This window comes from Carassius gibelio, chromosome B1 (assembly GCF_023724105.1).
Source record: "Carassius gibelio isolate Cgi1373 ecotype wild population from Czech Republic chromosome B1, carGib1.2-hapl.c, whole genome shotgun sequence".
In the NCBI taxonomy this organism is placed as follows: domain Eukaryota; kingdom Metazoa; phylum Chordata; class Actinopteri; order Cypriniformes; family Cyprinidae; genus Carassius; species Carassius gibelio.
The window spans coordinates 16,694,146-16,766,234 of NC_068396.1; the positions used below are offsets into that span (position 1 = coordinate 16,694,146).

The window sequence follows — 72,089 nt, forward strand, 5'->3', positions numbered from 1 at the left end:
ATACTGCTGTTGCTGTTCGAAGTCTCTTTCAAGCTGTTGGCCTAATCTCACCAGTTCGTCAACATTACTTACTCTACTGCGTAGCTGGCTAGTGAGGTATGGCTTAATATTCTTTAAAATCATTTTTACCAGTTCGCTGTCGGTTATGGTGGGCTTCCATCTCTTACAAAGAGCTCTGTAAGTAAAGGCGAAGTCTCTTATACTTTCCCTTTCACCTTGTGTTCTCGTTCTGACTCTTTCTGCTAGTTCGTCCTCATAGTCCTCTGAAAGGAAAGCAGAAAGAAAAGCAGTTTGAAATTCATCCCATGTACTTACAGATGACCGTGCTACTTCCCACCAGTCCCGGGCGGTGCCATAAAGGACAGAGCGGAAAGTGGCCAAGATGTCAGCATCGGTAAGAGGATGCAGCGCTAGGAAGTCTTGGCACCGGGTGAGATACAGCAATGGGTCAGCATCATCCGACTGTCTACCAAACATAGGAAATGTGAGCTTAAGATGGTCACTCTTTACCATGGGAGGCGGTGCTGCATGCACTGCAGGTAGATCAATGTCAGAGGACGATGGTGATGATTGTTCTTTCATTTGTAAACCAGCCATTTGTGTGTCTAGATTGTTGAATTTTCGTTCCATTTCAGTTTGTAGATCTTGTATACCTGTACATAGGGTTTTGGTGCTTTGAGTGCACTGGGTGAGCTCTGTAGACATTTGGTCATGATTCCTCTGAAGAGTTACTAAGTAGGTTTTGATATCCTGTTGGAGCTCCCCTTGAAGTTGTTCCATCATAAACCTCACCTCAGACACAAAAGTAGTTTGGGCTTTATGAAGTTCATTAGAAATGTCAATTTTCACGGCTTTTACAAGTTGATCAATTTCTCCCTTAATATCTTCTTTATTTCTAGACATGCACATGAACACTTGTTGCTGGTGGTGCTCCAATTTATTAGCAAGTTGAGCAATCAAGGTGTCCTGGTGTGCAGACGTTGTTTTAAGTTCTTGGGTAAGTTCACCAACAGTTTTCTCATGAGTTCGCATATGTTCAAGTAACGTGTCCCAATTTCCTTGCACATGAGCAGTGAGATGGTGAATTTCCCTTCCAGGAGTAGGGAGGTAACCAGGGAGGTCATGCTGTGCTGAGGAAGGAGGTGAAGCTTCATTGGATGCACTTGTGCACAACTGCATAGGAGCAGATTCAACTGAGGCAGTGCCACCTGGAGGTAGGGAGGAAAATTGCACCTGAGACCTGGGATGGGGACTGCTGAACTGAGTTGGCATAAAATGAAAAGTTGGAACATGAGATGAAGGAACGGATCTTAGGTGCGCAGGAGGCCATACTGGAGTTGCTATATCTGGGGGGGATTCAATCTCCACTGACGTCGAAGGGGAAGGTGGGGTAGTGGCCATACTTGTAATGCGTGTTGGTTTAATATGTAAAGTGTGGTGCAATGTCACTCAAATGTATAAATAAAAAATAAAGTTACATACAATGAATTACCCCCACTTGGTTTGTTTCATTATAACAATCTCACCCCACAAGATTTCAAAATTAACACCAGGAGGTATCAATTTAACAAACCTCTTTAGTTTTCAAAAAAAAACTTTTCACAGTTCTCAGGTTTCACAAAATTACTTGAATGTTTCTTCTCAAAAACACCTTTATATACATATGTACATAAACCACAGAACTTTAAAGTGTTAACAATGCTGAAGCAGTAGAACTCTGCAGTTCACAATTTCACACTTCTAGGGTTCAAGCCAAAGTTTTATACATATATATGGTTCACGTCCCTGTTCGGGCGCCACTTATGTAGCGGTGGCGGGCCTCCAGTTAGACCTAACTAGGTTTTTTTCTTTTTTTTTTCCCAGTTAGTTAAAATTAAATATTTTTTCGGGCGCCAGACAAGACCAAAATTTGTCAAGTCAATCTATACTATTTTCGTTTTTAGGTTCCCAGATAACTCAAGATAGAGCCCAACTAAAACCCACCAGATACACAATGTACCAGCCACACAAAAACACATACTTTTAAATAACACTCACAACCAGATTCAGTTTTTTCTCAGGTCAAAAGATGTTATTCAAAAATAAAAAAAACACAAACAAAATTACAATGTTTCACATTGTTTTGACACTTTTTGTTTAGAAGGAAAATAACGAAAAAAGGAAAAAGTACAATAAAGGAAAATAAGGAAATAACAGTCCTTAAATTCTTAAACCAAACAAAAAAACAAAGAAAAGAGAAAAAAAAAGTCGTAGTCCAAGTTTACACAAAACCCATATTAATCCTATTAATCCCGTTGATTGAGCGGGTGTGTGTGTGTGTGTGTGTGTGTGTGTGTGAGCGTGCGCGTAAAATCAGCGGCACGAATCAGTCTGCGTTAGGGGCGTCCAGCCAGCTGCTGCATAAACAATGTTATGGGGAAACAAAAGTTAGGACGTTTGAATGTCCGATGTGACTTTACGTAAGGTGCTAAAATCTTAAAGTACCTGCAGAAAGTGAACTGGGTTCATCTGTCGCGCCGATATGCAGATAGGTTGCGACCGGCCGTCATGCGAAACCAATCTTCTTCGGATCGCACCCGGTCTATGCTCACCCACAAATCCCGCACAATAAGCTGCAGCAGCCGCAGTCATGGAGCCGTCAGGTAACACTCAGATTTTCTTTTTTTGTTTTTTTTCACACACCCCCTGCTTCCGTTTTGTCCTCCTTATATATCCATTTTCCATACCTCCTCCTAATTAAGGGTAGGGTAAAAGACCTGGCGCGGACTTTTTCCATATTGCCACACCTCACTTAATTAGAATAACAAGCTGAAATATTGTGAACTGTATATTAAGAATAATTCTTTATAGGCTTTATGGACAGACACGTTTTGAGTGACTCTTGAAGAATCAGCACCACATCCTCTTTTACCACTGTTTAAAGAATTTATCTTACAGAACAGATGCAAATTAATTTTGGATAGCTTGAATGGTTTTGTCGTGGTGATTTTTTTAAATAACAGTAAAAAAGTAACCAGTAAATGTCTTTTATTTTTTTAAAGTGCAGCTTCTAAACACTTCAAAAAAATGTACACATAGAAGACAAGTCATTCTGAGGAAATATGCATAGTTTCATGACTATACAACACTATATGGATGATAGAAAATTAAAAAACTATCATACATCTGATGTCACTCTGTCCCTCTGTCACAGTGGGTAATGTGTGTGTGTTTGTGTGTGTGTTTGTGTGTGTGTTAAGTGAATTAGGTGTGAAACTATCAGGGAGCATTTAGTCTCCAGCGCCAACATTTTACAGAACTGCCACTTTCCTGGAGTCTCAGAATTACTCGGTGTCAGGTTCTGAGAGATCTAAGATTCCAAAAAATGATTTAATTAGAATACCATGAAGTATTGTGAAATACTATATATTAAGGCTTTATATATAGGCTTTATGAACTGATTAGAGTGACTCGTGAAGGACCAGCACCACCTCTTCTTGTTCGATGGTTTGAGGAATATATCTTCCAGAAACCGGGATTAAGATTTAGGAGCTCATTTTTATTCCACCTCCTTTCTTGAAAAGTCTGTCTTGCAGAATTGACAAAAAATTAATCTTCACATTAATTCCTAATTATTTTGCAATTCTTTTTGTCAGTTCTTCTTGACCTGTTTTTCTTTTCCAGCTTTCCTGGACTATTGTATAGCACTCATAAATGATTAAATAAAAAATAATGGTAGTTATTAAGATTTATATGGTTTGGAATTGGTAAAATGTGCTTGGAAAAAAATCACAATAAAACAATGTTGAATGAATGCTATATAAATATTGTTCATGTTAACATAGTGTTTATAGACGGTTTCAACGGCATCAACATAAACAAACGTTAATGCGCGTGAGCGCTTTTGTGGACCTAACTTAACTTCCGGTAGACTCCGAATAGAATAAATAACAACAGCCAAGTCCCTCTAGAGTAGATATTTTTTGATAACAAACAAAATGTGTTTTCTGTGTGGATCAGGCGGACTTAATGAAAATGCTAATTCATTATTTGCCAGCAGGAGATGTTTTAAAGCATAGACATAAAGCGCAAGAAGTTTCCCCAGTAACAGCTGTAAACAAAGCAGAGCTGGTACGCTCACATGCTGCTTTATCAGGCATATAACATGCAAGTCTTCTTTTAGAAATACAACGATATAAAAACACCCGTGCCTCATTTTGATATTTAAACATAAATGTAAGGAATTAAACGTGCAGTACGTTACGTAACGTTACGTTAGTCATGTTTATTTAACGAAGCCTCTTTGAAAATAGATCAGTTTTAAAATTGTGGCGAGTCTCCAAAAATAAATAAATGTATGGGAAACACATCCCGCAGCACAACCACCTGAGCCCAACTTCAGTCTACTCATCACCTTGGCTTTAACTGCGTTTGTAGATGGCACCGCAGCCAGACCGATATACACAATACAGACCGGAAGTTAACTTAGGTCCAGGCGCGTGCGCCCGATGAAACCATCTATAAATGGAATCTTATTGTAAAGTGTTACTAAAGCTATATATATATATATATATATTGTTCTGTGAATGTGATTTTAAAGTCTAGATGATTCGGATTAACCCTTTAACTGCCATATCCCTTAAAACCTCACAGCCAGAGGGATATTGTGAATGCATGTGGCCGCTGGGCACAGTTTACCTGATGCCACCGGGGTGGCGATGGCATTGGTGGCTTGAGCCCGCCATCGCTGCTTGCAGCTATATTTATTATTTATTCTTCTAATTTTTTTCCAAGGTTTCGGGGGCTTTTGGGGTCCTTAACATGCTTAAAAAGTCTTGAAAATTGGCACACACATTGGAACCTGCGGCCATTAGGGCCGGGCAGAGACTGATACACGGGCGTGGCACAGGGGCTCTACAGCGCCCCCTGGAATACTGAGGGCCATATATCATACATTCTTGCACGTAGACACACGAAACTCGGTACACATGTAGATCTCATCAAACCAAACAACTTTCGCACTGCATGTCATAGGCTCCGCCCAACAGGAAGTTGGCTATTTTGGGTTTAGTAGTCATATTTTTCGTCAAAGTTGTGGGGGCTTTTGGGGTCCTTAACATACTCAAAAACTCTTGAAAATTTGCACACACTTTGGAATCTGTGGCCTTTAGGAGCCTGCAGAAGCTGGGACCCGGGCGTGGCACAGGGGCTCTACGGCGCCCCCTGGATCACAGTCAGAAATGTTGATGTATAGCTCACACATACTTGCCAATATTCATATGAAACTCAGTACACATATAGATCTTATTGTGCCGAACAACTTTCGTATTGAATATCATAGGCTCCGCCCAACAGGAAGTCAGCTATTTAGAGTAATGTAAAAAGCGCATGCTCTGGAATTTGAAATACTTGTCATAGGTTTTTTACTCGATTGCCGCCAAACTCGGTCAACATGATCTCAAGACGTTGGGGATGAAAAATTGCCAGGGGATTTTTGATATCTCAAACGGTTTGCTCGTGGCGAGGCTTTGAAATTATGGCGAGAAATGAGAAACAGGAAGTGTCTAATACCATCCACATACATTTCCTAATTTTAATCAAACTTCATCAGATTATTCATTGTATGATGTCGATCGCATATATGTGACTATTAGGAGTCAAAGTTATAGCGCCACCAAGTGGCAGCAGGAAGTGTGTCATTTTCAAAATGCTTTGAATTCAGCATCTTATTTTTACTCGATTTGCTTCAAACTTCATCAGAATAATGTTAAAACACAGCCGATATAAATCTGCTGGGGGGATATTGATATCTAAAAATATTGTTGCCGTGGCAACATGTCAAACTGGAATACTTCTCAGGTGATTTTGAGGCATATAACATGCTTAGAATATCATCAAACTCAGAACACATATCAGTATTAGTGACAGCTAGACACTGGCAAAATTTCATAAGAGGGCGTGGAAGAGGCACTCTATAGCGCCACCTTTTGTCAAAAGTGGGGGGGTTAGTTTTAGCTACAGACACCAAACTCAGTACAAAAATTGTTCTTATCAAGACGGACAACTTTCTAATTCACAGTCATCAGCTACGACCAACAGGAAGTCGGCTATTTTGATTTGAATGTGGATTGTTTTTTACATTTAGCTGTGAATTAATGCATACTGCTCAGAGGAGAGTAACACTATAAACACCAAACTTTGTCTACATGTTGAAAAAACATTGAGGAACTTAAATTGTGAATGGGTTTTGGATAGCTTGGATGGTTTTGTCGTGGGGATTTTTTTAAATGACAATAAAGATGGAATTATTAATTTTCCTGCATTTTTAAATTCCAAACACTTCAAAACCTTTTTTCATACAGAAAAAAAGTAATTCTGAGTAAATATGCATAGTTTCATGACTTTACAACACTGTATGGATAACAGAAAATTAAAAAAACTGTCAGACATCTCATCACTCTGTCCCTCTGTTTGAGTGTGTGTGGTTAGACTTCCATTGTCTGAGAGAAATAGCGCCCCTACAGGTGCAGTTACCGGACTAAAAAAGGGAGGAGACTGTCTTTTGGTTTCACTTTTAAATTGGTTAAAATACAAATAAATACTTGGATTTAATTCACACTGACAAGCTAAACCAACATATATGATTATTATCAGGTCAGGGCTCATTAATAATGGATGTGTGGTCAGTGATACGTGAGAAACACGAGAGATGAATCACTGCTCTGAGCAGGAGCATGTGGAATGATGAGCTCAGAAAAAACGAGTTTATTCTTGTTTTATAGCTATTTAAAATAAAGTATTGCAGCGATATCACACAATTCACCAATTAGAGCACACCAAGAGCTAAATTAAGATGTTTTTGAACTGTTTGTGTGAAAATGAAATATTCGCGGCTGCCTATCTGAAATCACTGCCTCCGATCAGCGCGCACAGTGTCACAAGTTCAAAACTAACGAATTTATTCTTGTTTAAGAGCTTTTTAAAATAAATTATTGCCATAAATACACACAATACATCCATTATAACACAACACGAGCTAAATGCAGGTGTTTGTGACCCATTTAAGTGTGCAAGACTATTTGAAAGCGCGACTGGCAGAATAACATATAACTCTCGAGCTGCAGGATTCTGCCTTTCGTCGTAAGAACGAACACATCACGGACAAGATTATTTCAAAATACATAATAGCTTGGCGAATATAAACGAAAACAGCCACGTGAACATAAACTGTTGAGTATTAAATCTGAAGTGGATCTACTGGATTTTAATATTAAGTGACCGCATATACCAGCTGCTTCTGTCTTCAATTTTAATCTATATAAAAAATTAAACTCATTCATCTTGGCTGCTTTTTTAATGTGTGTACGTATTTATTTATTATTTTGCTCTAACAAGACTTAATCTATATTTAATTAAATCAATTACATTTGATTTTACATTTGATTTTTCCATTTCTGCATCTAAACGCCTAAAAACCTAAAACATGCTCTATTATACTATTGTTAGCAATCTCTTTATCGTCCAATTTATCTGGTGTACACGCTTTTATTTTCATAATAAACTCGTTTGTTAGATTATACACAGTTATAGTGGTCTATAATAAATATTGACAGGTTTTATTCAAGCTGTTTAGAATGATTGCCGTAGGCAAATTTTTAAAAATGTAAATCCCCCCAAAAAAAAAAAATGTAAATAAATAAAAAAACATTGGAAAATAATAACTTGTACTTTTTTATACATTTTGTATAGTTTCATAGTTTATGCATTATAGTTATAAAAACAAACAAATTTAGCCACTCACATAGAAATCTTAGGCCTTATCCTTTTCTGACAGTTTTAGGGATTTTTAAAAATCCTAAAAAACCTTATTTGTGCTGCAAATAATAATTTCAAACTAATTTGATACTGACCTCTGACATCCTGTGACATGATATTTATTTGAATTTACATAATCTCATGGATGTAACAGTAAATCTGTTCAGCTCACAGATCAAGACTAAGCTGTAATGCAAACAGAACTTTCACAAATGCTTGTAGGTCAATAAAATCATTACAAAACACTTACAAATCATTTAAGGGATTTGATAACACTGTAAAATAATGTCTAATTTGTTAACATTAGCAAATGCATTGATAACACTTTATAATAACTGCACTCATTAGTAAATAGTCAGTTCATGCTTCATAAAGCCTTGTCCCAATATTAATAGTCAGTAGTAAGCAGTTTATAAATACAGCTATAAATAGCTCATTTATTAAAAAGGAGAGTAAAGGGTCAGTTATCTTCCTATGAAAAATAAAAAAAAATAAAAATAAACAAACAACAACACTGATTGATACAGAACTCAGAAATGTTATTGTGGATTTATGATAAAATCAGCCTGTAAATGAATTCATTCTCCTCCAAGAAGACACAAGTAGTTCACACCAAACTTTTTTAACATGAAGCCATATACTGAAGATGTTAAATTGCGAATGGGTTTAGGATACCTTAAATGGTGTGGCCATAGAGATTTATTAAAGTAACATAAAAAATACCATAGTTATTTTAGTATATCTTTAAAATTTTTAATTCCAACTCTTCATAATTTTTTATATACCTAGAAGTCATCATTTGAAGGAAGCACAGTAAGTTTCATAGCTTTATCATTTTCAAGAGCCAGCATAAAATTAAAACTATCATAACATATAAATCAAGCTTGCAATTCTTAGTACCAATAATGGCCACCAGATGGAGCTATAGGATCACTTTTAAATAATTATTGTAGAAATAAGTATGATTTAAATCATTTATAGAAATCTTTCAAAGAAAAATAATATGAATTTTATGTATTTTACTGATAAAATGACCCTCACTTTATTAGAATAACAAGCTGAAGTATTGTGAACTGTATTTTAAGAATAATTCTTTATAGGCTTTATGGACAGATAAGTTTTGAGTGACTCTTGAAGGATCAGCACCACATCCTCTTTTACCACTGTTTAAAGAATGTATCTTACAGTACAGGTGCAGATGAATTTTGAATAGCTTGAATGGTTTTGTCGTGGTGATTTTTTGAAATAACAGTAAAAAAGTAACCAGTAAATGTCTTTTATTTTTTTAAGTGCAGCTTCTAAACACTTCAAAAAAATGTACACATAGAAGACAAGTCATTCTGAGGAAATATGCATAGTTTCATGACTATACAACACTATATGGATGATAGAAAATTAAAAAACTATCATACATCTGATGTCACTCTGTCCCTCTGTCACTGTGGGTAATGTGTGTGTGTGTGTGTGTGTGTGTGTGTGTGTGTGTGTTTGTGTGTGTGTGTGTGTGTGTGTGTGTGTGTGTGTTAAGTGAATTAGGTGTGAAACTATCAGGGAGCATTTAGTCTCCAGTGCCAACATTTTACAGAACTGCCACATTCCTGGAGTCTCAGAATTACAATGTGTCAGGTTCTGAGAAATCAAAGATTCCAAAAAAATGATTTAATTAGAATACCATGAAGTATTGTGAAATACTATATATTAAGACTTTATATATATGCTTTATGAACAGATTAGAGTGACTCGTGAAGGACCAGCACCACCTCCTCTTGTTCGATGGTTTGAGGAATATATCTTCCAGAATCCAGGATTAAGATTTAGGAGCTCATTTTTATTCCACCTCCTTTCCTGAAAAGTCTGTCTTGCAGAATTGACTAAAAATTAATCTTCACATTAATTACTAATTATTTTGCAATTCTTTTTGTCAGTTCTTCTTGACCTGCTTTTTTCTTCTTCTTTTCTGACCTCATGACCCAGTCAGTATTTTTTGTACAATGGTCAAGTCTTAACTTATCCATTTCTGTATTGCATTTGTGTTTGATATTTCTCATGGGTATTTCATAATTTTCGACCTTACAGTTTGAGTTAAAAGTCTATTTTAGCGCATTTCATCTGTAAAAGAAAACATGCCTAATGATTCTGCACACATGAATATAAGGAGATTTTCTCTTCCAGCTTTCCTGGACTATTGTATAGCACTTATAAATGATTGAATAAAAAATAATGGTAGTTATTAAGATTGATATGGTTTGGAATTGGTAAAATGTGCTTGGAAAAAAATCACAATAAAACAATGTTTTAATGTTTAAGTTTGGAATATTAACTGACATAAATTAATGCTATATAAATATTGTTCATGTTAACATAATGTTTATAAATGAAATCTTATTGTAAAGTGTTACTAAATATATATATATGTTTGGGGAATATATATGTATATTGTCCTGTGAATGTGATTTTAAAGTCTAGATGATTCGGATTAACCCTTTAACCGCCATATTCTTTAAAACCTCACTGCCAGAGGGATATTGTGAATGCATGTGCCCGCTGGACACAGTTTACCTGATGCCACCGGGGTGGTGATGGCATTGGTGGCTTGAGCCCGCCATCGCTGCTTGCAGCTATATTTTATTATTATTATTATTATTATTTTTTTTTTCCAACGTCTCGGGGGCTTTTGGGGCCCTTAACGTGCTTAAAAAGTCTTGAAAATTGGCACACAGATTGGAACCTGCGGCCATTAGGGCCGGGCAGAGACTGATACACGGGCGTGGCACAGGGGCTCTACAGCGCCCCCTGGAATATGGAGGGCCATATATCATACATTCTTGCTCGTAGACGTATGAAACTCGGTACACATATAAATCTCATCAATCCAAACAACTTTCGTACTGCATATCATAGGCTCCGCCCAACAGGAAGTTGGCTATTTAGGGTTTAGTATTCAAATTTTTCGTCAAAGTTGTGGGGGCTTTTAGGGTCCTTAACATACTCAAAAACTCTTGAAAATTTGCGCACACTTTGGAATCTGTGGCCTTTAGGAGCCTGCAGAGGCTGGGACCCGGGCGTGGCACAGGGGCTCTACGGCGCCCCCTGGAACACAGTCAGAAATGTTGATGTATAGCTCACACATACTTGCACATATTCATATGAAACTCAGTACACATATAGATCTCATCGTGCCGAACAACTTTCGTATTGCATGTCATAGGCTCCACCCAACAGGAAGTCAGCTATTTAGAGTTATGTAAAAAGCGCATGCTCTGGAATTTGAAATACTTGTCATAGGTTTTTTTCTCGATTGTCGCCAAACTCGGTCAACATGATCTCAAGACACTGGGGATGAAAAATTGCCAGGGGATTTTTGATATCTCGAACGGTTTGCTCGTGGCGAGGCGTTGAAATTATGGCGAGAAATGAGAAACAGGAAGTGTCTAATACCGTCCACATACATTTCCTGATTTTAATCAAACTTCATCAGATTATTCGTTGTATGATGTCGATCGCATATATGTGACTATTAGGAGTCAAAGTTATAGCGCCACCAACTGGCAGAAGGAAGTGTGTCATTTTCAAAATGATTTGAATTCAGCATCTTATTATTACTCGATTTGCTTCAAACTTCATCAGAATAATGTTAAAACACAGCTGATATAAATCTGCAAGGGGGATATTGATATCTAAAAAATTGTTGCCGTGGCAACATGTCAAACTGGAATACTTCTCAGGTGATTTTGAGGCAAATAACATACTTAGAATTTCACAAAACTCTGAACACACATCAGTATTTCTGATAGGAACTTAAATTGTGAATGGATTTTGGATAGCTTGAATGGTTTTGCCGTGGTGATTTTTTTAAATGACCTTTCAAAGGGAATCATTATTGTATTTTTAAATTGCAGCTTCCAAACACGTCAAAGAATTTTTTCATACAGATGAAAAAGTCATTCTGAGGAAATATGCATAGTTTAACGACTTTACAACACTGTATGGATAACAGAAAATTAAAAAACTGTCAGACATCTCATCTCACTCTGTCCCTCTGTTTGAGTATATGTGCTTCAGACTTCCATTGTCTGAGAGAAATAGCGCCCCTACAGGTTCAATTCCCGGACTTTTACTTTCACTTTTAAATCGGTTAAAAATACAAATAAATACTTAGATTTAATTCACACTGACAAGCTAAACCAACATATCTGATTATTACCGGTTCAGGGCTCATGGATAAATTATTTCTGGCCAGAGATACGTGAGAAATAGGAGAGATGAATCACCGCTGTGATCACGAGCGTCTGGAGTAAAGAGCTCAGAGAAAACGAATTTATTCCTGTTTTAAAGCTTTTAAAAATAAATTATTACAGCGATATCACACAATCAACCAATTAGAACACACCAAGAGCTAAATTCAGATGTTTTTGAACTGTTTGTGTGAAAATGAAATATTTGTGGCTGCCTATCTGAAATCACGCCTCCGATCAGCGCGTACAGTGTCCAGCTCAAAACAAACGAATTTATTCTTGTTTAAGAGCTTTTTTAAATAAAATATTACCACAAATGCACACAATAAACCCACTGTAACACAACAAGAGGTAAATGCAGGTGTTTGTGACCAGTTTAAGTGTGCAAGACTATTTGAAAGCGCGACTGGCAGAATAACATATCTCTCGAGCTGCAGGTTTCTGCCTTTCGTCGTACGAACGAACACATCACGGACAAGATTATTTCAAAATACATAATAGCTTGGCGAATATAAACGAAAACAGCCACGTGAACATAAACTGGATCTACTGGATTTGAATATTAAAGTGACCACATTTACCACTTGCTTCTGTCTTCAATTTTAATCTATATAAAAAAGGAAACTCATTCGACTTGGCTGCTTTTTTAATGTGTGCGTATTTATTTATTTACCTTTTTATACATTTTGTATAATTTCATAGTTTGTGTATTACAATTATAAAAACAAAAATAAATTTAGCCACTCACATATAAATAGCTTAGGCCTTAAACTTTTTCTGACAGTTTTAGGGATTTTTAAAAATCCTAAAAAAAACTTATTTGTGCTGCAAATAATAATTTCAAACTCATTTGATACTGACCTATGACATCCTGTGACATTATATTTATTTGAATTTACATAATCTCATGGATGTAACAGTAAATCTGTTCAGCTCACAGATCAATACTAAGCTTTAATGCAAGCAGAACTTTCACAAATGCTTATGAGTCATTTAAGGATTTGATAACACTGTAAAATAATGTCTAATTTGTTAACATTAGCAAATGCATTGATAACACTTTATAATAACTGCACTCATTAGTAAATAGTCAGTTCATGCTTTATAAAGCCTTGTCCCAATATTAATAGTCAGTAGTAAGCAGTTTATAAATACAGCTATAAATAGCTTGTCCTTGGTTTATAAGCACATTTATTAAAAAGGAGAGTAAGTTATCTTCCTATGAAAAATAAAAGATAAAAATAAACAAACAACAACACAGATTGATACAGAACTCAGAAATTTTATTGTGGATTTATGATAAAATCAGCCTTTAAATGAATTCATACTCCTCCACATACTACTCCATACTCCTTTTTCAACATGATGCCAATATACTGAGATGTTAAATTGTGAATGGGTTTAGGATAGCTTAAATGGTGTTGCCATAGAGATTTATTAAAGTAACATAAAAAATACAATAGTTATTTTACTATATCTTTAAAATTTTCCATTCTAACTCTTCATAATTTTTTATATACGTAGAAGTCCTCATTTGAAGGAAGCACAGTAAGTTTCATAGCTTTATCCTTTTCAGGAGCCAGCCTAAAATTAAAACTATCATAACTTATAAATCAAGCTTGCAATTCTTAGTACCTATAATGGCCACCAGAGGGAGCTATAGGATTACTTTTAAATAATTATTGTAGAAACGAGTATGATTTAAATAATTTATAGAAATCTTTCAAATAAAATAATATGTATTTTAGGAATTTTACTGATAAAATGACCCTCACTTAATTAGAATAACAAGCTGAAGTATTGTGAACTGTATATTAAGAATAATTCTTAATAGGCTTTATGGACAGATACGTTTTGAGTGACTCTTGAAGGATCAGCACCACATCCTCTTTTACCACTGTTTAAAGAACTAATCTTACAGAACAGGTGTGAATGAATTTGGGATAGCTTGAATGGTTTTGTCGTGGTGATTTTTTGAAATAATAGTAAAAAAGGAACCAGTAAATGTCTTTTTATTTTTTTAAAGTGCAGCTTCTAAACACTTAAAAAAAAATGTACACATAGAAGACCAGTCATTCTGAGGCATATTTCCTCAGAATGACTGGTCTCATGACAATAGTTTCATGACTATACAACACTATATGGATGATAGAAAATTAAAAAACTATCATACATCTGATGTCACTCTGTCCCTCTGTCACTGTAGGTAATGTGTGTGTGTGTGTTAAGTGAATTAGGTGTGAAACTATCAGGGAGCATTTAGTCTCCAGCGCCAACATTTTACAGAACTGCCACTTTCCTGGAGTCTCCAGAATTACTCGGTGTCAGGCTCTGAGAGACTTAAGATTCCAAAAAATGATTTAATTAGAATACCATGAAGTATTGTGAAATACTATATATTAAGGCTTTATATATAGGCTTTATGAACAGATTAAAGAGACTCGTGAAGGACCAGCACCACCTCCTCTTGTTCGATGGTTTGAGGATTAAGATTTAGGAGCTCATTTTTATTCCACCTCCTTTCCTGAAAGTCTGTCTTGCAGAATTGACTAAAAATTAATCTTCACATTATTTCCTAATTATTTTGCAATTCTTTTTGTTAGTTCTTCTTGACCTGTTTTTCTCTTCCAGCTTTCCTGGACTATTGTATAGCACTCATAAATGATTAAATAAAAAATAATGGTAGTTATTAAGATTGATATGGTTTGGAATTGGTAAAATGTGCTTGGAAAAAAATCACAATAAAACAATGTTTTAATGTTTAAGTTTGGAATATTAACTGACATGAATGAATGCTATATAAATATTGTTCATGTTAACATAATGTTTATGAATGGAATCTTATTGTAAAGTGTTACTAAAGTTATATATATATATATTGTTCTGTGAATGTGATTTTAAAGTCTAGATGATTCGGATTAACCCTTTAACTGCCATATCCTTTAAAACCTCACTGCCAGAGGGATATTGTGAATGCATGTGCCCGCTGGGCACAGTTTACCTGATCCCACCGGGGTGGCGATGGCACTGGTGGCTTGAGCCCGCCATCGCTGCTTGCAGCTATATTTATTATTATTATTACTTTTCTTCAAGGTTTCGGGGGCTTTTGGGGCCCTTAACATGCTTAAAAAGTCTTGAAAATTGCCACACACATTGGAACCTGAGGCCATTAGGGCCGGGCAGAGACTGATACACGGGCGTGGCACAGGGGCTCTACAGCGCCCCCTGGAATATGTAGGGCCATATATCATACATACTTGCACGTAGACGAACGAAACTCGGTACACATATAGAACTCATCAATACAAACAACTTTCGTATTGAATATCATAGGCTCCGCCCAACAGGAAGTTGGCTACTTGTGGTTTATTATTCATATTTGTCGTCAAAGTTGTGGGGGCTTTTGGGGTCCTTAACATACTCAAAAACTCTTGAAAATTTGCACACACTTTTGAATCTGTGGCCTTAAGGAGTCTGCAGAGGCTGGGACCCGGGCGTGGCACAGGGGCTCTACGGCGCCCCCTGGAACACAGTCATAAATGTTGATGTATAGCTCACACATACTTGCACGTATTAATATGAAACTCAGTACACATATAGATCACATCGTGCTAAACAACTTGCGTTTTGCATGTCATAGGCTCCGCCCAACAGGAAGTCAGCTATTTAGAGTTATATAAAAAGCGCATGCTCTGGAATTTGATATACTTGTCATAGGTTTTTTACTCGATTGCCACCAAACTCGGTCAACATAATCTCAAGACATTGGGGATGAAAAATTGCCAGGGGATTTTTGATATCTCGAACGGTTTGCTCGTGGCGAGGCGTTGAAATTATGGCGAGAATTGAGAAACAGGAAGTGTCTAATACCATCCACAAACATTTCCTGCTTTTAATCAAACTTCATCAGATTATTCATTGTATGATGTCGATCACATATATATGACTATTAGGAGTCAAAGTTATAGCGCCACCAACTGGCAGCAGGAAGTGTGTCATTTTCAAAATGCTTTGAATTCAGCATATTATTTTTACTCGATTTGCTTCAAACTTAATCAGAATAATGTTAAAACACAGCCGATATAAATCTGCTGGGGGGATATTGATATTTAAAAATATTGTTGCCGTGGCAACATGTCAAACTGGAATACTTCTCAGGTGATTTTGAGGCATATAACATGCTTAGAATTTCATCAAACTCAGAACACATATCAGTATTAGTGACAGCTAGACACTGGCAAAAGTTCATAAGAGGGCGTGGAAGAGGCACTCTATAGCGCCACCTTTTGTCAAAAGTGGGGGGGTTAGTTTTAGCTACAGACACCAAAATCAGTACAAAAATTGTTCTTATCAAGACGGACAACTTTCTTATTCACAGTCATCAGCTACGACCAACAGGAAGTCGGCTATTTTGATTTGAATGTGGATTTTTTTTAAATGACAGTAAAAATTGAATTATTAATTTTCCTGCATTTTTAAATTCCAAACACTTCAAAACCTTTTTTCATACAGAAAAAAAGTCATTCTGAGGAAATATGCATAGTTTCATGACTTTACAACACTGTATGGATAAAAGAAAATAAAAAAACTGTCAGACATCTCATCTCACTCTGTCCCTCTATTTGAGTGTGTGTGCTTAGACTTCCATTGTCTGAGAGAAATAGCGCCCCTAGGTGCAATTCCCGGACTAAAAAAGGGAGGAGACTCTCTTTTGGTTTCACTTTTAAATCGGTTAAAATACAAATAAATACTTGGATTTAATTCACACTGACAAGCCAAACCAACATATATGATTATAACCAGGTCAGGGCTCATTAATAATTGATGTGTGGTCAGTGGTACGTGAGAAACACAAGAGATGAATCACAGCTCTGAGCAGGAGCGTGTGGAATGACGAGCTCAGAAAAAACAAGTTTATTCCTGATTTATAGCTATTAAAAATAAAGTATTGCAGCGATATCACACAATTGACCAATTAGAACACACCAAGAGCTAAATTAAGATGTTTTTGAACTGTTTGTGTGAAAAAGAAATATTTGCAGCTGCCTATCTGAAATCACCGCTCCGATCACCGCGCACAGTGTCACAAGTTCAAAACAAACGAATTTATTCTTGTTTAAGAGCTTTTTAAAATAAATTATTGCCATAAAAATTTTTGAAAGCGCGACTGGCACAATAACATTGATCTCTCGAGCTGCAGGATTCTGCCTTTCGTCGTAAGAACGAACACATCATGGACAAAATTATTTCAAAATACATAATAGCGAATATAAACGAAAACAGCCACGTGAACATAAACTGTTGAGAAATAAATCTGAAGTGGATCTAGTGGATTTTAATATTAAGTGACCGCATATACCAGCTGCTTCTGTCTTCAATTTTAATCTATATAAAAAATTAAACTCATTCATCTTGGCTGCTTTTTTAATGTGTGTACGTATTTATTTATTATTTTGCTCTAACAAGTGGTCTATAATAAATATTAACAGGTTTTATTCAAGCTGTTTAGAATGATTGCAGTAGGCGTATTTTTTTAAATGTAAATTAAATAAATAAAAAACATTGGAAAAGAATAACTGTTGTACTTTTTTATACATTTTGTATAATTTCATAGTTTATGCATTATAGTTATAAAAACAAATAAATTTAGCCACTCACATAGAAATCTTAGGCCTTAGCCTTTTCTGACAGTTTTAGGGATTTTTAAAAATCCTAAAAAAAACTTATTTGTGCTGCAAATAATAATTTCAAACTAATTTGATACTGACCTATAACATCCTGTGACATTATATTTATTTGAATTTACATAATCTCATGGATGTAACAGTAAATCTGTTCAGCTCACAGATGAAGACTAAGCTGTAATGCAAGCAGAACTTTCACAAATGCTTGTAGGTTAATAAAATCATTACAAAACACTTACAAATCATTTAAGGGATTTGATAACACTGTAAAATAATGTCTTATTTGTTAACATTAGCAAATGCATTGATAACACTTTATAATAACTGCACTCATTAGTAAATAGTCAGTTCATGCTTTATAAAGCCTTGTCCCAATATTAATAGTCAGTAGTAAGCAGTTTATAAATACAGCTATAAATAGCTTGTTCTTGGTTTATAAGCACATTTATTAAAAAGGAGAGTAAAGGGTCAGTTATCTTCCTATGAAAAATAAAAAAAATAAAAATAAACAAACAACAACACAGATTGATACAGAACTCAGAAATGTTATTGTGGATTTATGATAAAATCAGCATGTAAATGAATTCATACTCCTCCAAGAAGACACAAGTAGTTCACACCAAACTCTTTTAACATGAAGCCAATATACTGAAGATGTTAAATTTCGAATGGGTTTAGGATACCTTAAATGGTGTGGCCATAGCGATTTTTTAAAGTAACATAAAAAAAAAATACAATAGTTATTTTACTATATCTTTAAAATTTTTCATTCCAACTCTTCATAATTTTTTATATATGTAGAAGTCATCATTTGAAGGAAGCACAGTAAATTTCATAGCTTTATCATTTTCAAGAGCCAGCATAAAATTAAAACTATCATAACATATAAATCAAGCTTGCAATTCTTAGTACCAATAATGGCCACCAGTTGGAGCTATAGGATTACTTTTAAATAATTATTGTAGAAACAAGTATGATTTAAATCATTTATAGAAATCTTTCAAAGAAAAATAATATGTATTTTATGTATTTTACTGATAAAATGACCCTCACTTAATTAGAATAACAAGCTGAAGTATTGTGAACTGTATATAAAGAATAATTCTTTATAGGCTTTATGGACAGATACGTTTTGAGTGACTCTTGAAGGTTCAGCACCACATCCTCTTTTACCACTGTTTAAAGAATGTATCTTACAGAACAGGTGTGGATGAAATTTGAATAGCTTGAATGGTTTTGTCGTGGTGATTTTTTTAAATAACAGTAAAAAAGTAACCAGTAAATGTCTTTTATTTTTTTTAAGTTTAGCTTCTAAACACTTAAAAAAAATGTACACATAGAAGACAAGTCATTCTGAGGAAATATAGTTTCATGACTATACAACACTATATGGATGATAGAAAATTAAAAAACTATCATACATCTGATGTCACTCTGTCCCTCTGTCACTGTGGGTAATGTGTGTGTGTGTGTGTTTGTGTGTGTGTTAAGTGAATTAGGTGTGAAACTATCAGGGAGCATTTAGTCTCCAACGCCAACATTTTACAGAACTGCCACTTTCCTGGAGTCTCAGAATTACAATGTGTCAGGTTCTGAGAGATCTAAGATTCCAAAAAATGATTTAATTAGAATACCATGAAGTACTGTGAAATAATATATATTAAGACTTTATATATAGGCTTTATGAACAGATTAGAGTGATTCGTGAAGGACCAGCACCACCTCCTCTTGTCCGATGGTTTGAGGAATATATCTTCCAGAATCCAGGATTAAGATTTAGGATTTTATTCCACCTCCTTTCCTGAAAGTCTGTCTTGCAGAATTGACTAAAAATTAATCTTCACATTCATTCCTAGTTATTTTGCAATTCTTTTTGTCAGTTCTTCTTGACCTGTTTTTTTTTCTTCTTTTTTTCTGACCTCATGACCCAGTCAGCATTTTTGTACAATGGTCAAGTCTTAACTTATCCATTTCTGTATTGCATTTGTGTTTGATATTTCTCATGGGTATTTCATAATTTTCGACTTTGAGTTAAAACAGTTTGAGTTAAAACTCGTTTTTAGCGCATTTCATCTGTAAAAGAAAACATGCCTAATAATTCTGTACACATGAATATAAAGAGTTTTCTCTTCCAGCTTTCCTGGATTATTGTATAGCACTCATAAATGATTAAATAAAAAATAATGGTAGTTATTAAGATTGATATAGTTTGGAATTGGTAAAATGTGGAAAAAAATCACAATAAAACAATGTTTTAATGTTTAAGTTTGGAATATTAACTGACATGAATGAATGCTATATAAATATTGTTCATGTTTACATAATGTTTATAAATGAAATCTTATTGTAAAGTGTTACTAAATATATATATTGTTCTTTGAATGTGATTTTAAAGTCTAGATGATTCGGATTAACCCTTTAACTGCCATATCCTTTAAAACCTCACTGCCAGAGGGATATTGTGAATGCATGTGCCCGCTGGGCACAGTTTACCTGATGCCACCGGGGTGGTGATGGCATTGGTGGCTTGAGCCCGCCATCGCTGCTTGCAGCTATATTTATTATTATTATTCCGCTTCTCCAAAATGAATCGCATTTTTGAGGGCCTAAACATGCTCAAAAAGTCATGAAACTTTGCACACACCTCTGAACTGGCGAAAATTTACGTCTGATATGGGTTTCAGAAGTGGGTGTGGCAAAATGGCTCGACAGCGCCACCTATACACGTTCAATGGTGTGCGCCTCGAGCTATATTTCACGTACATGCATGAAAATTGGCACACACATGTAACACACCAATACCTACAAAAAAGACTCTTGGACCAAAATTCTAAACCCAACAGGAAGTCGGTTATTTTTAATTTTATGAGCAAGTTTTGTGTCATTTTTGTCATTTCCATGCGCTGTATTTTAACAAACTCCTCCTAGAGATTTATTCAGATCAACACCAAATTTAGTATGCCTAATTTAAAGGCCCTTGCGATGTTAAATTGCGAAGATTTTGAGTTTTCGTTAATGGGCGTGTCCGTGGCGGCCTGGCGAATTTCGTTGATTCGCCATGAAAAATGAAGTTGCTATTACTCAGACATACAATGTCCAATGCGCCCAATACTTCACATGTTTAATAAGACTCCAGGCCTGAACATATTTACATGCCTATATTCAGTTATAGTCATAGCGCCACCTATAGGCAACAGGAAGTGACATATTTTACACTTCGACAGACTACTCCTAGAAATGTTTTGACATCAAAGTCTTTTTTTATGGTCAGTCTAATCTAAAGGCCTGTAAAATGCTAAATTGTGAAGATCTTGAGCTTTCGTTAAGAGGCGTATCCATGGTGCCCTGACAAAGTTCAAAGTCTCGCCAAGGGAATAAAAGTTGTTGTAACTCAGGCATAAAATGGCAGATCTTCCCCAAACTTTACATGTTTGATCAGAGTCCTGGCCTGAACACATCTGAAGGACAATAATCCATCGGGTGTGGCAAAATGGCTTGATAGGACCACCTATACACTTTCAACAGAGTGCGCCTCGAGCTATGTTTCACGGACATGTACGAAAATCGGTACACACATGTAACACACCAATACCTACAAAAAAGTCTCTTGGTATGAAATCCGAATCCCAACAGGAAGTCGGTTATTTAGAATTTTATCTGCAAAATTGGCATTGTTTTGGCCATTTTCAGGGGTTGTACTCTAACGAACTCCTCCTACAGACTTATTCAGATCAATACCAAACTTGGTCAGTTAAATCTAAAGGCCTTTGCGATGTTAAATTGCGAAGATCTTGAGCTTTCGATAAAGGGCGTGTCCATGGCGGCCTGACAAATTTCGATGTTTCGCCATGAAAAAGGAAGTTGCTGTAACTCAGACATACAATGTCCAATCTGCCCCAAACTTCACATGTTAGATAAGACTTCTATCCTTAAAAAATCTACATGACCATTTTCAGTTATAGTCATAGCGCCACCTGCTGGCAACAGGAAGTGACATGTTTTACGCTGCGACAAACTACTCCTAGAATTTTTTTGAGATTAATGTATTTTTTGTGGTCAGTCTAATCTAAAGGCCTGTGCAATGTTAACTTGTGGAGATCTTGAGTTTTTGTAAAAGGGTGAATCCAAGGCGCCATTACAAAATTTGATGTCTCGCCACAGCAAAAGAAGTTGTTGTAACTCAGGCATAATTTGTTCGATCTTCCCCAAACTTCACATGTTCGATAAGTGTCCTGCCCTGAACACATCTGAAGGCCAATATTCCATTATAATGATAGCACGACCTGCTGGCAACAGGAAGATTGGCACATATATTGAGTAAACTTTGATATATTCCACTTATATTTATGAGTTTAGATGCATATTTCTCACTGTTCACCTATTTACTAAAGCCACTCGCTCCCGGTGAGCCCGTGTGCGAGGGCCCATTCATTGCTGCTTGCAGCTTTAATTAGGACCCGAGCACCGAGGTGCGAGGACCCTCTTGTATCTGCTTTGTTTATTAGGGCTCGAGCACCGAGGTGCGAGGACCCTCTTGTATCTGCTTTGTTTATTCTTCTTCTTCTTCTTCTTCTTCTTCTTCTTCTTCTCCCGAATGAATCACATTTTTGAGGGCTTTAAAATGCTCAAAAAGTCATGAAAATTTGCACACGCGTCAAACCTGGTGAAAATTTTCGTTTGATATAGGATTCAGAAGAGGGTGTGGCAAAATGGCTCGACAGGACCACCTATACTAAGAAAATCAACAGCCTTCCGGCTATATTTCACGTACATGCACGAAAATTGGCACACATATGTAACACACCAATACCTACAAAAAAGACTCTTGGACCGAAATTCTAAACCCAACAGGAAGTCGGTTATTTTTAATATTATGAGCACATTTTGTGTAATTTTGGTCATTTCCATGTGTTGTATTTTAAGGAACTCCTCCTAGAGATTTCTTCAAATCAACACCAAATTTGGTATGCCTAATCTAAAGTCCTTTGCGATGTTAAATTGCGAAGATCTTGAGTTTTCGTTAAAAGGTGTGTCCACGGCACCATGGCGATGTGAATAAAGATGTTATAACTCAGGCATAAAATGTCCGATCTTCCCCAAACTTCACATGTGTGATAAGAGTCCTCACCTGAACAGATCTGCATGCCAATATTCCACCGGGTGTGGCAGAATGGCTCGATAGCGCCACCTATACACTTTCAACGGAGTGTGCCTCGAGCTATGTTTCACGTACATGTACAAAAATTGGTACACACATGTAACTCACCAATATCTACAAAAAAGTCTCCTGGTACAAAATCCGAATCCCAACAGGAAGTCGGTTATTTTGAATTTTCCCTGCAAAATTGGTGGTGTTTTTGCCATTTCCAGGTGTTGTACTTTAACAAACTCCTCCTAGAGATTTATTCAGATCAACACCAAACTTGGTCAGTGTAATCTAAAGCCATTTGCGATGTTAAATTGCGAAGGACTTGAGGTTTTGTTAAAGGGCGTGTCCATGGCGGCCTGACAAATTTCGATGTTTCGCCATGAAAAAGGAAGTTGCTGTAACTCAGACATACAATGTCCAATCTGCCCCAAACTTCACATGTTGGTTAAGACTCTTAACCTGAACAGATCTACATGCCAATATTCAGTTATAGTCATAGCGCCACCTATTGGCAACAGGAAGTTACATATTTTACACTGCGACAAACTACTCCTAGAAATTTTATGACATCAATGTCTTTTTTGTGGTCAGTCTAATCTAAAGACCTGTGTGATGTTTAGTTGTGAAGATCTTGAGTTTTTGTTTAAAGGTGTGTCCATGGCGCCGTGATGAAGTTCAATGTCTCGCCATGGGAATAAAAGATGTTATAACTCAGGCATAAAATGTCCGATCTTGCCCAAACTTCACTTGTGTGATAAGGGTCCTGGCCTAAACAGATCTGAAGGCCAATATTCCATCGAGTGTGGCAAAATGGCTCGATAGCGCCACCTAGACACTTTCAACGGAGTGCGTATACACTGTAAACGGAGTGCGCCTCGAGCTATGTTTCACGAACATGTACAAAAATCGGTACACACATGTAACACACCAATACCTACAAAAAAGTCTCTTGGTACGAAATCCGAATCCCAACAGGAAGTCAGTTATTTCGAATTTTCTCTGCAAAATTAGTGTTGTTTTGGCCATTTTCAGGGGTTGTACTTTAACAAACTCCTCCTAGATATTTATTCAGATCAACACCAAACTTGGTCAGTGTAATCTAAAGCCTTTTGCGATCTTAAATTGCGAAGATCTTGAGGTTTCGTTAAAGGTCGTGTCTATGGCAGCCTGACAAATTTCGATGTTTCGCCATGAAAAAGGAAGTTGCTGTAACTCAGACATACAATGTCCAATCTGCCCCAAACTTCACATGTTAGATGAGACTCTTGACCTGAACAGATCTACATGTCCATATTCAGTTATAGTCATAGCGCCACCTGCTGGCAACAGGAAGTGACACATTTTACGCTGCAACAAACTACTCCTAGTATTTTTTGTGATCAGTCTAATCTAAAGGCCTGTGCAATGTTCAATTGTGGAGATCTTCAGTTTTTGTTAAAGGTTATGTCCATAGTGCCATGACAAAATTTCATGTATCACCATATGAAGAGAAGTTTTTTTTTAACTCAGGTATATAAAGTTCGTTCTTCCCCAAACTTCACATGTTTGATAAGAGTCCTGGCCTGAACATATCTGAAGGCCAATATTCCATAGCGCCACCTGCTGGAAACAGGAAGATTGGCACATATATGGAAGATACTTTGAAATATTCCACTTATATTTATGAGTTTAAACGCATATTTCTCAGCGTTCACCTATTGACTAAAGCCACTCGCTTCCGGTGAGCCCGGGTGCGAGGGCCCATTCATCGCTGCTTGCAGCTTTAATTAGGGCTCAAGCCTGGAGGGCGAGAGCCCTATTGTTTTCCTTAGGATTATTTGTTATTAGGGCTCAAGCCTGGAGGGCGAGAGCCCTATTGTTTTCCTTAGGATTATTTTTTATTAGGGCTCAAGCCTGGAGGGCGAGAGCCCTATTGTTTTCCTTAGGATTATTTTTTATTATTATTATTATTATTTTTTTTTCTAACGTTACGGGGGCTTTTGGGGTCCTTAACATGCTCGAAAACTCTTGAAAATTGGCACACAGATTGGAACCTGCGGCCATTAGGGTCGGGCAGAGACTGATACACGGGCGTGGCACAGGGGCTCTACAGCGCCCCCTGGAATACTGAGGGCCATATATCACACATACTTGCACGTAGACACATGAAACTCGGTACACATGTAGATCTCATTAAACCAAACAACTTTCGTACTGCATGTCATAGGCTCCGCCCAACAGGAAGTTGGCTATTTAGGGTTTATTATTCATATTTTTGGTCAAAGTTGTGGGGGCTTTTGGGGTCCCTAACATACTCAAAAACTCTTGAAAATTTGCACACACTTTGGAATCTGTGCCCTTTAGGAGCCTGCAGAGGCTGGGACCCGGGCATGGCACAGGGGCTCTACGGCGCCCTCTGGAACACAGTCATAAATGTTGATGTATAGCTCACACATACTTGCACATATTCATATGAAACTCAGTACACATATAGATCTCATTGTGCCAAACAATTTTCGTATTGCATGTCATTGGGCTCCGCCCAACAGGAAGTCAGCTATTTAGAGTTATGTAAAAAGCGCATGCTCTGGAATTTGATATACTTGTCATAGGTTTTTTACTCGTTTACCACCAAACTCGGTCAACATGATCTCAAGACATTGGGGATGAAAAATTGCCAGGGGATTTTTGATATCTCGAACGGTTTGCTCGTGGCGAGGCGTTGAAATTATGGCGAGAATTGAGAAACAGGAAGTGTCTAATACCATCCACATACATTTCCTGATTTCAATCAAACTTCATCAGAGTATTCATTGTATGATGTCGATCACATATATGTGACTATTAGGAGTCAAAGTTATAGCGCCACCAACTGGCAGCAGGAAGTGTGTCATTTTCAAAATGCTTGGAATTCAGCATCTTATTTTTACTCGATTTGCTTCAAACTTCATCAGAATAATTTTAAAACACAGCCGATATAAATCTGCTGGGGGGATATTGATATCTAAAAATATTGTTGCCGTGGCAACATGTCAAACTGGAATACTTCTCAGGTGATTTTGAGGCATATAACATGCTTAGAATTTCATCAAACTCAGAACACATATCAGTATTAGTGACAGCTAGACACTGGCAAAAGTTCATAAGAGGGTGTGGAAGAGGCACTCTATAGCGCCACCTTTTGTCAAAAGTGGGGGGGTTAGTTTTAGCTACAAACACCAAACTCAGTACAAAAATTGTTCTTTTTAAGACGGACAACTTTCTAGTTCACAGTCATCAGCTACGACCAACAGGAAGTTGGCTATTTTGATTTGAATGTGGATTTTTTTACATTTAGCTGTGAATTAATGCATACTGCTCAGAGGAGAGTAACACTATACACACCAAACTTTGTCTACATGTTGAAAAAACATTGAGGAACTTAAATTGTGAATGGGTTTTGGATAGCTTGGATGGTTTAGTGGTGGTGATTTTTTTAAATGACAGTAAAAATGGAATTATTAATTTTCCTGCATTTTTAAATTCCAAACACTTCAAAACCTTTTTTCATACAGAAAAAAAGTCATTCTGAGGAAATATACATAGGTTCATGACTTTACAACAATGTATGGATAACAGAAAATTAAAAAACTGTCAGACATCTGATCTCACTCTATCCCCCTGTTTGAGTGTGTGTGCTTAGACTTCCATTGTCTGAGAGAAATAGCGCCCCTACAGGTGCAATTCCCGCAAAAAAAAAGGGAGGAGACTCTCTTTTATTTTCACTTTTAAATCGGTTAAAATACAAATAAATACTTGGATTTAATTCACACTGACAAGCTAAACCAACATATATGATTATTACCATGTCAGGGCTCATTAATAATTGATGTGTGGTCAGTGATACGTGAGAAACACGAGAGATGAATCACCACTCTGAGCAGGAGCGTGTGGAATGATGAGCTCAGAAAAAACGAGTTTATTCTTGTTTTATAGCTATTAAAAATAAAGTATTGCAGCGATATCACACAATTCACCAATTAGAACACACCAAGAGCTAAATTCAGATGTTTTTGAACTGTTTGTGTGAAAACGAAATATTTGCGGCTGCCTATCTGAAATCACCGCCTCCGACCAGCGTGTGTCACTAGTTCAAAACAAACTAATTTGTTCTTGTTTAAGAGCTTTTTCAAATAAAATATTGCCATAAATGCACACAATACACCCATTATAACACAGCAAGCTAAATGCAGGTGTTTGTGACCCGTTTATGTGTGCAAGACTATTTGAAAGCGACTGGCAGAATAACGTATCTCTCGAGCTGCAGGGTTCTGCCTTTCGTCGTACGAACGAACACATCACGGACAAGATTATTTCAAAATACATAATAGCTTGGCTAATATAAAAGAAAACAGCCACGTGAACATAAACTTTTGAGAAATAAATCTGAAGTGGATCTACTCGGTTTGAATATTCAGTGACCGCATTTACCTGCTTCTGTCTTCAATTTTAATCTATATATATAAAAAAGGAAACTCATTCGTCTTGGCTGCTTTTTTTAAATGTCTGTGCGTATTTATTTATTTACTTTTTTATACATTTTGTATAATTTCATAGTTTATGTATTATAATTATAAAAACATAAATACATTTAGCCACTTACATAGAAATATCTTAGGCCTTATCCTTTTCTGACAGTTTTAGGGATTTTTAAAAATCCTAAAAAACCTTATTTGTACTGCAAATAATAATTTCAAACTCATTTGATAATGACCTATGACATCCTGTGACATGATATTTATTTGAATTTACATAATCTCATGGATGTAACAGTAAATCTGTTCAGCTCACAGATCAAGACTGAGCTGTAATGCAAGCAGAACTTTCACAAATGCTTGTAGGTCAATAAAAATCATTATTAAAAAAACTTATAAATCATTTAAGGATTTGATAACACTGTAAAATAATGTCTAATTTGTTAACATTAGTAAATGCATTGGTAACACTTTATAATAACTGCACTCATTAGTAAATAGTCAGTTTATGCTTTATAAAGCCTTGTTTTAACATTAATAGTCAATACTAAGCAGTTTATAAATACAGCTATAAATAGCTTGTTCTTGATTTATAAGCACATATTTATTTCAATATGCAATAAAAGTAAACTGTACACTTGAAATATATATATATATATATATATATATATATATATATATATATATATATATATATATATATATATATATATATATATATATAGTAGGAGACACGTTGGGGATGGTAAAGGTTTTGTCCACTTGGTGGTGCTGTGGTTATGTTTAATTATATATATATATATATATATATATATATATATATATATATATATATATATATATATATATATATATATATATATATATATATATATGAAATTTGAACATGCACAATTATACAAAAATCACTTTTTAAAAACTACAACAAAAAATTTGTTTGGACTACAACAAGCATTTTCGGGGATTTGTGATATCACAAATATTGACGAATGGGATGTGAATTGGTTGAGCTGCACTAAAAAAAGGCAACGAGTGTGATATACACGTAGTTGACCATGAAGACTGGAAGAGAAAAAAATAACTATGAAGGAACTTTTCCTTTACTGATAAAATGAGCCAAAAAAGACATTTCACTCAGACTGAAAAAAAAAAAAAAAAAATTATTAGATCCTCATGAGAAATATTCAAAATTAGATCACTACAGTAATTACAAAGTAAAGACATGACCACTGGACAGCAAAATGCTTACTGGGTCAGAAGGGTCAGAAAGAAAAAAAAACAGATGGAGAAGAACAGAAACACCTAAATTGCAAAAGAATTAAAGTTAAGAATTAGGTGTGACACTATAATGGAACATTTAGTCTAGAGTGCCACCATTTTCCAGAACTGCAACTTTCCTGGACTCTCAGAATTACAATGTGTCAGGTTCTGAGAGATGTAAAAGATCCCAAAAAAAAGGACTTAATTAGAATAACATGATGTACTGTGGAATACTATATATTAAGAATTTATATATTGGCTTTATGAACGGAATATTTTGAGTGATTCTTGAAGGACTAGCATCCCCTCCTCTTGAACGACGGTTTGAGGAATATATCTTCCAGATAGTACCGCGACTCCCTATATGCAGAGTATGCAGTCTTCATAGGGCACCAACTTCCAGAGGGGACACCATCCCAGTTGCTAAAAACAAAAAAAACATTCACCATTCTCCCATCCGCGCTCGCGATCACTCGCACCTCATGTTTGCGGCTCAATTTTTGAATTTTGGATGGACATCAGCCCGGGTAAAGGACATAAGCAATCAGGCACAGAGAAAAGAAAATTAGAGAAAGTAAAGAAAAAAAAAAAAAAAAAAAAAAACAGGCATAAATTTGGCTTGACATTGGACATTCGAGAGTCTCAAATTTAGGGACCGTCTCTAAAGTTATATGTGATCTTGTTATACACTTTTCTAACATCAGTAGCATTTGAAGAGTATGACTTACAGTCATAAAAACAACTGTAATTGTTAATCTACGTGACAGCTATAATGCACAATAAAATTAAATGTTTTATGTTTATTAAAACAAACTGTAAGTCATATGTAAATTATGCTACTTTTTCACATGGACTCAAAAGCAAATTTGAAGCTCAATAGCATTTGAGGAGAAAGACTTGCAGTCATAAAACAATTTTAATGTGTTAATTTAGGTGTCAGCTACAATGCACACCTTATACATTTTTTGTATATATTAAAATAAAGTGTTACTAAAGTTATATATATTGTTCTGTGTATGTGATTTCAAAGTCTAGATGGGTCGGATTAACCCTTTAACTGCCGTATCCCTTAAAACTTGATTGCCAGAGGGTTACTGTAAATGCTTATGCCCGCTGGGCACAGTTTTCCCGATGCCACCGGGGTGGCGTTGCACTGATGGCTTGAGCCCGCCATCGCTGCTTGCAGCTATATTTATTAGGGCTCAAGCCTGGAGGGCGAGAGCCCTATTGTTTTCCTTAGGATTATTTTTTATTATTAGGGCTCAAGCCCGAAGGGGCGAAGAGCCCTATTGTTCTTCTAAGGATTATTCTTGTTATTATTATTATTATTTTTATTTTTTATTAAACCTTCCGGGGTGTTTTGGGGGCCTTAACATGCTCAAAAACTCTTGAAAATTGGCACACACATTGGAATCTGCGGCCATCAGGACGCCGCAGAGGCTGGGACCCGGGCGTGGCACAGGGGCTCTACAGCGCCCCCTGGAAGACAGTCAGAATTCTTGAACCATAGCTCACACACACTTGCATGTATTTATATCAAACTCGGTACACTTATAGATCTCATTGAGCCGAACAACTTTCACACTTTATGTCATAGGCTCCGCCCAACAGGAAGTCAGCTATTCAGGGCTGTTTAAAAAAAGCATGCTCTGGAATTTGAAATACTCCTCTGAGGTTTTCAACCCGTTCGCCACGAAACTCGGTGAACATGATCTCAAGACATTGAGGATGAAAAATTGCGAGGGGATTTTTGATATCTCGAACGGTTTGCCCGTGGCGAGGCATGGAACTTATGGCGAGAAATGAGAAACAGGAAATGTCTAATAACATCCACATACATTTCCTGAATTTGATCAAACTTCATGGGTTTGTTCGTTGTATGATACCGATTGTATATATGTGGCTATTAAGAGTCAACGTTATAGCGCCACCAACTGGCAGCAGGAAGTGTGTCATTTTCCAAATGCTTTGAATTCAGCATCTTATTTTTACTCGATTTACTTAAAACTTCATCAGAATAATGACAAAACACGGCCGATGTAAATCTGTTGTGGGGATATTGATATCTGATATAGTGTTGCCATGGCAACGTGTCAAACTTGAATGTTCTGTTATGGTGAGTTTGAGGCAGACAACAAGCTCAGATTTACATGAAACTCAAAACACATATCAGTATTAGTGATAGCTAGACAATGGCAAAAGCTTTTAAAAGGGCGTGAAGGAGGCACTCTATAGCGCCACCTTTTGTCAAAAGTGGGGGGGTTAGTTTTAGCTACAGACACCAAACTTGGTACATAAATTGTTCTTTTCAAGACGGACAACTTTCTAATTCACAGTCATCAGCTACGATCAACAGGAAGTCGGCTATTTTGATTTGAATGTGTATTTTTGAGATTTTACAGTTGTGAATTAATGAATACTCCTCACAGGGGAAGTACACTATACACACCAAACGTTGTCTACATGAAGAAAAAACATCGAGGAACTTAAATTGCGAACAGATTTTGGTTAGCTTGAACGGTTTTGTCGTGGTGATTTTTTGAAATGACAGTAAAAAGTGAAACATTAATCGTCTTGTATTTTTAAATTGCAGCTTCCAAACCTTTAAAAAACATTTTTAATTTAGAAAACCAGTGATTCTGAGGAAATATGCATAGTTTCATGACTTTACAGCACTGTATGATTAAAAGAAAATTAAAAAACTGTCAGACATCTGATCTCACTCTGTCACTCTGTGTGCTGACTCTGTGTGTGTGTGTGTGAGTGTGAGTGGGGGAGGGGTGTGAGCTGAGTGGCAGACAGACAGAGAGAGAGAGAGAGAGAGAGAGAGAGAGAGACTTAAACATCTCTTTAATCACCAGAAAAAAAACTGTATTTTAAATAGTTATTTTTTTGTTGTTGTTGCTAATTGTGCTGTTATCATTACATCTTAAGAAATATCTTAGGCCTTATCCTTTTCTGACAGTTTCAGGGATTAAAAAAAATCCTAAAAAACCTTATTTGTGCTGCAAATAATAATTTCAAACTCATTTGATACTGACCTCTGTCACCCTGTGACATGACATTTATTTGAATTTACATAATCTCAAGGATGTAACAGTAAAACTGTTCAGCTCACAGATGAAGACTAAGCTTTAATGCAAGCAGAACTATTTCACAAATGCTTATAGGTTAATGAAATCATAACAAAACACTTTTAAATTATTTAAGGATTTGGTAACACTTTAAAATAATGTCTCAATTGTTAACATTGGTAAATGCATTGGTAACACTTCATAATAGCTGCAATTCTTAGCTAAGCATTAGTAAATAGTCAGTTCATGCTTTATATAGCCTTCTCCCAAAATTAATATTTTAGTAAGCATTTTATAAATACAGCTATAATTAAATTGTTCATGGTTTATATGCACATTTATTTTGAGGAGATTAAAGGCTGTAATCTCCCTAAAAAAAATGTAAAATAAAAAATAAAATAAATAAAATAAACAAACACAGAACTCATAAATATTTATTTCAAGATGCAATAAAAGAAAACTGTACACTTGAATTTATATATATATATATATATATATATATATATATATATATATATATATACACACAATTGCATAAGTTTATATTTAAAAATGTTTAGCAAGTGTACAGCTAATAATAATAATAATGCATTTTATTTAGTTTTAGCTACAGACACCAAACTCGGTACTTAAATTGTTCTTATCAAGACGGACAACTTTCTAATTCACAGTCATAAGCTACGATCAACAGGAAGTCAGCTATTTTGATTTGAATGTGTATTTTTGAGATTTTACAGTTGTGAATTAATGCATACTCCTCACATGGGAAGTACACTATACACACCAAACTTTGACTACATGAAGAAACAACATCGAGGAACTTAAATTGCGAACGGATTTTGGTTAGCTTGAACGGTTTTGACGTGGTGATTTTTTGAAATGACAGTAAGAAGGGAAACATTAATTGTATTGTATGTCTAAATTGCAGCTTCCAAACACTTCAAGGCATGTTTTCATACAGAGATCAAATCTTTATGAGGAAATATGCATAGTTTCATGACTTTACAACACTGTATGGATAAAAGAAAAGAAAAAACTGTCAGACTTCTCAACTGACATGATCTCACTCTGGCCACTCCGTCTGTGTGAGGAAAGGGAGGGGGAGAGGGAGGGGGAGTGTGAGTGTGAGGGGGTTGGTGACTGTGAATCTTTGGTGACTGACAGTGTGTGTGGATTGTAGGGAGGGGCTGTCTGGCAGAGAGAGAGAGAGAGAGAGAGAGAGAGAGAGAGAGAGACCTAATCATTCCTTTAATAATCAGGAAAAAAAATCTATATTTTAAATTGTTATTGTTTTTGTTGTTGCTAATGGTGGTGTTTTTTTCCTTTCATTACAGGTTAAGAAATCTCTTAGGCCTTATCCTTTTCTGACAGTTTTTGGGATTTAAAAACATCCTAAGAAGCCTTATTTGTGCTGCAAATTATAATTTCAAACTCATTTGATACTGACCTATGACAACCTGTGACGTGACATGACATTTATTAATCTCATGGATGTAACAGTAAAACTCTTCAACTGACAGATTAAGCTGCAATGCAAGCAAAACTATTTCACAAATGCTTATAGGTCATTAAAATCATTACAAAACACTAATAAATTATTAAAGGGTTTGGTAACACTGTATAATAATGTCTAATTTGTTAACATTAGTAAATGCATTGGTAACACTTTATAATAACTGCACTCATTAGCTAAGCATTAGTAAATAGTTCATGATTATAAAGCCTTTTCCCTTAATAATAGTCATTATTAAGCAGGAATACATCTCTAATTACATTGTTCTTGGTTTAAAAGCACATATATTACAAAGGAGATTAAAGTTTCAGTTGTCTTATAAAATAAATCAATAAACACAACCCAGTTTGATTCAGAATTCAAAAATATTTATTTCAAGATGCAATAAAAGGCAACTGTACACTTGAAAAGGTTTTGAGCGATTCTTGAAGGACTAGCATCACCTTCACTTGTACGATGGTTTGAGGAATATATCTTCCAGATAGTACCGCCGCTCCCTATATGCAGAGTATGCAGTCTTCGTAGAGCACCAACTCCCAGAGGGGGCACCAGTTGCTCAAAAAAAACAAAACAAATATGCGCCATTCTCCCATCCGCGTTCGCGACCACTCAATAGCATTTGAGAAGAAAGACTTGTAGTCACAAAACAATTGTAATGTGTTCATATAGGTGTCAGCTACAATGCACACCTTATACATTTTTTATACATTTTAAAATAAAGTGTTACTAAAGTTATATATATTGTTCTGTGTATGTGATTTCAAAGTCTAGATTGGTCGGATTAACCCTTTAACTGCCACATCCCTTAAAACTTGATTGTCAGAGGGTTACTGTAAATGCTTATGCCCGCTGGGCACAGTTTTCCCGATGCCACCAGGGTGGCGTTGCACTGATGGCTTGAGCCCGACATCGCTGCTTGCAGCTATATTTATTATTATTATTATTATTTTTTTCTAACGTTACGGGGGCTTTTGGGGTCCTTAACATGCTCGAAAACTCTTGAAAATTGGCACACAGATTGGAACCTGCGGCCATTAGGGTCGGGCAGAGACTGATACACGGGCGTGGCACAGGGGCTCTACAGCGCCCCCTGGAATACTGAGGGCCATATATCATACATACTTGCACGTAGACACATGAAACTCGGTACACATGTAGATCTCATTAAACCAAACAACTTTCGTACTGCATGTCATAGGCTCCGCCCAACAGGAAGTTGGCTATTTAGGGTTTATTATTCATATTTTTGGTCAAAGTTGTGGGGGCTTTTGGGGTCCCTAACATACTCAAAAACTCTTGAAAATTTGCGCACACTTTGGAATCTGTGCCCTTTAGGAGCCTGCAGAGGTTGGGACCTGGGCGTGGCACAGGGGCTCTATGGCGCCCCCTGGAACACAGTCATAAATGTTGATGTATAGCTCACACATACTTGCACATATTCATATGAAACTCAGTACACATATAGATCTCATTGTGCCGAACAATTTTCGTATTGCATGTCATTGGGCTCCGCCCAACAGGAAGTCAGCTATTTAGAGTTATGTAAAAAGCGCATGCTCTGGAATTTGATATACTTGTCATAGGTTTTTTACTCGTTTACCACCAAACTCGGTCAACATGATCTCAAGACATTGGGGATGAAAAATTGCCAGGGGATTTTTGATATCTCGAACGGTTTGCTCGTGGCGAGGCGTTGAAATTATGGCGAGAATTGAGAAACAGGAAGTGTCTAATACCATCCACATACATTTCCTGATTTCAATCAAACTTCATCAGATTATTCATTGTATGATGTCGATCACATATATGTGACTATTAGGAGTCAAAGTTATAGCGCCACCAACTGGCAGCAGGAAGTGTGTCATTTTCAAAATGCTTTGAATTCAGCATCTTATTTTTACTCGATTTGCTTCAAACTTCATCAGAATAATGTTAAAACACAGCCGATATGAATCTGCTGGGGGAAATTGGATAGCTAAAAATATTGTTGCCGTGGCAACATGTCAAACTGGAATACTTCTCAGGTGATTTTGAGGCATATAACATGCTTAGAATTTCATCAAACTCAGAACACATATCAGTATTTATGATAACTAGACACTGGCAAAAGTTCATAAGAGGGCGTGGAAAAGGCACTCTATAGCGCCACCTTTTGTCAAAAGTGGGGGGGTTAGTTTTAGCTACAGACACCAAACTCGGTAAAAAAAATTGTTCTTATCAAGACGGACAACTTTCTAATTCACAGTCATCAGCTACGATCAACAGGAAGTCAGCTATTTTGATTTGAATGTGGATTTTTTTTTACATTTAGTTGTGAATTAATGCATACTGCTCAGAGGAGAGTAACACTATACACACCAAACTTTGTCTACATGATGCCAAAACATTTTAAACAACTTAAATTGCCAATGGATTTTGGATAGCTTGAACGGTTTTGTCGTGGTGATTTTTTTTAATGACAGTAAAACTGGAATTATTAATTTTCCTGCATTTTTAAATTCCAAACACTTCAAAACCTTTTTTCATACAGACAAAAAGTCATTCTGAGTAAATATGGATAGTTTCACGACTTTACAACACTGTATGGATAATAGAAAATTAAAAAACTGTCAGACATCTCATATCACTCTGTCCCTCTGTTTGAGTATATGTGCTTCAGACTTCCATTGTCTGAGAGAAATTGCGCCCCTACAGGTGCAATTACCGGAGATTTAGTTTCTCTTTTAAATCGGTTAAAATACAAATAAATACTTGGATTTAATTCACACTGACAAGCTAAACCAACATATATGATTATTATCAGGTCAGGGCTTATTAATAATGGATGTGTGGTCAGTGATACGTGAGAAACACGAGAGATGAATCACCGCTCTGAGCATGAGCATCTGGAATGATGAGCTCAGAAAAAACGAGTTTATTCTTGTTTTATAGCTATTAAAAATAAAGTATTGCAGCGATATCACACAATTCACCAATTAGCTAAATTAAGATGTTTTTGAACTGTTTGTGTGAAAATGAAATATTTGAGGCTGCCTATATGAAATCACGCCTCCGATCAGCGCGTACAGTGTCGAGCTCAAAACAAACGAATTTATTCTTGTTTAAGAGCTTTTTTAAATAAAATATTACCACAAATGCACACAATAAACCCATTGTAACACTACAAGAGCTAAATGCAGGTGTTTGTGACCCGTTTAAGTGTGCAAGACTATTTGAAAGCGCGACTGGCAGAATAACATATATCTCTCGAGCTGCAGGATTCTGGCTTTCGTCGTAAGAACGAACACATCACGGACAAGATTATTTCAAAATAGCTTGGCGAATATAAACGAAAACAGCCACGTGAACGTAAACCGTTGAGAAATATATCTGAAGTGGATCTACTGGATTTGAATATTAAGTGACCGCGTATACCAGCTGCTTCTGTCTTCAATTTTAATCTATATAAAAAATGTAATTCATTCATCTTGGCTGCGTTTTTAATGTGTGTACGTATTTATTTATTTATTATTTTGCTCTAACAAGAATTAATCTATATTTAATTAAATCAATTACATTTTATTTTACATTTGATTTGTCCATTTCTGCATCTAAACGCCTAAAAACATAAAACATGCTCTATTATACTATTGTTAGCAATTTCTTTATCGTCCAATTTATCTGGTGTACACACTTTTATTTTCATAATAAACTTGTTTGTTAGATTATACACAGTTACAGTGGTCTATAATAAATATTAACAGGTTTTATTCAAGCTGTTTAGAATGATTGCAGTAGGCTAAAAAACATTGGAAAACAATAACTGTTGTACTTTTTTATATATTTTGTATAATTTCATAGTTTATGCATTATAGTTATAAAAACAAATAAATTTAGCCACTCACATAGAAATCTTAGGCCTTATCCTTTTCTTACAGTTTTAGGAATTTTAAAAAATCGTAAAAAACCTTATTTGTGCTGCAAATAATAATTTCAAACTCAAAAAGTAAATAGTCAGTTCATGCTTTATAAAGCCTTGTCCCAATATTAATAGTCAGTAGTAAGCAGTTTATAAATACAGCTATAAATAGCTTGTTTTTGGTTTATAAGCACATTTATTAAAAAGGAGAGTAAAGGATCAGTTATCTTCCTATGAAAAATAAAAAAATAAAAATAAACAAACAACAACACAGATTGATACAGAACTCAGAAATTCTATTGTGGATTTATGATAAAATTAGCCTGTAAATGAATTCATACTCCTCCAAGAAGACACAAGTAGTTCACACCAAACTTTTTTTTTAACATGAATCCAATATACTGAAGATGTTAAATTGCGAATGGGTTTAGGATACCTTAAATGGTGTGGCCATAGCGATTTATTAAAGTAACATAAAAAAATACAATAGTTATTTTACTATATCTTTAAATTTTTTAATTCCAAACTCTTCATAATTTTTTATATACGTAGAAGTCATCATTTGAAGGAACCACAGTAAGTTTCAAAGCTTTATCATTTTCAAGAGCCAGCAAAAAATTAAAACTATCATAACTTATAAATGAAGCTTGCAATTCTTAGTACCAATAATGGCCACCTGATGGAGCTATAGGATCACTTTTAAATAATTATTGTAGAAACAAGTATGATTTAAATCATTTATAGAAATCTTTCAAAGAAAAATAATATGAATTTTATGTATTTTACTGATAAAATGACCCTCACTTAATTAGAATAACAAGCTGAAGTATTGTGAACTGTATATTAAGAATAATTCTTTATAGGCTTTATGGACAGATACGTTTTGAGTGACTCTTGAAGGTTCAGCACCACATCCTCTTTTACCACTGTTTAAAGAATTTATCTTACAGAACAGATGCGAATGAATTTTGGATAGCTTGAATGGTTTTGTCGTGGTGATTTTTTGAAATAACAGTAAAAAAGTAACCAGTAAATGTCTTTTATTTTTTTAAAGTGCAGCTTCTAAACACTTCAAAAAAAATGTACACATAGAAGACAAGTCATTCTGAGGAAATATGCATAGTTTCATGACTATACAACACTATATGGATGATAGAAAATTAAAAAACTATCATAAATCTGATGTCACTCAGTCCCACTGTCACTGTGGGTAATGTGTGTGTGTGTGTGTGTGTGTGTGTGTGTGTGTGTGTGTGTGTGTGTTAAGTGAATTAGGTGTGAAACTATCAGGGAGCATTTAGTCTCCAGTGCCAACATTTTACAGAACTGCCACTTTCCTGGAGTCTCAGAATTACAATGTGTCAGGTTCTGAGAAATCTAAGATTCCAAAAAAATGATTTAATTAGAATACCATGAAGTATTGTGAAATACTATATATTAAGACTTTATATATAGGCTTCATGAACAGATTAGAGTGACTCGTGAAGGACCAGCACCACCTACTCTTGTCCGATGGTTTGAGGAATATATCTTCCAGAATCCGGGATTAAGATTTAGGAGCTCATTTTTATTCCACCTCCTTTCCTGAAAGTCTGTCTTGCAGAATTGACTAAAAATTAATCTTCACATTAATTCCTAATTATTTTGCAATTCTTTTTGTCAGTTCTTCTTGACCTGTTTTTTTCTTCTTCTTTTCTGACCTCATGACCCAGTCAGCATTTTTTGTACAATGGTCAAGTCTTAACTTATCCATTTCTGTATTGCATTTGTGTTTGATATTTCTCATGGGTATTTCATAATTTTCGACTTTACAGTTTGAGTTAAAACTCTTTTTTAGCGCATTCCATCTGCAAAAGAAAACATGCCTAATAATTCTACACACATGAATATAAAGTGTTTTTCTCTTCCAGCTTTCCTGGACTATTGTATAGCACTTATAAATGATTAAATAAAAATAATGGTAGTTATTAAGATTGATATGGTTTGGAATTGGTAAAATGTTCTTGGAAAAAAATCACAATAAAACAATGTTTTAATGTTTAAGTTTGGAATATTAACTGACATGAATGAATGCTATATAAATATTGTTCATGTTAACATAATGTTTATAAATGAAATCTTATTGTAAAGTGTTACTAAAGTTATATATATATATATATATATATATATTGTTCTGTGAATGTGATTTTAAAGTCTAGATGATTGGGATTAACCCTTTAACTGCCATATCCTTTAAAACCTCACTGCCAGAGGGATATTATGAATGCATGTGCCCGCTGGGCACACTTTACCTGATGCCACCGGGGTGGCGATGGCATTGGTGGCTTGAGCCCGCCATCGCTGCTTGCAGCTATATTTATTATTAGGGCCCGAGCACCGATGGTGTGAGGACCCTCTTGGAATTGCTCCGTTTATTATTATTATTATTATTATTATTATTATTATTATTATTATTAGGGCCCGAGCACCGATGGTGTGAGGACCCTCTTGGAATTGCTCCGTTTATTATTATTATTATTATTATTATTATTATTATTATTATTATTATTATTATTATTATTATTCTTCTCCAAAATGAATCGCATTTTTGAGGGCCTAAACATGCTCGAAAAGTCATGAAACTTTGCACACACCTCAGAACCGGCGAAAATTTACGTCTGATATGGGTTTCAGAAGTGGGTGTGGCAAAATGGCTCAACAGCGCCACCTATACACGTTCAACGGGGTGCGCCTCAAGCTACGTTTCATGTACATGTATGAAAATCGGTATACACTTGTAACTCTCCAATACCTACAAAAAAGTCTCTTGGAGCAAAATCCGAAACCCAACAGGAAGTCAGTTATTTCTAATATTATGAGCAAATTTTGTGTCATTTTTGTCATTTCCATGCGTTGTATTTTAACGAACTCCTCCTAGAGATTCATTCAGATAAACACCAAATTTGGTATGCCTAATCTGAAGGCCTTTGCGATGTTAAATTGCGAAGCTTTTGAGTTTTCGTTAATTGGCGTGTCCGTGGCAGCCTGGCGAATTTTGATGATTCGCCATGAAACAGGAAGTTGCTATAACTCAGACATACAATGACCAATCTGCCCCAAACTTCACATGTTTGATGAGACTCCTGACCTGAACAGATTGACATGCCCATATTCAGTTATAGTCATAGCGCCACCTATTGGCAACAGGAAGTGACATATTTTACACTGCGATGAACTACTCCTAGAAATTTTATGACATCAATGTATTTTTTGTGGTCAGTCTAATCTAAAGGCCTGTGCGATGTTAAGATGTGAAGATCTTGAGTTTTCGTTAAAAGGCGTGTCCATGGCGCCGTCACGAAGTTCGATGTCTCGCCATGGGAATAAAAGATGTTATAACTCAGGCATAAAATGTCCAATCTTCCCCAAACTGCACATGTGTGATAAGAGTCCTGGCCTGAACACATCTGAAGGCCAAAATTCCATCAGGTGTGGCAAAATGGCTCGATAGCGCCACCTATACACTTTCAACAGAGTGCGCCTCGAGCTATGTTTCACGTACATGTACAAAAATCGGTATACACATGTAACACACCAATACCTACAAAAAAGTCTCTTGGTATGAAATCCGAATCCCAACAGGAAGTCGGTTATTTAGAATTTTCTCTGCAAAATTGGCGTTGTTTTTGCCATTTTCAGGGGTTGTACTTTAACGAACTCCTCCTAGAGATTTATTCAGATCAACACCAAACCTGGTCAGTGTAATCTTAAGCCCTTTGCGATGTTAAATTGCGAAGATCTTTAGATTTTGTTAAAGGGCGTGTCCATGGCGGCCTGACAAATTTCGATGTTTCGCCATGAAAAAGGAAGTTGCTGTAACTCAGACATACAATGTCCAATCTGCCCCAAACTTCACATGTTAGATAAAACTTCTGCCCTTAACAGATCTACATTCCCACATTCAGTTATAGTCATAGCGCCACCTATTGGCAACAGGAAGTGACATGTTTTACGCTGCGACAAACTACTCCTATAATTTTTTTGAGATTAACATATATTTTGTGGTCAGTCTAATCTAAAGGCCTGTGCAATGTTAACTTTTGGAGATCTTGAGTTTTTGTTAAAGTGTGTTTCCATGGCGCCATTACAAAATTTGATGTCTTGCCACAGCAAGAGAAGTTGTTGTAACTCAAGCATAAAATGTTCAATCTTCCCCAAACTTCACATGTTTGATAAGAGTCCTGGCCTGAACACATCTGAAGGCCAATATTCCATTATAATGATAGCGCCACCTGCTGGCAACGGTAAAATTGGCACATATATGGGATATACTTTGATATATTCAAATTATTTAGGACATTAAATGCATATTTCTCAACGTTCACCTTTTTACTAAAACCACACGATGGCGGTGAGCCCGGGTGCGAGGGCCCATTCATCGCTGCTTGCAGCTTTAATTATTATTATTATTATTATTCTTCTTCTCCAAAATGAATCGCATTTTTGAGGGCCTAAACATGCTCGAAAAGTCATGAAACTTTGCACACACCTCAGAACTGGCGAAAATTTACGTCTGATATGGGTTTCAGAAGAGGGTGTGGCAAAATGGCTCAACAGCGCCACCTATACACGTTCAACGGTGTGCGCCTCGAGCTACGTTTCATGTACATGTATGAAAATCGGTATACACGTGTAACTCTCCAATACCTACAAAAAAGTCTCTTGGAGCAAAATCCGAAACCCAACAGGAAGTCGGTTATTACTAATATTATGAGCAAATTTTGTGTCATTTTTGTCATTTCCATGCGTTGTATTTTAACGAACTCCTCCTAGAGATTCATTCAGATCAACACCAAATTTGGTATGCCTAATCTAAAAGCCTTTGCGATGTTAAATTGCGAAGCTTTTGAGTTTTCGTTAATGGGCGTGTCCGTGGCGGCCTGGCGAATTTCGATGATTCGCCATGAAACAGGAAGTTGCTATAACTCAGACATACAATGACCAATCTGCCCCAAACTTCACATGTTTGATGAGTCTCCTAACATGAACAGATTGACATGCCCATATTCAGTTATAGTCATAGCGCCACCTATTGGCAACAGGAAGTGTCATATTTTACTCTGCGATGAACTACTCCTAGAAATTTTATGACATCAATGTATTTTTTGTGGTCAGTCTAATCTAAAGGCCTGTGCGATGTTAAATTGTGAAGATCTTGAGTTTTCGTTAAAAGGCGTGTCCATGGCGCCGTCACGAAGTTCGATGTCTCGCCATGGGAATAAAAGATGTTATAACTCAGGCATAAAATGTCTGATCTTCCCCAAACTTCACATGTGTGATAAGAATCCTGGCCTGAACACATCTGAAGGCCAAAATTCCATCAGGTGTGGCAAAATGGCTCGATAGCGCCACCTATACACTTTCAACAGAGTGCGCCTCGAGCTATGTTTCACGTACATGTACAAAAATCGGTATACACATGTAACACACCAATACCTATAAAAAAGTCTCTTGGTACGAAATCCGAATCCCAACAGGAAGTCAGTTATTTAGAATTTTCTCTGCAAAATTGGTGTTGTTTTTGCCATTTTCAGGGGTTGTACTTTAACGAACTCCTCCTAGAGATTTATTCAGATCAACACCAAACCTGGTCAGTGTAATCTTAAGCCCTTTGCGATGTTAAATTGCGAAGATCTTTAGATTTCGTTAAAGGGCGTGTCCATGGTGGCCTGACAAATTTCGATGTTTCGCCATGAAAAAGGAAGTTGCTGTAACTCAGACATACAATGTCCAATCTGCCCCAAACTTCACATGTTAGATAAAACTTCTGCCCTTAACAGATCTACATGCCCACATTCAGTTATAGTCATAGCGCCACCTATTGGCAACAGGAAGTGACATGTTTTACGCTGCGAAAAACTACTCCTATAATTTTTTTGAGATTAACATATATTTTGTGGTCAGTGTAATCTAAATGCCTGTGCAATGTTAACTTTTGGAGATCTTGAGTTTTTGTTAAAGGGCGTTTCCATGGCGCCATGACAAAATTTGATGTCTTGCCACAGCAAGAGAAGTTGTTGTAACTCAGGCATAAAATGTTCAATCTTCCCCAAACTTCACATGTTTGATAAGAGTCCTGGCCTGAACACATCTGAAGGCCAATATTCCATTGTAATGATAGCGCCACCTGCTGGCAACGGTAAGATTGGCACATATATGGGATATACTTTGATATATTCCACTTATATTTAGGACATTAAATGCATATTTCTCAACGTTCACCTTTTTACTAAAGCCACACAATGGCGGTGAGCCCGGGTGCGAGGGCCCGTTCATCGCTGCTTGCAGCTTTAATTATTATTATTATTTTTTTTTTCCAACGTCTCGGGGGCTTTTGGGGCCCTTAACGTGCTTAAAAAGTCTTGAAAATTGGCACACAGATTGGAACCTGCGGCCATTAGGGCCGGGCAGAGACTGATACACGGGCGTGGCACAGGGGCTCTACAGCGCCCCCTGGAATATGGAGGGCCATATATCATACACTCTTGCTCGTAGACGTATGAAACTCGGTACACATATAAATCTCATCAATCCAAACAACTTTTGTATTGCATATCATAGGCTCCGCCCAACAGGAAGTTGGCTATTTAGGGTTTAGTATTCAAATTTTTCGTCAAAGTTGTGGGTGCTTTTGGGGTCCTTAACATACTCAAAAACTCTTGAAAATTTGCGCACACTTTGGAATCTGTGGCCTTTAGGAGCCTGCAGAGGCTGGGACCCGGGCGTGGCACAGGGGGTCTATGGCGCCCCCTGGAACACAGTCAGAAATGTTGATGTATAGCTCACACATACTTGCACATATTCATATGAAACTCAGTACACATATAGATCTCATCGTGCCGAACAACTTGCGTATTGCATGTCATAGGCTCCACCCAACAGGAAGTCAGCTATTTAGAGTTATGTAAAAAGCGCATGCTCTGGAATTTGAAATACTTGTCATAGGTTTTTTTCTCGATTGCCACCAAACTCGGTCAAAATGATCTCAAGACACTGGGGATGAAAAATTGCCAGGGGATTTTTGATATCTCAAACGGTTTGCTCGTGGCGAGGCGTTGAAATTATGGCGAGAAATGAGAAACAGGAAGTGTCTAATATCGTCCACATACATTTCCTGATTTTAATCAAACTTCATCAGATTATTCGTTGTATGATGTCGATCGCATATATGTGACTATAAGGAGTCAAAGTTATAGCGCCACCAACTGGCAGAAGGAAGTGTGTCATTTTCAAAATGATTTGAATTCAGCATCTTATTATTACTCGATTTGCTTCAAACTTCATCAGAATAATGTTAAAACACAGCCGATATAAATCTGCAAGGGGGATATTGATATCTAAAAAAATGTTGCCGTGGCAACATGTCAAACTGGAATACTTCTCAGGTGATTTTGAGGCAAATAACATACTTAGAATTTCACAAAACTCTGAACACACATCAGTATTTCTGATAGGAACTTAAATTGTGAATGGATTTTGGATAGCTTGAATGGTTTTGCCGTGGTGATTTTTTTAAATGACCTTACAAAGGGAATCATTATTGTATTTTTAAATTGCAGCTTCCAAACACGTCAAATAATTTTTTCATACAGATGAAAAAGTCATTCTGAGGAAATATGCATAGTTTCACGACTTTACAACACTGTATGGATAACAGAAAATTAAAAAACTGTCAGACATCTCATCTCACTCTGTCCCTCTGTTTGAGTGTGTGTGCTTCAGACTTCCATTGTCTGAGAGAAATTGCGCCCCTACAGGTGCAATTACCGGACTTTTACTTTCACTTTTAAATCGGTTAAAAATACAAACAAATACTTAGATTTAATTCACACTGACAAGCTAAACCAACATATCTGATTATTACCGGTTCAGGGCTCATGGATAAATTATTTCTGGCCAGAGATACGTGAGAAATAGGAGAGATGAATCACCGCTCTGAGCAGGAGCCTGTGGAATGACGAGCTCAGAAAAAACGAGTTTATTCTTGTTTTATAGCTATTTAAAATAAAGTATTGCAGCGATATCACACACTTCACCAATTAGAGCACACCAAGAGCTAAATTAAGATGTTTTTGAACTGTTTGTGTGAAAATGAAATATTCGCGGCTGCCTATCTGAAATCACTGCCTCCTATCAGCGCGCACAGTGTCACAAGTTCAAAACTAACGAATTTATTCTTGTTTAAGAGCTTTTTAAAATAAATTATTCCCATAAATGCACACAATACATCCATTATAACACAACACGAGCTAAATGCAGGTGTTTGTGACCCGTTCAAGTGTGCAAGACTATTTGAAAGGGCGACTGGCAGAATAACATATCTCTCGAGCTGCAGGATTCTGCCTTTCGTCGTACGAACGAACACATCACGGACAAGATTATTTCAAAATACATAATAGCTTGGCGACTATAAACGAAAACAGCCACGTGAACATAAACTGTTGAGAAATAAATCTGAAGTGGATCTACTGGATTTTAATATTAAGTGACCGCATATACCAGCTGCTTCTGTCTTCAATTTTAATCTATATAAAAAATTAAACTCATTCATCTTGGCTGCTTTTTTAATGTGTGTACGTATTTATTTATTATTTTGCTCTAACAAGACTTAATCTATATTTAATTAAATCAATTACATTTTATTTTACATTTGATTTGTCCATTTCTGCATCTAAACGCCTAAAAACCTAAAACATGCTCTATTATACTATTGTTAGCAATTTCTTTATCGTCCAATTTATCTGGTGTACACGCTTTTATTTTCATAATAAACTTGTTTGTTAGATTATACACAGTTATAGTGGTCTATAATAAATATTGACAGGTTTTATTCAAGCTGTTTAGAATGATTGCCATAGGCTAATTTTTTAAAATGTAAATCCAAAAAAAAAAAATAAAAGAAAAAAAAAATTAAATGAATAAAAAAACATTGGAAAAGAATAACTTGTACTTTTTTATACATTTTGTATAGTTTCATAGTTTATGCATTATAGTTATAAAAACAAACAAATTTAGCCACTCACATAGAAATCTTAGGCCTTATCCTTTTCTGACAGTTTTAGGGATTTTTAAAAATCCTAAAAAACCTTATTTGTGCTGCAAATAATAATTTCAAACTAATTTGATACTGACCTCTGACATCCTGTGACATGATATTTATTTGAATTTACATAATCTCATGGATGTAACAGTAAATCTGTTCAGCTCACAGATCAAGACTAAGCTGTAATGCAAGCAGAACTTTCACAAATGCTTGTAGGTCAATAAAATCATTACAAAACACTTACAAATCATTTAAGGGATTTGATAACACTGTAAAATAATGTTTAATTTGTAAACATTAGCAAATGCATTGATAACACTTTATAATAACTGCACTCATTAGTAAATAGTCAGTTCATGCTTCATAAAGCCTTGTCCCAATATTAATAGTCAGTAGTAAGCAGTTTATAAATACAGCTATAAATAGCTTGTTCTTGGTTTATAAGCACATTTATTAAAAAGGAGAGTAAAGAGTCAGTTATCTTCCTATGAAAAATAAAAAAAATAAAAATAAACAAACAACAACACAGATTGATACAGAACTCAGAAATGTTATTGTGGATTTATGATAAACTGTCTGTAAATGAATTCATTCTCCTCCAAGAAGACACAAGTAGTTCACACCAAACTTTTTTAACATGAAGCCATATACTGAAGATGTTAAATTTCGAATGGGTTTAGGATAGCTTAAATGGTGTGGCCATAGAGATTTATTAAAGTAACATAAAAAATACAATAGTTATTTTACTATATCTTTAAAAATTTTAATTCCAACTCTTCATAATTTTTATATACATAGAAGTCATCATTTGAAGGAAGCACAGTAAGTTTCATAGCTTTATCATTTTCAAGAGCCAGCATAAAATTAAAACTATCATAACATATAAATCAAGCTTGCAATTCTTAGTACCAATAATGGCCACCAGATGGAGCTATAGGATCACTTTTAAATAATTATTGTAGAACCAAGTATGATTTAAATCATTTATAGAAATCTTTCAAAGAAAAATAATATGAATTTTATGTATTTTACTGATAAAATGACCCTCACTTTATTAGAATAACAAGCTGAAGTATTGTGAACTGTATATTAAGAATAATTCTTTATAGGCTTTATGGACAGATACGTTTTGAGTGACTCTTGAAGGATCAGCACCACATCCTCTTTTACCACTGTTTAAAGAATTTATCTTACAGAACAGGTGCGGATGAATTTTGAATGGCTTGAATGGTTTTGTCGTGGTGATTTTTTGAAATAACAGTAAAAAAGTAACCAGTAAATGTCTTTTATTTTTCTAAGTGCAGCTTCTAAACACTTAAAAAACTGTACACATAGAAGACAAGTCATTCTGAGGAAATATGCATAGTTTCATGACTATACAACACTATATGGATGATAGAAAATTAAAAAAACTATCATACATCTGATGTCACTCTGTCCCTCTGTCACTGTGGGTAATGTGTGTGTGTGTGTGTGTGTGTGTTAAGTGAATTAGGTGTGAAACTATCAGGGAGCATTTAGTCTCCAGCGCCAACATTTTACAGAACTGCCACTTTCCTGAAATCTCAGAATTACAATGTGTCAGGTTCTGAGAAATCAAAGATTTCAAAAAATGATTTAATTAGAATACCATGAAGTATTGTGAAATACTATATATTAAGACTTTATATATAGGCTTTATGAACAGATTAGAGTGACTCGTGAAGGACCAGCACCTCCTCCTCTTGTCCGATGGTTTGAGGAATATATCTTCCAGAATCCGGGATTAAGATTTAGGAGCTCATTTTTATTCCACCTCCTTTCCTGAAAGTCTGTCTTGCAGAATTGACTAAAAATTAATCTTCACATTAATTCCTAATTATTTTGCAATTCTTTTTGTCAGTTCTTCTTGACCTGTTTTTTTTTATTCTTCTTTTCTGACCTCATGACCCAGTCAGCATTTTTGTACAATGGTCAAGTCTTAACTTATCCATTTCTGTATTGCATTTGTGTTTGATATTTCTCATGGGTATTTCATAATTTTCGACTTTGAGTTAAAACAGTTTGAGTTAAAACTCTTTTTTAGCGCATTTCATCTGTAAAAGAAAACTTGCCTAATGATTCTGCACACATGAAAATAAGGAGTTTTTCTCTTCCAGCTTTCCTGGACTATTGTATAGCACTCATAAATGATTAAATAAAAATAATGGTAGTTATTAAGATTGATATGGTTTGGAATTGGTAAAATGTGCTTGGAAAAAAATCACAATAAAACAATGTTTTAATGTTTAAGTTTGGAATATTAACTGACATGAATGAATGCTATATAAATATTGTTCATGTTAACATAATGTTTATAAATGAAATCTTATTGTAAAGTGTTACTAAATATATATATATATATATATATATATATATATATATATATATATATATATATATATATATATATATTGTTCTGTGAATGTGATTTTAAAGTCTAGATGATTCGGATTAACCCTTTAACCGCCATATCCTTTAAAACCTCACTGCCAGAGGGATATTGTGAATGCATGTGCCCGCTGGACACAGTTTACCTGATGCCACCGGGGGTGGCGATGGCATTGGTGGCTTGAGCCCGCCATCGCTGCTTGCAGCTATATTTATTATTATTATTATTTATTCTTCTAATTTTTTTCCAAGGTTTCGGGGGCTTTTGGGGTCCTTAACATGCTTAAAAAGTCTTGAAAATTGGCACACACATTGGAACCTGCGGCCATTAGGGCCGGGCAGAGACTGTGGGCGTGGCACAGGGGCTCTACAGCGCCCCCTGGAATACTGAGGGCCATATATCATACATACTTGCACGTAGACACACGAAACTCGGTACACATGTAGATCTCATCAAACCAAACAACTTTCGTACTGCATGTCATAGGCTCCGCCCAACAGGAAGTTGGCTATTTACAGTTTAGTATTCATATTTTTCGTCAAAGTTGTGGGGGCTTTTGGGGTCCTTAACATACTCAAAAACTCTTGAAAATTTGCGCACACTTTGGAATCTGTGGCCTTTAGGAGCCTGCAGAAGCTGGGACCCGGGCGTGGCACAGGGGCTCTACGGCGCCCCCTGGATCACAGTCAGAAATGTTGATGTATAGCTCACACATACTTGCACGTTTTAATATGAAACTCAGTACACATATAGATCTCATTGTGCCGAACAACTTTCGTATTGAATATCATATGGCTCCGCCCAACAGGAAGTCAGCTATTTAGAGTTATGTAAAAAGCGCATGCTCTGGAATTTGAAATACTTGTCATAGGTTTTTTACTCGATTGCCGCCAAACTCGGTCAACATGATCTCAAGACATTGGGGATGAAAAATTGCCAGGGGATTTTTGATATCTCGAACGGTTTGCTCGTGGCGAGGCTTTGAAATTATGGCGAGAAATGAGAAACAGGAAGTGTCTAATACCATCCACATACATTTCCTAATTTTAATCAAACTTCATCAGATTATTCATTGTATGATGTCGATCGCATATATGTGACTATTAGGAGTCAAAGTTATAGCGCCACCAACTGGCAGCAGGAAGTGTGTCATTTTCAAAATGCTTTGAATTCAGCATCTTATTTTTACTCGATTTGCTTCAAACTTCATCAAAATAATGTTAAAACACAGCCGATATAAATCTGCAAGGGGGATATTGATATCTAAAAATATTGTTGCCGTGGCAACATGTCAAACTGGAATACTTCTCAGGTGATTTTGAGGCATATAACATACTTAGAATTTCATCAAACTCAGAACACATATCAGTATTAGTGACAGCTAGACACTGGCAAAATTTCATAAGAGGGCGTGGAAGAGGCACTCTATAGCGCCACCTTTTGTCAAAAGTGGGGGGGGTTAGTTTTAGCTACAGACACCAAACTCAGTACAAAAAATGTTCTTATCAAGACGGACAACTTTCTAATTCACAGTCATCAGCTACGACCAACAGGAAGTCGGCTATTTTTATTTGAATGTGGATTTTTTTTTTACATTTAGCTGTGAATTAATGCATACTGCTCAGAGGAGAGTAACACTATACACTAGAGGTCTACACGGGTCCAAAAATTCTTGCCCGAACCCGACAGAGACCCGTTATGTACTACACCGAACCGACCCGGACCCGTCTATTATTTCAAAAGCTGGACCCGGACCCGTGTAGATCCGAGAAATGCCTACCCGGACCTGACCCGGACCCGTATATTACTTGAAATCTGGACCCGAACCCGCCGGGAAGACACAGACCTGACTGGACCCGACGTTCACATATTCCACCTTAAATTGCTATTACAAGTCAATAAACCTGTTGCGAAGAATACAGCTTTTTGTCTTACCTAATTTAAAGAGCCGTGGTCTCTCTTCCTTGGACCTGACTGCCTGTGATGCATTACAATCCTCCGTCAAGAAAGTTATTCATGTTATTCCTCTCGTTATTCCAAGTCCAAGCTGAATCCACTCATTATTTCAGCTTCAAAAGTCCACTTGATGTCACGGTGACGGATGACAAATGCTACTGTGCACATGTACATTCTGACTCGAGTTAATTAGCATAATAACTTACACTGTTTGCCTTTTGAACTATAATAACGATCGCTCGTGCAATGCCATGGCCGCTGACATTATTTATTTACTATCATCTGATCTCTGTCTGTGCTCTCTGCTCAGCATCGAGTCTGAATCTGAACCACTAAAACTTTAAGATTAAACGGTTCATTTATAATATTATAAAAAATATATGTAAAAAATGTAAAACGCGGTTTGGCGGTCGAAGTGTCCCTCACTGCTTGCCATAGAAACATGACTGCACATGCGTGCTATCTTTATCAACCTAAAATGCCTTAACGCAATTTGAGCGTAATAGAAAACATTAATGTGACAGTTCACCTCAGATTGTGTTGCCGATTTGAAATATATTAAACATGAGTGTGTCAAGTCTGCAAGCATTACCGTGTGTGCACTTGTATTAACTCTTGAGTCTGCGAGCGAGAGAGAGAGAGAGAGAGATCACTGTTTTTGGCTCACTCTTTTCTTTTCCTAATTTTACAAGTTGTAAGTTACAAAAAACACAAGCAGTCTTTGATAACGGCCAGATGTTCTCCGAGTCCGATGACTCCGATCGGCGATCGCACGGGTATTACACACAATGTTAAACAGACCCGGGACCCGAGGTAATAGATTCAGACCCGACCCGGACCCGGCTGATGATTTAAAATATAGACCCGAACCCGTACGGGTCCCGGGTCGGGTCCGGGGTCGACGGGTCTCGGGTGCACTGTGAAGACCTCTACTATACACACCAAACTTTGTCTACATATTGAGAAAACATTGAGGAACTTAAATTGTGAATGGGTTTTGGATAGCTTGGATGGTTTTGTCGTGGGGATTTTTTAAAATGACAGTAAAAATGGAATTATTAATTTTCCTGCATTTTTAAATTCCAAACACTTCAAAACTTTTTTCATACAGAAAAAAGGTCATTCTGAGGAAATATGCATAGTTTCATGACTTTACAACACTGTATGGATAACAGAAAATTAAAAAACTGTCAGACATCTCATCTGACTCTGTCCCTCTGTTTGAGTGTGTGTGCTTAGACTTCCATTGTCTGAGAGAAATAGCGCCCCTAGGTGCAATTCCCGGACTAAAAAAGGGAGGAGACTCTCTTTTGGTTTCACTTTTAAATCGGTTAAAATACAAATAAATACTTGGATTTAATTCACACTGACAAGCTAAACCAACATATATGATTATTACCAGGTCAGGGCTCATTAATAATTGATGTGTGGTCAGTGATACGTGAGAAACACGAGAGATGAATCACCGCTCTGAGCAAGAGCGTGTGGAATGACGAGCTCAGAAAAAACGAGTTTATTCTTGTTTTATAGCTATTAAAAATAAAGTATTGCAGCGATATCACACAATTCCCCAATTAGAACACACCAAGAGATAAATTCAGATGTTTTTGAACTGTTTGTGTGAAAATGAAATATTTGCGGCTGCGCGCACAGTGTCACAAGTTCAAAACAAACAAATTTATTCTTGTTTAAGAGCTTTTTAAAATAAATTATTGCCATAAATGCACACAATACACCCATTATAACACAACACGAGCTAAATGCAGGTGTTTGTGACCCGTTTATGTGCGCAAGACTATTTGAAAGCGCGACTGGCAGAATAACATATATCTCTCGAGCTGCAGGATTCTGCCTTTCGTCCTACGAACGAACACATCACGGACAAGATTATTTCAAAATACATAATAGCTTGGCGAATATAAACAAAAACAGCCACGTGAACATAAACTGTTGAGAAATAAATCTGAAGTGAATCTACTGGATTTTAATATTAAGTGACCGCATATACCAGCTGCTTCTGTCTTCAATTTTAATCTATATAAAAAATTAAACTCATTCATCTTGGCTGCTTTTTTAATGTGTGTACGTATTTATTTATTATTTTGCTCTAACAAGACTTAATCTATATTTAATTAAATTAATTACATTTTATTTTACATTTGATTTGTCCATTTCTGCATCTAAACCCCTAAAAACCTAAAACATGCTCTAGTATACTATAGTTAGCAATTTCTTTATCGTCCAATTTATCTGGTGTACACACTTTTATTTTCATAATAAACTTGTTTGTTAGATTATACACAGTTACAGTGGTCTATAATAAATATTAACAGGTTTTATTCAAGCTGTTTAGAATGATTGCAGTAGGCTAATTTTTTAAAATGTAAATCCAAAAAAAAAAAAAAAACATTAAAAAAAATAAAAAACATTGGAAAATAATAACTGTTGTACTTTTTTATACGTTTTGTATAATTTCATAGTTTATGCATTATAGTTATAAAAACAAATACATTTAGCCATTCACATAGAAATCTTAGGCCTTATCCTTTTCTTACAGTTTTAGGGATTTTTAAAAATCCTAAAAAAAAAACTTATTTGTGCTGCAAATAATAATTTCAAACTAATTTGATACAAGACTAAGCTGTAATGCAAGCAGAACTTTCACAAATGCTTTTAGGTCAATAAAATTATTACAAAACACTTACAAATCATTTAAGGGATTTGATAACACTGTAAAATAATGTCTAATTTGTTAACATTAGCAAATGCACTGATAACACTTTATAATAACTGCACTCATTAGTAAATAGTCAGTTCATGCTTTATAAAGCCTTGTCCCAATATAAATAGTCAGTAGTAAGCAGTTTATAAATACATCTATAATTAAAGCTGCGAGCAGCGATGAACGGGCCCTCGCACCCGGGCTCACCGCCAGCGAGTGGCTTTAGTAAAAAGGTGAACAGTGAGAAATATGCATTTAATGTCCTAAATATAAGTGGAATATATCAAAGTATATCCCATATATGTGCCAATCTTACCGTTGACTGCAGGTGGCGCTTTCATTATAATGGAATATTGGCCTTCAGATGTGTTCAGGCCAGGACTCTTATCAAACATGTGAAGTTTGGGGAAGATTGAACATTTTATGCTTGATTTACAACAACTTCTCTTGCTGTGGCAAGACATCAAATTTTGTCATGGCGCCATGGAAACGCCTTTTAACAAAAACTCAAGATCTCCAAAAGTTAACATTGCACAGGCCTTTAGATTAGACTGACCACAAAATATATGTTAATCTCAAAAAAATTATAGGAGTATTTTGTCGCAGTGTAAAACATGTCACTTCCTGTTGCCAATAGGTGGCGCTATGACTATAACTGAATGTGGGCAAGTAGATCTGTTAAGGGCAGAAGTTTTATCTAACATGTGAAGTTTGGGACAGCAACTTCCTTTTTCATGGCGAAACATCGAAATTTGTCAGGCCGCCATGGACACGCCCTTTAACAAAATCTAAAGATCTTCGCAATTTAACATCGCAAAGGGCTTAAGATTACACTGACCAGGTTTGGTGTTGATCTGAATAAATCTCTAGGAGGAGTTCGTTAAAGTACAACCCCTGAAAATGGCAAAAACAACGCCAATTTTGCAGAGAAAATTCTAAATAACCGACTTCCTGTTGGGATTCGGATTTCGTACCAAGAGACTTTTTTGTAGGTATTGGTGTGTTACATGTGTATACCGATTTTTGTACATGTACGTGAAACATTGCTCGAGGCGCACTCTGTTGAAAGTGTATAGGTGGCGCTATCGAGCCATTTTGCCACACCTGATGGAATTTTGGCCTTCAGATGTGTTCAGGCCAGGACTCTTATCACACATGTGTAGTTTGGGGAAGATTGGACATTTTATGCCTGAGTTATAACATCTTTTATTCCCATGGCGAGACATCGAACTTCGTGATGGCGCCATGGACACGCCTTTTAACGAAAACTCAAGATCTTCACAACTTAACATCGCACAGGCCTTTAGATTAGACTGACCACATAAAATACATTGATGTCATAAAATTTCTAGGAGTAGTTCATCGCAGTGTAAAATATGTCACTTCCTGTTGCCAATAGGTGGCGCTATGACTATAACTGAATATGGGCATGTCAATCTGTTCAGGTCAGGAGTCTCATCAAACATGTGAAGTTTGGGGCAGATTGGTCATTGTATGTCTGAGTTATAGCAACTTCCTGTTTCATGGCGAATCATCGAAATTCGCCAGGCCGCCACGGACACGCCCTTCGATGAAAACTCAAAATCTTCGCAATTTAACATCGCAAAGGCCTTTAGATTAGGCATACCAAACTTGGTGTTGATCTGAATAAGTCTCTAGGAGGAGTTCGTTAAAATACAATGCATGGAAATGGCAAAAATGACACAAAATTTGCTCATAATATTAAAAATAACCGACTTCCTGTTGGGTTTAGAATTTTGCTCTAACAGACTTTTTTGTAGGTACTGGAGAGTTACACATGTGTACCGATTTTCATACATGTACGTGAAACATAGCTCGAGGCGCACACCGTTGAACGTGTATAGGTGGCGCTGTCGAGCCATTTTGCCACACCCACTTCTGAAACCCATATAAGATGTAAATTTTCGCCAGTTCTGAGGTGTGTGCAAAGTTTCATGACTTTTTGAGTATGTTTAGGCCCTCAAAAATGCGATTCATTTTGGAGAAGTATAATAATAATAATAATTAAAGCTGCAAGCAGCGATGAACGGGCCCTCGCACCCGGGCGCACCGCCATCGTGTGGCTTTAGTAAAAAGGTGAACGTTGAGAAATATGCATTTAATGTCCTGAATATAAGTGGAATATATCAAAGTATATCCCATATATGTGCCAATCTTACCGTTGCCAGCAGGTGGCGCTATCATTATAATGGAATAATGGCCTTCAGATGTGTTCAGGCCAGGACTCTTATCAAACATGTGAAGTTTGCGGAAGATTGAACATTTTATGCTTGAGTTACAATAACTTCTCTTGCTGTGGCAAGATATCAAATTTTGTCATGGTGCCATGGAAACGCCCTTTAACAAAAACTCAAGATCTCCAAAAGTTAACATTGCACAGGCCTTTAGATTACACTGACCACAAAATATATGTTAATCTCAAAAAAATTATAGGAGTAGTTTGTCGCAGCGTAAAACATGTCACTTCCTGTTGCCAATAGGTGGCGCTATGACTATAACTGAATGTGGGCATGTAGATCTGTTAAGGGCAGAAGTTTTATCTAACATGTGAAGTTTGGGGCAGATTGGACATTGTATGTATGAGTTACAGCAACTTCCTTTTTCATGGCGAAACATCGAAATTTCTCAGGCCGCCATGGACACGCCCTTTAACGAAATTTAAAGATCTTAGCAATTTAACATTGCAAAGGGCTTAAGATTACACTGACCAGGTTTGGTGTTGATCTGACTAAATCTCTAGGAGGAGTTCGTTAAAGTACAACCCCTGAAAATGGCAAAAACAACGCCAATTTTGCAGAGAAAATTCTAAATAACCGACTTCCTGTTGGGATTCGGATTTCGTACCAAGAGACTTTTTTGTAGGTATTGGTGTGTTACATATGTATACCGATTTTTGTACATGTACGTGAAACATAGCTCGAGACGCACTCTGTTGAAAGTGTATAGGTGGCGCTATCGAGCCATTTTGCCACACCTGATGGAATTTTGGCCTTCAGATGTGTTCAGGCCAGGACTCTTATCACACATGTGCAGTTTGGGGAAGATCGGACATTTTATGCCTGAGTTATAACATATTTTATTCCCATGGCGAGACATCGAACTTCGTGACGGCGCCATGGACACGCCTTTTAACGAAAACTCAAGATCTTCACAACTTAACATCGCACAGGCCTTTAGATTAGACTGACCACAAAAAATACATTGATATCATAAAATTTCTAGGAGTAGTTCATCGCAGTGTAAAATATGTCACTTCCTCTTGCCAATAGGTGGCGCTATGACTATAACTGAATATGGGCATGTCAATCTGTTCAGGTCAGGAGTATCATCAAACATGTGAAGTTTGGGGCAGATTGGTCATTGTATGTCTGAGTTATAGCAACTTCCTGTTTCATGGCGAGTCATCGAAATTCGCCAGGCCGCCACGGACACGCCCATTAACGAAAACTCAAAAGCTTCGCAATTTAACATCGCAAAGGCCTTCAGATTAGGCATACCAAATTTGGTGTTGATCTGAATGAATCTCTAGGAGGAGTTCGTTAAAATACAACGCATGGAAATGACAAAAATGACACAAAATTTGCTCATAATATTAGTAATAACCGACTTCCTGTTGGGTTTCGGATTTTGCTCCAAGAGACTTTTTTGTAGGTATTGGAGAGTTACATGAGTATACCGATTTTCATACATGTACATGAAACGTAGCTCGAGGCGCACACCGTTGAATGTGTATAGGTGGCGCTGTTGAGCCATTTTGCCACACCCACTTCTGAAACCCATATCAGACATAAATTTTCGCCAGTTCTGAGGTGTGTGCAAAGTTTCATGACTTTTCGAGCATGTTTAGGCCCTCAAAAATGCAATTCATTTTGGAGAAGAAGAATAATAATAATAATAATAATAATAATAATAATAATAATAATAATTAAAGCTGCAAGCAGCGATGAACGGGCCCTCGCACCCGGGCTCACCGCCATCGTGTTGCTTTAGTAAAAAGGTGAACGTTGAGAAATATGCATTTAATGTCCTAAATATAAGTGGAATATATCAAAGTATATCCCATATATGTGCCAATCTTACCGTTGCCAGCAGGTGGCGCTATCATTATAATGGAATATTGACCTTCAGATGTGTTCAGGCCAGGACTCTTATCGAACATGTGAAGTTTGGGGAAGATTGAACATTTTATGCTTGAGTTACAACAACTTCTCTTGCTGTGGCAAGACATCAAATTTTGTCATGGCGCCATGGAAACGGCCTTTAACAAAAACTCAAGATCTCCAAAAGTTAACATTGCACAGGCCTTTAGATTAGACTGACCACAAAATATATGTTAATCTCAAAAAAATTATAGGAGTAGTTTGTCGCAGCGTAAAACATGTCACTTCCTGTTGCCAATAGGTGGCGCTATGACTATAACTGAATGTGGGCATGTAGATCTGTTAAGGGCAGAAGTTTTATCTAACATGTGAAGTTTGGGGCAGATTGGACATTGTATGTCTGAGTTACAGCAACTTCCTTTTTCATGGCGAAACATCGAAATTTGTCAGGCCGCCATGGACACGCCCTTTAACGAAATCTAAAGATCTTCACAATTTAACATCGCAAAGGGCTTAAGATTACACTGACCAGGTTTGGTGTTGATCTGAATAAATCTCTAGGAGGAGTTCGTTAAAGTACAACCCCTGAAAATGGCAAAAACAACGCCAATTTTGCAGAGAAAATTCTAAATAACCGACTTCCTGTTGGGATTCGGATTTCGTACCAAGAGACTTTTTTGTAGGTATTGGTGTGTTACATGTGTATACCGATTTTTGTACATGTACGTGAAACATAGCTCGAGGCGCACTCTGTTGAAAGTGTATAGGTGGCGCTATCGAGCCATTTTGCCACACCTGATGGAATTTTGGCCTTCAGATGTGTTCAGGCCAGGACTCTTATCACACATGTGAAGTTTGGGGAAGATCGGACATTTTATGCCTGAGTTATAACATCTTTTATTCCCATGGCGAGACATCGAACTTCGTGACGGCGCCATGGACACGCCTTTTAACGAAAACTCAAGATCTTCACAACTTAACATCGCACAGGCCTTTAGATTAGACTGACAACAAAAAATACATTGAGGTCATAAAATTTCTAGGAGTAGTTCATCGCAGTGTAAAATATGTCACTTCCTGTTGCCAATAGGTGGCGCTATGACTATAACTGAATATGGGCATGTCAATCTGTTCAGGTCAGGAGTCTCATCAAACATGTGAAGTTTGGGGCAGATTGGTCATTGTATGTCTGAGTTATAGCAACTTCCAGTTTCATGGCGAATCATCGAAATTCGCCAGGCCACCACGGACACGCCCATTAACGAAAACTCAAAAGCTTCGCAATTTAACATCGCAAAGGCCTTCAGATTAGGCATACCAAATTTGGTGTTGATCTGAATGAATCTCTAGGAGGAGTTCGTCAAAATACAACGCATGGAAATGACAAAAATGACACAAAATTTGCTCATAATATTAGTAATAACCGACTTCCTGTTGGGTTTCGGATTTTGCTCCAAGAGACTTTTTTGTAGGTATTGGAGAGTTACATGTGTATACCGATTTTCATACATGTACATGAAACGTAGCTCGAGGCGCACACCGTTGAACGTGTATAGGTGGCGCTGTTGAGCCATTTTGCCACACCCACTTCTGAAACCCATATCAGACGTAAATTTTCGCCAGTTCTGAGGTGTGTGCAAAGTTTCATGACTTTTCGAGCATGTTTAGGCCCTCAAAAATGCGATTCATCTTAGAGAAGAAGAATAATAATAATAATAATAATAAACGGAGCAATTCCAAGAGGGTCCTCACACCATCGGTGCTCGGGCCCTAATAATAATAATAATAATAATAAACGGAGCAATTCCAAGAGGGTCCTCACACCATCGGTGCTCGGGCCCTAATTAAAGCTGCAAGCAGCGATGAACGGGCCCTCGCACCCGGGCTCACCGGCAGCCAGTGGCTTTAGTAAATAGGTGAACAGTGAGAAATATGTATTTAAACTCATAAATATAAGTAGAATATATCAATGTTTATCCCATATATGTGCCAATCTTCCTGTTGCCAGCAGGTGGCGCTATCATTATAATGGAATATTGGCCTTCAGATGTGTTCAGGCCAGGACTCTTATCAAACATGTGAAGTTTGGGGAAGATAGAACATTTTATGCTTTAGTTACAACAACTTCTCTTGCTGTGGCAAGACATCAAATTTTGTCATGGCGCCATGGACACACCCTTTAACAAAATCTCAAGATCTCCACAATTTAACATTGCAAAGAACTTTAGATTAGACTGACCAAAATAAAATTTGGATGTCATAAAATTTCTTGGAGTAGTTATTTGCAGTGTAAAACATTGACACTTCCTGCTGCCAGCAGGTGGCGCTATGACTATGTCTGAATATGGGCTTGTAGATCTGTTAAGGGCAGAAGTCTTATCTAACATGTGAAGTTTGAGGCAGATTGGACATTGTATGTCTGAGTTACAGCAGCTTCCTTTTTCATGGCGAAACGTCGAAATTTGTCAGGCCGCCATGGACACGCCCTTTAACGAAACCTCAAGATCTTCACAATTAAACATCGCAAAGGGCTTAAGATTACACTGACCAAGTTTGGTGTTTATCTGAATAAATCTCTAGGAGGAGTTCGTTAAAGTACAACCCCTGAAAATGGCAAAAACTATGCCAATTTTGCAGAGAAAATTCTAAATAACCGACTTCCTGTTGGGATTCGGATTTCGTACCAAGAGACTTTTTTGTAGGTACTGGTGTGTTACATGTGTGTACCGATTTTTGTACATGTACGTGAAACATAGCTCGAGGCGCACTCCATTGAAAGTGCATATGCACTCCGTTGAAAGTGTATAGGTGGCGCTATCGAGCCATTTTGCCACACCCAATGGAATATTTGCCTTCATATCTGTACAGGCCAGGACCCTTATCACACATGTGAAGTTTGGGGAAGATCGGATATTTTATTCCTGAGTTACACCATCTTTTATTCCCATGGCGAGACATCGAACTTCGTCGCGGCGCCATGGACACGCCTTTTAACATAATCTCAAGATCTTCACAACTAAACATCACACAGGTCTTTAGATTAGACTGACCACAAAAAAGACATTGATGTCATAACATTTCTGGAAATAGTTTGTCGCAGTGTAAAATATGTCACTTCCTGTTGCCAATAGGTGGCGCTATGACTATAACTGAATATTGGCATGTAGATTTGTTCAGGTCAAGAGTCTTATCCAACATGTGTAGTTTGGGGCAGATTGGACATTGTATGTCTGAGTTACAGCAACTTCCTTTTTATGGCGAAACATCGAAATTTGTCAGGCCGCCATGGACACGCCCTTTAACGAAACCTCAAGTCCTTTGCAATTTAACATCGCAAATGGCTTTATATTACACTGACCAAGTTTGGTGTTGATCTGAATAAATCTCTAGGAGGAGTTCGTTAAAGTACAACCCCTGAAAATGGCAAAAACAGCACCAATTTTGCAGGGAAAATTCAAAATAACCGACTTCCTGTTGGGATCCGGATTTCGTACCAAGAGACTTTTTTGTAGGTATTGGAGTGTTACATGTGTGTACCAATTTTTGTACATGTACGTGAAACATAGCTCTAGGCGCACTCCGTTGAAAGTGTATAGGTGGCGCTATAGAGCCATTCTGCCACACCCGGTGGAATATTGGCCTGCAGATCTGTTCAAGCCAGGACTCTTATCACACATGTGAAGTTTGGGGAACATCAGACATTTTATGCCTGAGTTATAACATCTTTTATTCCCATGGCGAGACATCGAATTTCGTTGCGGCGCCATGAACAAGCCTTTTAACGAAAACTCAAGATCTTCACAACTGAACATTGCACAGGCCTTTAGATTAGACTGACCACAAAAAAGACATTAATGTCATAAAATTTCTATGAGTAGTTCGTCGCAGCGTAAAATATGTCACTTCCTGTTGCCAATAGGTGGCGCTATGACTATAACTGAATATGGGCATGTCAATCTGTTCAGGTTCGGAGTCTCATCAAACATGTGAAGTTTGGGGCAGATTGGACATTGTATGTGTGAGTTATAGGAACTTCATTTTTCATGGCGAATCATCGAAATTCGCCAGGCCGCCACGGACATGCCCTTCAACGAAAACTCAAGATCTTCGCAATTTAACATCGCAAAGGCCTTTAGATTAGGCATACCAAATTTGGTGTTGATTTGAAGAACTCTCTAGGAGGAGTTCGTTAAAATACAACACATGGAAATGACCAAAATTACACAAAATATGCTCATAATATTAAAAATAACCGACTTCCTGTTGGGTTTAGAATTTCGCTCCAAGAGTCTTTTTTGTAGCTATTGGTGTGTTACATATGTGTGCCAATTTTCGTGCATGTACGTGAAACATAGCTGGAAGGCTGTTGATTTTCTTGGTATAGGTGGCGCTGTCGAGCCATTTTGCCACACCCTCTTCTGAATCCTATATCAGACGAAAATTTTCACCAGGTTTGACGCGTGTGCAAAGTTTCATGACTTTTTGAGCATGTTAAAGCCCTCAAAATTGCGATTCATTCGGGAGAAGAAGAAGAATAATAATAATTAAAGCTGCAAGCAGCGATGAACGGGCCCTCGCACCCGGGCTCACCGCCATCGTGTTGCTCTAGTAAAAAGGTGAACGTTGAGAAATATGCATTTAATGTCCTAAATATAAGTGGAATATATCAAAGTATATCCCATATATGTGCCAATCTTCCTGTTGCCAGCAGTTGGCGCTATCATTATAATGGAATATTGGCCTACAGATGTGTTCAGGCCAGGACTCTTATCAAACATTTCAAGTTTGGGGAAGATTGAACATTTTATGCTTGAGTTACAACAACTTCTCTTGCTGTGGCAAGACATCAAATTTTGTCATGGCGCCATGGAAACGCCCTTTAACAAAAACTCAAGATCTCCAAAAGTTAACATTGCACAGGCCTTTAGATTAGACTGACCACAAAATATATGTTAATCTTAAAAAAATTATAGGAGTAGTTTGTCGCAGCGTAAAACATGTCACTTCCTGTTGCCAATAGGTGGCGCTATGACTATGACTGAAAGTGGGCATGTAGATCTGTTAAGGGCAGAAGTCTTATCTAACATGTGAAGTTTGGGGCAGACTGGACATTGTATGTCTGAGTTACAGCAACTTCCTTTTTCATGGCGAAACATCGAAATTTGTCAGGCCACCATGGACACGCCCTTTAACGAAATCTAAAGATCTTCGCAATTTAACATCGCAAAGGGCTTAAGATTACACTGACCAGGTTTGGTGTTGATCTGAATAAATCTCTAGGAGGAGTTCGTTAAAGTACAACCCCTGAAAATGGCAAAAACAACGCCAATTTTGCAGAGAAAATTTTAAATAACCGACTTCCTGTTGGGATTCGGATTTCGTACCAAGAGACTTTTTTGTAGGTATTGGTGTGTTACATGTGTATACCGATTTTTGTACATGTACGTGAAACATAGATCGAGGCGCACTCTGTTGAAAGTGTATAGGTGGCGCTATCGAGCCATTTTGCCACACCTGATGGAATTTTGGCCTTCAGATGTGTTCAGGCCAGGACTCTTATCACACATGTGAAGTTTGGGGAAGATCGGACATTTTATGCCTGAGTTATAACATCTTTTATTCCCATGGCGAGACATCGAACTTCGTGACGGCGCCATGGACACGCCTTTTAACGAAAACTCAAGATCTTCACAACTTAACATCGCACAGGCCTTTAGATTAGACTGACCACAAAAAATACATTGATGTCATAAAATTTCTAGGAGTAGTTCATCGCAGTGTAAAATATGTCACTTCCTGTTGCCAATAGGTGGCGCTATGACTATAACTGAATATGGGCATGTCAATCTGTTCAGGTCAGGAGTCTCATCAAACATGTGAAGTTTGGGGCAGATTGGTCATTGTATGTCTGAGTTATAGCAACTTCCAGTTTCATGGCGAATCATCGAAATTCGCCAGGCCACCACGGACACGCCCATTAACGAAAACTCAAAAGCTTCGCAATTTAACATCGCAAAGGCCTTCAGATTAGGCATACCAAATTTGGTGTTGATCTGAATGAATCTCTAGGAGGAGTTCGTTAAAATACAACGCATGGAAATGACAAAAATGACACAAAATTTGCTCATAATATTAGTAATAACCGACTTCCTGTTGTGTTTCGGATTTTGCTCCAAGAGACTTTTTTGTAGGTATTGGAGAGTTACATGTGTATACCGATTTTCATACATGTACATGAAACGTAGCTCGAGGCGCACACCGTTGAACGTGTATAGGTGGCGCTGTTGAGCCATTTTGCCACACCCACTTCTGAAACCCATATCAGACGTAAATTTTCGCCAGTTCTGAGGTGTGTGCAAAGTTTCATGACTTTTCGAGCATGTTTAGGCCCTCAAAAATGCGATTCATCTTAGAGAAGAAGAATAATAATAATAATAATAATAATAATAAACGGAGCAATTCCAAGAGGGTCCTCACACCATCGGTGCTCGGGCCCTAATTAAAGCTGCAAGCAGCGATGAACGGGCCCTCGCACCCAGGCTCACCGCCATCGTGTGGCTTTAGTAAAAAGGTGAACGTTGAGAAATATGCATTTAAACTCATAAATATAAGTGCAATATATCAAAGTTTATTCCATATGTGTGCCAATCTTCCTGTTGCCAGCAGGTGGCGCTATCGTTATAATGGAATATTGGCCTTCAGATGTGTTCAAGCCAGGACCCTTATCACACATGTGAAGTTTGGGCAAGATCGGACATTTTATGCCTGAGTTATAACATCTTTTATTCCCATGGCGAGACATCGAACTTCGTCATAGCGACATGGACATGCCTTTTAACAAAAACTCAAGATCTTCACAACTAAACATCACACAGGTCTTTAGATTAGACTGACCACAAAAAAGACATTGATGTCATAAAATTTCTAGGAGTAGTTTGTCACAGTGTAAAATATGTCACTTCCAGTTGCCAATAGGTGGCGCTATGACTATAACTGAATATTGGCATGTAGATCTGTTCAGGTGTAGAGTCTTATCAAAAATGTGAAGTTTGGGGCGGACTGGACATTGTATGTGTGAATTATAGCACCATCATTTTTCATGGCGAATCATCGAAATTTGTCAGGCCGCCATGGACACGCCCTTTAACGAAACCTCAATTCCTTCGCAATTTAACATGGCAAAGGGCTTTAGATTACACTGACCAAGTTTGGTGTTGATCTGAATAAATCTCTAGGAGGAGTTCATTAAAATACAACCCCTGAAAATGACAAAAACAACACCAATTTTGCAGGGAAAATTAAAAATAACCGACTTCCTGTTGGGATTCGGGTTTCGTACCAAGATACTTTTTTGTAGCTATTGGTGTGTTACATATGTTTACCGATTTTCCTACATGTATATGACATGTAGCTCGAGGCGCACTCCATTGAAAATGTATAGGTGGCGCTATCGAGCCATTTTGCCACACCAATGGAATATTAGCCTCCAGATGTGTTCAGGTCAGTACTCTTATCAAACATTTGAAGTTTGGGCAAGATCTGATATTTTATGACTGAGTTACAACAACTTCTACTCCCATGGCGAGACATCGAACTTTGACATGGCGCCATGGACACGCCCTTTAACGAAAACTCAAGATCTTCTCAATTTAACATCGTACAGGCCTTTAGATTAGACTGACGACAAAAAAGACATTGATGTCAAAAATTTCTAGGAGTAGTTTGTCGCAGCGTAAAATATGTCACTTCCTGTTGCCAATAGGTGGCGCTATGACTATAACTGAATATGGTCATGTCAAACTGTTCAGGACAGGAGTCTCATCAAACATGTCAAGTTTGGGGCAGATTGGTCATTGTATGTCTGAGTTATAGCAACTTCCTGTTTCATGGCGAATCATCGAAATTCGCCAGGCCGCCACACACAGGCCCTTCAACGAAAACTCAAAAGCTTCGCAATTTAACATCGCAAAGGCCTTTAGATTAGGCATACCAAATTTGGTGTTGATCTGAATTAATCTCTAGGAGGAGTTCGTTAAAATACAACGCATGGAAATGACAAAAATGACACAAAATTTGCTCATAATATTAGAAATAACTGACTTCCTGTTGGGTTTCGGATTTTGCTCCAAGAGACTTTTTTGTAGGTATTGGAGAGTTACATGTGTATACCGATTTTCATACATGTACATGAAATGTAGCTCGAGGCGCACACCGTTGAACGTGTATAGGTGGCGCTGTTGAGCCATTTTGCCACACCCACTTCTGAAACCCATATCAGACGTAAATTTTCGCCAGTTCTGAGGTGTGTGCAAAGTTTCATGACTTTTCGAGCATGTTTAGGCCCTCAAAAATGCGATTCATCTTAGAGAAGAAGAATAATAATAATAATAATAATAATAATAATAAACGGAGCAATTCCAAGAGGGTCCTCACACCATCGGTGCTCGGGCCCTAATAATAATAATAAACAAAGCAGATACAAGAGGGTCCTCGCACCTCGGTGCTCGGGCCCTAAATATAGCTGCAAGCAGCGATGGCGGGCTCAAGCCACCAGTGCCATCGCCACCCCGGTGGCATCAGGTAAACTGTGCCCAGCGGGCACATGCATTCACAATATCCCTCTGGCAGTGAGGTTTTAAAGGATATGGCAGTTAAAGGGTTAATCCGAATCATCTAGACTTTAAAATCACATTCACAGAACAATATATATGTATAACTTTAGTAACACTTTACAATAAGATTCCATTCATAAACATTATGTTAACATGAACAATATTTATATAGCATTCATTCACGTCAGTTAATATTCCAAACTTAAACATTAAAACATTGTTTTATTGTGATTTTTTTCCAAGCACATTTTACCAATTCCTAACCATATAAATCTTAATAACTACCATTATTTTTTATTTAATCATTTATGAGTGCTATACAATAGTCCAGGAAAGCTGGAAGAGAAAAACTCCTTATATTCATGTGTGCAGAATTATTAGGCATGTTTTCTTTTACAGATGAAATGCGCTAAAATAGACTTTTAACTCAAACTGTAAGGTCGAAAATTATGAAATACCCATGAGAAATATCAAACACAAATGCAATACAGAAATGGATAAGTTAAGACTTGACCATTGTACAAAAAATACTGACTTGGGTCATGAGGTTAGAAAAGAAGAAGAAAAAAGCAGGTCAAGAAGAACTGACAAAAAGAATTGCAAAATAATTAGTAATTAATGTGAAGATTAATTTTTAGTCAATTCTGCAAGACAGACTTTTCAGGAAAGGAGGTGGAATAAAAATGAGCTCCTAAATCTTAATCCTGGATTCTGGAAGATATATTCCTCAAACCATCGAACAAGAGGAGGTGGTGCTGGTCCTTCACGAGTCACTCTAATCTGTTCATAAAGCCTATATATAAAGACTTAATATATAGTATTTCACAATACTTCATGGTATTCTAATTAAATCATTTTTTGGAATCTTAAGTCTCTCAGAGCCTGACACCGAGTAATTCTGGAGACTCCAGGAAAGTGGCAGTTCTGTAAAATGTTGGCGCTGGAGACTAAATGCACCCTGATAGTTTCACACCTAATTCACTTAACACACACACACACACACACACACATTACCCACAGTGACAGTGGGACTGAGTGACATCAGATGTATGATAGTTTTTTTAATTTTCTATCATCCATACAGTGTTGTATAGTCATGAAACTATGGTCATGAGACCAGTCATTCTGAGGAAATATGCCTCAGAATGACTGGTCTTCTATGTGTACATTTTTTTTTTTAAGTGTTTAGAAGCTGCACTTTAAAAAAATAAAAAGACATTTACTGGTTCCTTTTTTACTATTATTTCAAAAAATCATCACGGCAAAACCATTCAAGCTATCCAAAATTCATTCACACCTATTCTGTAAGATTAATTCTTTAAACAGTGGTAAAAGAGGATGTGCTGCTGAACCTTCAAGAGTCACTCAAAACGTTATCTGTCCATAAAGCCTATAAAGAATTATTCTTAATATACAGTTCAAAATACTTCAGCTTGTTATTCTAATTAAGTGAGGGTCATTTTATCAGTAAAATATATACAATTCATTTTTTTTGAAAGATTTCTATAAATGATTTAAATCATACTCGTTTCTACAATAATTATTTAAAAGTAATCCTATAGCTCCCTCTGGTGGCCATTATAGGTACTAAGAATTGCAAGCTTGATTTATAAGTTATGATAGTTTAAATTTTATGCTGGCTCTTGAAAGTGATAAAGCTATGAAACTTACTGTGCTTCCTTCAAATGAGGACTTCTACTTATATAAAAAATTATGAAGATTTAGAATGAAAAATTGTAAAGATATAGTAAAATAACTATTGTATTTTTTTATGTTACTTTAATAAATCTCTATGGCAACACCATTTAAGCTATCCTAAACCCATTCACAATTTAACATCTCAGTATATAGGCATAATGTTGAAAAAGGAGTATGGAGTAGTATGAGTAGGAGTATGAATTCATTTGCAGGCTTTATCATAAATCCACAATAAAATTTCTGAGTTCTGTATCAATCTGTGTTGTTGTTTGTTTATTTTTATCTTTTATTTTTCATAGGAAGATAACTTACTCTCATTTTTAATAAATGTGCTTATAAACCAAGGACAAGCTATTTATAGCTGTATTTATAAACTGCTTACTACTGACTATTGATATTGGGACAAGGCTTTATAAAGCATGAACTGACTATTTAATAATGAGTGCAGTTATTATAAAGTGTTATCAATGAATTTGCTAATGTTAACAAATTAGACATTATTTTACAGTGTTATCAAATCCTTAAATGACTCATAAGCATTTGTGAAAGTTCTGCTTGCATTACAGCTTAGTATTGATCTGTGAGCTGAACAGATTTACTGTTACATCCATGAGATTATGTAAATTAAAATAAATATAATGTCACAGGATGTCATAGGTCAGTATCAAATGAGTTTGAAATTATTATTTGCAGCACAAATAAGGTTTTTTTAGGATTTTTAAAAATCCCTAAAACTGTCAGTAAAAGGTTAAGGCCTAAGCTATTTCTATGTGAGTGGCTAATTTTATTTTTGTTTTTATAATTGTAATACACAAACTATGAAATTATACAAAATGTATAAAAAGATAAATAAATAAATACGCACACATTAAAAAAGCAGCCAAGTCGAATGAGTTTCCTTTTTTTATATAGATTAAAATTGAAGACAGAAACAAGTGGTAAATGTGGTCACTTTAATATTCAAATCCAGTAGATCCAGTTTATGTTCACGTGGCTGTTTTCGTTTATATTCGCCAAGCTATTATGTATTTTGAAATAATCTTGTCCGTGATGTGTTCGTTCGTACGACGAAAGCCAGAATCCTGCAGCTCGAGAGATATGTTATTCTGCCAGTCACGCTTTCAAATAGTCTTGCACACTTAAACAGGTCACAAACACCTGCATTTAGCTCTTGTTGTGTTACAATGGGTTTATTGTGTGCATTTGTGGTAATATTTTATTTAAAAAAGCTCTTAAACAAGAATAAATTCGTTTGTTTTGAGCTGGACACTGTACGCGCTGATCGGAGGCGGTGATTTCAGATAGGCAGCCACAAATATTTCATTTTCACACAAACAGTTCAAAAACATCTTAATTTAGCTCTTGGTGTGTTCTAATTGGTTGATTGTGTGATATCGCTGTAATAATTTATTTTTAAAAGCTTTAAAACAGGAATAAATTTGTTTTCTCTGAGCTCTTTACTCCAGACGCTCGTGATCACAGCGGTGATTAATCTCTCCTATTTCTCACATATCTCTGGCCAGAAATAATTTATCCATGAGCCCTGAACCGGTAATAAACAGATATGTTGGTTTAGCTTGTCAGTGTGAATTAAATCTAAGTATTTGTTTGTATTTTTAACCGATTTAAAAGTGAAAGTAAAAGTTCGGGAATTGAACCTGTAGGGGCGCTATTTCTCTCAGACAATGGAAGTCTGAAGCACATATACTCAAACAGAGGGACAGCGTGAGATGAGATGTCTGACAGTTTTTTAATTTTCTGTTATCCATACAGTGTTGTAAAGTCGTGAAACTATGCATATTTCCTCAGAATGACTTTTTCATCTGTATGAAAAAAATATTTGACGTGTTTGGAAGCTGCAATTTAAAAATACAATAATGATTCCCTTTGTAAGGTCATTTAAAAAAATCACCACGGCAAAACCATTCAAGCTATCCAAAATCCATTCACAATTTAAGTTCCTATCAGAAATACTGATGTGTGTTCAGAGTTTTGTGAAATTCTAAGTATGTTATTTGCCTCAAAATCACCTGAGAAGTATTCCAGTTTGACATGTTGCCACGGCAACATTTTTTTAGATATCAATATCCCCCTTGCAGATTTATATTGGCTGTGTTTTAACATTATTCTGATGAAGTTTGAAGCAAATCGAGTAATAATAAGATGCTGAATTCAAATCATTTTGAAAATGACACACTTCCTTCTGCCAGTTGGTGGCGCTATAACTTTGACTCCTAATAGTCACATATATGCGATCGACATTATACAACGAATAATCTGATGAAGTTTGATTAAAATCAGGAAATGTATGTGGATGGTATTAGACACTTCCTGTTTCTAATTTCTTGCCATAATTTCAACGCCTCGCCACGAGCAAACCGTTCGAGATATCAAAAATCCCCTGGCAATTTTTCATCCCCAGTGTCTTGAGATCATGTTGACCGAGTTTGGCGGCAATCGAGAAAAAAACCTATGACAAGTATTTCAAATTCCAGAGCATGCGCTTTTTACATAACTCTAAATAGCTGACTTCCTGTTGGGTGGAGCCTATGACATGCAATACGAAAGTTGTTCGGCACGATGAGATCTATATGTGTACTGAGTTTCATATGAATATGTGCAAGTATGTGTGAGCTATACATCAACATTTCTGACTGTGTTCCAGGGGGCGCCGTAGAGCCCCTGTGCCACGCCCGGGTCCCAGCCTCTGCAGGCTCCTAAAGGCCACAGATTCCAAAGTGTGCGCGAATTTTCAAGAGTTTTTGAGTATGTTAAGGACCCCAAAAGCCCCCACAACTTTGACGAAAAATTTGAATACTAAACCCTAAATAGCCAACTTCCTGTTGGGCGGAGCCTATGATATGCAATACAAAAGTTGTTTGGATTGATGAGATTTATATGTGTACCGAGTTTCATACGTCTACGAGCAAGAATGTATGATATATGGCCCTCCATATTCCAGGGGGCGCTGTAGAGCCCCTGTGCCACGCCCGTGTATCAGTCTCTGCCCGGCCCTAATGGCCGCAGGTTCCAATCTGTGTGCCAATTTTCAAGACTTTTTAAGCACGTTAAGGGCCCCAAAAGCCCCCGAGACGTTGGAAAAAAAAAAATAATAATAAATATAGCTGCAAGCAGCGATGGCGGGCTCAAGCCATCAGTGCAACACCACCCCTGTGGCATCAGGTAAACTGTGCCAAGCGGGCACATGCATTCACAATAGCACTCTGGCAGTCAGGTTTTAAGGGATACGGCAGTTAAAGGGTTAATCCGAATCATCTAGACTTTGAAATCACATTCACAGAACAATATATATAACTTTAGTAACACATTTTTCAATCTGAGTTAAACCTCTTTTTTGGGCTTATTTTATCAGTAAAGGAAAAAATGCCTAATAATTCTTCACACCTGAATATAAGGAGTTTTGTTTTTCTCTTCCAGGCTTCATGGTCAACTACATATGTATCACACTCGTTGCTTTCTATAGTGCAGCTCAACCAATTCTCATCCCATTCGTCCATATTTGTGAAATCACAAATCCCGGACAATATTTGTTGTAGTCCAAACAATTTGTTCATTATAGTTTTTAAAAAGTGTTTTTTGTTAAATAAAATATCTCCTTTTGAATTGGACTTTCAGCTTAGTAACTTTGCAGAACTTTTTTTATGCTGAAACAACAACATTACAGTATAACTAAATTTGAAAAATAATAATAGCACTCCTTTAATAGGCATTATTAAACAGTTCATAAATACAGCTATAAATGTTTTGTTCTTAAGCTATAAAGTTCAATCATTGTATTTTCATACTTTAAGTATTATAACATTATTCTAGTTGTCAGCAGGGGCGCTGCACAAGATCCCGGGCCCTATGCATAGGGAGTCCTAATGGTGACAGTCCTTTGTGAGCTCATCTAAAGCAAAGACTATTTATACATTTAAATCATTCACAAATGAGATTTAAAGGAACATTCATCTACCAAACTAAAAAGTCAAACACAACACAGAGGGATACAGAACACAGAAATATTTTTTCAAGATGGATAAAAAGAAACTGTACAGCTGTACACTTGATTAAAAAAAAAAAAAAAAAAAATATATATATATATATATATATATATATATATATATATATATATATATATATATATATATATATATATATATATATATATATATATAATCAAGTATATATATATATATATATATATATATATATTTTTTTTTTTTTATCAAGTATATATATATATACATGTGTCTGTGTGTGTGTATTGGCTTTCCAATGCCGTTGATAATAGGGGTTAGCAAGTTTAAAACACGTACAGAGTCCATGCAGACGGATGTAGATGCATAACAAATGTCTTTCTTTATTACTTGAACTCCATTAAAAAT

The 72,089-nt window shown here is 36.6% G+C and overlaps 1 long non-coding RNA gene across 1 annotated transcript; it reads right to left on the reverse strand.

Annotated features, from left to right (window-relative positions):
* Positions 1–2,792: 2,792 nt before the first annotated feature.
* On the reverse strand, positions 2,793–39,246 carry LOC127949672 (uncharacterized). The gene is made up of 3 exons (XR_008152408.1): positions 38,677–39,246; positions 9,555–9,631; positions 2,793–3,470 (listed from the first exon to the last, which is right to left on the reverse strand). It is a non-coding gene; the product is annotated as an uncharacterized LOC127949672 (long non-coding RNA).
* Positions 39,247–72,089: the final 32,843 nt, after the last annotated feature.